The sequence below is a fragment of the Syzygium oleosum genome, unplaced genomic scaffold (assembly GCF_021117445.2).
Source record: "Syzygium oleosum isolate NSW1041296 unplaced genomic scaffold, Sole_v2.1 Sole_v2.01, whole genome shotgun sequence".
Taxonomy (NCBI): domain Eukaryota; kingdom Viridiplantae; phylum Streptophyta; class Magnoliopsida; order Myrtales; family Myrtaceae; genus Syzygium; species Syzygium oleosum.
Genome location: NW_026607485.1, coordinates 30,113,637 through 30,185,725, shown reverse-complemented (window position 1 = coordinate 30,185,725; position 72,089 = coordinate 30,113,637). Strand labels below are relative to the sequence as shown.

Below are 72,089 nucleotides of genomic sequence, written 5' to 3'. Positions count from 1 at the left end.
TCAAACTCAAACGACCTTCGAGTGGTAATTTCAGGTGAATGCATCAAGTTTTTACTACGTCGATTCGGAAAATCTCTTGTTACGAGAAAGGCCATAGCACTTGCACATCAGTGGGGAAGGCGATAATGGTGTCCCCTCTCCGGAGGTTTTCCATTATCGTCTACATATTGAATATTTATGTCTCAAACCCGCTTAACCCATGTAACAACTAGGATGTTGCTACCCTATTGCTTCTACCTATCCATTTGCCTAAGTTGTGACATATCCAAAGAGCCATATACTATATGATAAATTGTTTTATGCATCTCATGCAATCCAGCTATACTTGACGAAAATGCACAATGACGGACTCATTTATGGATGTGGATCCTTTATTCCCTAGGCACGCACGAGAGAGTGGTGATGAACATGAAGATTTGCGGGGCTCGGGACAATGCTTGTGGTGGCGACTTGACTCGGAGGTGATGGCGTCGACTTTGCTGGTGGCGGCGACGGTGCATGACGCGACAATTGTCGAACGCAATGGCTAAAGAGTACAAGAAGAGAGGGACCGAAGGATTAACGAGTTCGGTGAAGATTTAACCAAGTGCGGTGAGAATCAGGGATGGGCTCGGTATAGTTCGATGCGGTTTGAAGGCCAAACTAAATGAAACAGTACTAGTACAGTCGGACAAAAACTCTTATTTTACTTGCTGGAACCGGACCAAACTACATGCTGGTTTCAAACCGAATCAAATCTTGAATCAAGAGATTCGCATTTTACTAAAACTTTTCCAATATCGCCATAAGAGAAATACATGTCAATCTTAGCATCTCGATCCAAATTGGACAACGAAAGTCAAAATTGAACAACAAAGTATGATGTTCTTCATGATGTTACCTTAAACATTAAGAAAAAAACGATTGCTAAATTGATAATCCCAACATACACATCATATATGTAAAATACAGTTTTGAGGTTTGGTTTGATTCTAAATTTTTTGAGACCAAACCAAACAACGACCCGGGTGCAAATTATGAACCTTTTTTGGAAAATCACCTCTCGTAAATGAACAATTTGGTTCGGTTTGATTAAAACCAGATTATGCTTACCCCTAGTAAGAATCATAGAATAATGGACACGTGTCAAGATCTTGTAATCGAGACGGCAAATGAAAACATAGTGAGCGACGGTAGATCGCATCGCTTTATTAGTACTAATAATGCTTAAACTCCAATGGATGTAGTCGGCTGGTATGCCGTTGTCCTTGTGATTAGTAGGTTTTAACCGAACCCATTATTGCGTGAAAATATATAGCATCATGTATGAGCATAAGGACTTTAACATGGTGCTGTGATAATGGATTTTCCACTGGCACAAGTTGGCATCGGATAAAGTAACATCACGCCTGCTAAGCTTTTGTTTTGGAAAATTTCGTTTTCCAAGTCTGGCGAGTAATCTATTTGAGCTTTCAAGAATGTGAAATTCGTACCTAAGTGATTGATTTAATGGAGGAAAAAAATGCATTGAAAGTTCTAAACTTCGTGTTAATCGAGTCCTGACTTTTGATTAGCGCATCAAATCCCAAATCTTCCAATGAAAACAACCAAGTCCGTTCGGTGAATTGTATCCAAATATTGCTTCGGAGACACTTGAAAATTTAGCTTTTTCTAGACATCCTTAAATTGTACTTTTCAATGTAAGTTTAGGACTTGAACGTGCACATTTTAGGAAATGTTTAAAACTTGATTGCACCAAACAAAAGTATTAAAACTCAGATTCTATTTTTTTATTAAAGGTTCAAGACTTTATTGTATCAATAAAAAGTTTAAGACATAATAATGTTTCGTCAATATAATTTAGGAAATATGATTTGATTTTCCCTTTGATTCAACACCTTGACCAATCATATCTCTATAATTAGGCGCCTCCATTTGTGTGATGCTCGTTTTACGATCCATACTTACCGAACTATGCTCTGGTGGGAAAAAAAAAATTTAATCAAATCTTACATTTTGAAATCCTAGAAAGAGATTAGCGTATGTTTTGATTTCTAACACAACCACATAGATTAAACTTGGGTTGTTTACAAGTTTCACAACTCTTTTTTTTCTTAGCTTAATTTTTTTTTTCGAGATGACATATTCGAGCATTAGGTTCTATACTTTATGAATGCACACAAAGCGCCTCATCTACGTTGAATTTGAACATGACTATCCGATTTGGCTCACTCCCACCGGCGATCCAAGAGGGTAGGGATGTTAACAAAAAGAGCACAACGTAAATTTCACGCATTTATTACATTTCAATTGGTTAATAACTTATTGTAAGCAAGATAGTGGTCATAGCACTAATGGAATGTCATGATTGATGATGGTTCACCGAAGATACCTTAGTGTCTTGGTGATTAGAATCGATTGTATCGATTATATAAACGTGGGAGAACGTAATTTTGAAGGCAAGCTACTTTGGTGTGGTTGTGCGCAGCTAGTCATGTTCGAGAAATCGAACCTATGTGTAACTCGATTGAATTGTATATATCCAACTCCTATTTAAGTTGTGACTACAGTCTTGTTCGATTGTGAAGTTAGCAAGGTGCATAGAGATAGCACGGTCATTACTTTAGTAGGTCATCCGACCCCACTCAAACCTTTAATTCATCAATTATGTATGTATGGATTTTTCTTTGTCACTAGACTAAAAAAAAATGTCACAGGATATATTTATTTTGCTAAAAATGAATGATTTAGAAAATATTTTTCCGAGAATGATTACTTATATCACTTATAATAATAAATGAACGAAAACATTTTTTATCGTCCATGAAAATATTTAGACATAAATAGTTGTTAATAATGAATTTTTTTTATCAACTAATTATTTCAAGCGATCAAGCGATCATTTTCTCTAAATTATTCCCTTTCCGCAACATAAGTGGAGTTACAAACAAAATCCGTTGATAAAAAAAAACATAAATGGATTTTTCATTCATTATTAAGAGGTATATGATACACGTGAAATACAGCCCACAACCACAAAACAAAGTCAAATTTTGATTTATTAGAGTAAATGCGTAAAACCAAAAAGCTTGTCTGAAATTAACTCAAACGTCATAAGGGGCGACGAGTCAATCGTCAAAATCTGGATTAGCTCGATATATTAAAAATTGCTCACTCTAGGATGTGTTTGTTTCACGGAAAATGAATGATTTGAAAAACATTTTCCTAGACATGATCACTTGTATTATTTATAAAAATGAATGGTCGAAAAAAATATTCGTCGTCCACAAAAATATTTAAATATAAATTTCTATCGATCATGAAAATATATTTTTTCGACTAATTATTTCAAGCGATATAAATGATCATTTTTAATAAATCGTTTTCCAAATTGTTCATTTTCTTCAAAACAAATGGAGCCAGAGCCACGATCTCAACTCCTAAGCCGTGGTCTCAACTCCAAAAATTGTTCCTGCATTCAAATTAAGAATCTTAGGAACCAATATATCTTTAGTAGGGTTTTGACCCGCTAGAATTTTAAAAAGTTGTCCGTTTGTTTTGCAGAAAATGAGTTATTTGAAAAATAATTTCTGAAAAACGATTGCTTGTATTGTTTATAAAAATGAACAATAAAATTATTTTGACAAAAAATATTTAAATATAAATTATTATCAATAATGAAGTTTTTTTAATTAACTGATTATTTTTAGTGATACAAGTAATCATTTTAGGAAAATATTTTTCAAATTACTCATATTCCGCGAAATAAATGGAGCCTAAGAGAGCCCAAAACTTAAAAAATTCACATTTGAACTCTTACCAAGCGTTTGAAGGGTGCGTCTGGTTCAACTTTCTCAAAGGATTTTAGGCCTTCAAAACCACTAGGGGAAAATTTTGAGTATTTGGCAAAGTTTTTTTGGGACCTTTCTGGCCAAATGTGATGTAGAACAGTTAGCCTGTAATTATCTTGAAGAATGTGATCGCCGTAATCGCCGGAAATCATCGTCTTCGTCTTCCGTATCCTCGACATAGTCTTGACGCCTATGTCGGGGAATTCCTCCACGCCCCATAGCATCTTCGGGATCACGAAAGTCAGCAATTCGCTCAGCTGGAAGAACGCCATGCGCATGGTTTGTGGACAAACGCTGGATGGCATCAAGGATCTCTTGAAACCTCCGATCGGTTTGATCCACGAATTGATTGAACTCAGCCCGCGTAATAGGCTCACTTTCACGGCCCTCAGCAGTGGGGAGATTGATATTCACGTTATTCACCATCGTCATAGGAGAAACCTGCTCAGATACCAAATGACGCAGATAGAAGCGATAACTTAAAAAACTCTTCCACGATTCGACTGGAATTCAATTTAATTTCATAATATCTGAATACAAAGCTGGACGTCCTTTTATAATGATAGGACTCCTAAAGATATCCGAATTAATGAAAATAACATCAAAGCAAATCAAATCTAATCTTATAAAATCAAATCTAATCTTATCTAATAAAATCAAATCTAATCTTATCTAATAAAATAAAACGAAATATTGATAATTCGAAATTGTCTAAAGTAAAAAAAACTACCTAATCAAACAAACTGCCGAGATTTCCGGCGATTATGGCGATCACATTCTTCAAGATAATCACAGGCTAATTGTTCTACATCATTCCCTCCCTCTTCGGAAAAACTCGCCCTCTAGTTATGATTAGGATAGAGGGGTGTATCGGGAGCATGATACTCAAATAAGTTTGCCACATTAAATGTAAAAAAAACGAAATATTGATAATTCGAAATTGCCTAAACTAAAAAAAACTGCCTAATCAGAAAAACTGCCGAGATTTCCGGCGATCACATTCTTCAAGATAATCACAGGCTAACTATTCTATATCAAAATGCTAGCCTTGGCAAAGTTGAAAGCTCAAGGTAGGTCCCCACTTGCCTTATCTAAAATAGCTCAAAGTTGAAAACTTTTGAACTCTTACAACTCTCACACGCAAATAGACCTTATTTAGAACATCATTACGTAATACTACATACCCCCAAGACGAACTGACACGACACATTTATAAGAATAAATATTGAGAAACTCAAAAATCGAAATAAAATTAATTAGATTAGTATATTTGCTTGTTAAATAAAAACTATATTGTTATGTGAGGGCACGAAAGCATGACTCAATTCGACGATTGATAACTCCTTCAAGAAAACAGTCTTTCGAATGATATGACTCAAATGATTCTGATGATGATCTGGTCACATTACTAATTATGCAGCTTTGTTGCTATAAAATCAGAGATAAACGAGAAGTTGCTGGTGAAACAAGATTAATAATGAAGTTGTACCATATTTCCACTTCTTACGCCATTCACCTGCGACCTCCAGAATTATTACGTCGATATCCCCAGAAAGATGAAAATAAATAACTTTCTTTCTTTTTTGTCCAATTTGAAAGTGATAATCTATCCGGAAGACCGATATTGATATATACGAAATGGAAATTCCACTCTGCGAACTACAGATCGGCATATATTATTGGCTGTACATATACCTAAGTTGTCTTCTAAACCGGTGGATAATTTTCTACGAAGAGTTGTCTAAAGAAAATGAGATATTGGAGAGGAATATGTAGGCAAGAATGCAAAAGAAGCAAATCACCAATTTCATATATATATATATATACTGAAATTTTGTGATATAAAAGTAAAAGGGATATGTTCACTAGAAGTTTTAAAATTGTAAAAAGTGCATTCAAGTCTTAAAACTTGTCAAATTAGTTCAAATGAGTCCTAAAGTTAACACCGTCAAACTTACTAATGGAAAATGCTGACGTAGCTTATTTTAATAGTTTCTCTCTCCTACGTGGTGATGACGTGGCTAAAACGACGTCGTTTTGGCCGAAATTTGATTTTTAATACTACTTTTATTTAAATTCAATTTAAAATTTAAAGAAAAAAGAAAAAAATAAGGACGAGGAGGAGGATAGGCAGGGAGGGTGGGCTTGCCTCCCTTGCTGCCGCCGCCGCCACCCCACCATCGCTGGGAGGGGCCGGCGAGGGTAGGGGGACGGCAGGCGAGGGTCGCTAGGCTCCGGCCAGGGCTGGCGATCCTCACAGACGGTAGGTGACCGCCTGCAGGCCCTCACCCTGGCGAGGGCCGGTGATCCCCTCCCAACAATGGTGGGGCGGCGGCGGCGGGGAGGGCAGGGCTTGCCCTCCCCGCCTATCCTCCTCCTCCCCTTTTTTTTTAAATTTTTAAATTTTAGTTTATTTTTAATTTAAATAAAATTAATATTAAAATAAATGATAAAAAAGCCACATCATCGCCACGTAAGATAGAAAAAATAATAAAAAAATCACGTTAGCATTTTCCATTGGTTAAATTGGATGGTGTTAATTTTAGGACTCATTTGAATCAATTTGACAAATTTTAGGATTTAATTGCACTTTTTGCAAGTTTTAGGATTCACTTGCATTTTAGTGACAAGTTTTAGGACTTCTAGTGAATATATCCCAAAGTAAAATTATCTGCAAGGGCTGTAATCCGCACTCAAAGGAAGTAGAACTTGATAAAATTACAAAGTGATTTATAAAGTTAAGAAAGCTTACGCAAAATATAGGATACAAACTTGGGTGAAGAAAAGGTCGTGCCTTCTTTGTGAAAGCCAACATCTGTATATTGACCATCTGTGAGTGGTAGTACACAGTGATTGGATGGAAAATAGTGATTAGTTTGTCATGGTAAGACATTATATATATATATATATACACCCCTCAACTGAGCAAGAGTTGTGCACATGATTGACTTTAATAAAATAATAAGATACGCTATATTAAATTACAACTCGAAAACCTATCAATCTCATCAGATCTAAATAAGAACTTGCTGCCCCTTAACTTCCTTTGACTGTCTCATTCGAAAGCTGATGATCTTTTCAGTATAAGATGTTCTCTCATTTCATCTAGTTGGCACCAGTACAAGAAACTCTCCTAAGGCACAGCAGGAAAAGAATAAATGAAAAATTAGAGATGACCAACCATGTCCAGCTTTGCAGTTTTTCAAACGTGATGGTTGCCAGGGGTGTCAAAACCAAACCGTAACCCAAATTGAACCGAACCGAAAATTTCATGTATTTTTTATTTGGTTCTGGTAATGAATAAAACGATCTTTTTTTTGCCAGTTCGGATTGTGTAGTTTCTGTTCGGTTCATGACCCGAACCAAACAACTGACATATAATATTTTACGCAATCACTCATAATCGCTTACGGCTTAACTCTAAAAGTGTCAAACCCTATATTCCATTTATTTCGCAGAAAATGTATGATTTGAAAAATATTTTCCTAAAAATTAAACACTTGTATTGCTTGCAATAATTCGTCAATATAAAATATTCAGGTTATAATTGTTATGTAAATTTAATGCAGAGTTCTCAACTACGAATATGAAACGGAACTCAATATTGGTTTCTCTTTACGATTGACGAACTTGGAGATTTTGAGAGGGAATTTCAAGAATGATGGTAGTTGTGTAGTTACCTAGTTATCCTTCATGTCTTTAACTTCTGTTAATTTTGAGCATAGTCAGTCCTTTGGTTTGTTCGATTACTGCTGTGACGGTGAAGTATTTTTTTTAAAGTTAGAGGGGATGGATACTGCACTAATGCTAGTCTTCAATTTTGTTGAGCATGTATATTGGTTCTTCATCAACATGTTTGGTTTTCAACTTCAGCGTCTCGTGTCTCTATCTGATTGCTTATTCAACTTTTGACCTTTTTATATGTTTGTTTCACTCAGAAAGATATTTACAGTTTTTTTTTGGGGTCCACCGTTATCTTGATTCTAACTGTTACAATTTGCACCATTTCTCATATGAAACGTTTGATATTGCTCTTGATAAAGGTGGATTGGATGCTTCAATGGAGCCAGAGCATGGGGGTATAAACTGGGAGATCAAATACCTATCAGAGGTGTTGGTACAATTTCAATGGAGATAGACTTTTTCCATATACTTGTTCATAATAGTTCTTCACATACTCAATTGCCTCATTCCCCTGGAGCCCTCAATGCTTGCTTTTGTGAATTAATTTATGCACGAGTTTGTACTAATTCTTCATGAGTTGCGCAGGGATACTAGGGATCAATACCTGAACACCGAAAGAATGCTCTGGCAGCTGAACTCAAGGCAAGGCTTTCATGTCAAGCTCTGCTGTAGGTGAGGGTCCTGGAATTCGCCTATGTCTGTTCTAGGTCTATTGATTGATCATTAAGTCTCGTGCATGCACCGTTTAAGAATGAATGGCCACAACACAATCTGAGGATTCGCGTTCTCTCTTTCAAGTCTTGTTCTGTCCTTAATTTTACTCGACTAAACATGAAGTGCATGCTCTAAGATGATCATCAGTGAGGATGCCACCATTTGGTTCCATCCACGGATGCGAAAGTAAGAACGGTCTTAATTAGAAAATAGAGATGAAAGGGCTGTGGCGGAATTTAAAGCAGCTTCAACGAATGAAATCATCTCTAAAAATATAACACTTTGCTAGCAGTAAAGATCCCTTGACCAGATTATCTAACAATGAAAAAAGTACATGTCCTGAAGAGAAAGATTCAGCATTGTCACAATATCTTGACTCAATGCGGTGGCGAACATATTCCTCAGCAGTAGCACAACCTGCAAAAAGGAAAAAAGAAAGAAAGAAAGAGGAAATCAGAGCAGAAGTTAACATTTGTTTTTTCCAATCTGTATGGATCGACGGCTTTGTTCGCCGATGTTTATCATCGATTTTACTTGCTAACGCTCAGAAGTTTTTCTTGGTTGCCATCGAAACTTTTTATGAATCAATGAGTGTAGTTGATTTCATTCCCGGACGGGTGACTGGCAGATAGCATGGGGCAAGCATTTTGCGTCTGGCTGTGATCCAGAAGAAGAGATAAAGGGGGATCGATTCGGGGAGAATGAGGTCAAATCCTGAATGAGATGGTTTGTCGGGGAGGAATTCAATGAAAGTAGTTTGTATCAATAATTTCATGTAGTAGACATTTTTCAAGAAAACACGACAGAACTGGCTATACACATACAATGACTTATTGTAACAAAACAGTTCCAAAACTAGAATGACTTATGCTCAATCCTGGTCGTCGTGTACAGCTTATTCTAAGCGACCGAAACGCACGATATAGTTATAGGAGCCGTACTTCTTGACGTACAAGAGCAGTCCGAAACCTTCTTGCGCCATTGTGGTGTCTAATTGTGCCTAGGACAAAAATGAAGGTAGGTGAAGCCGGGGTGCCAAAAAAAAAAAAGAATCGAACCGAACTGGGTTTTTCTTTCGAGTTGCGGTTCGGTTCATAGCAGCTCACATTCTAATGGTTCGGTTTGGATTTCTTGAAAACCCGATATTATAGATTATATGCAATGATCAAATTTTCTTTGAATAATATTTTAGTGGAAAAAAAAGCAAACGGGACATGAATGTCCCTTTGAGACTTTAGATAAGGTTTTCTTTTCCTGATCTTTATTATCTACGTAGATATGGGTATCATCCGAGGATTATATCCAAATATTAAATTGTAGAGAGAGATAGGGGTGTGCAAAAAAAATCGGGAATTGCCCATAACCGCACCGAACCAGCCCAAGGCGGTTCCCATTGAGACCGGTCTGGTTCCCAGTTCTAGATGTAGAACCGCCCGCCCGTCCATTTGGACCGGACCAGTACATATATTAAAATTTCAGCTCTCAATCAAGGGTTTCATGCCTTTTACTCTCGGTCCATAAAAAGGAAAGAAACCCTAATTAGTTTTCTTCGTCCTCCATCTCCTCTTACCTCATCTTGCACGATCTCTTTCAAAATAGAAACAAACCATAGCCTTGTCGACTCTCTCGCCTCATCTCGCTCTCGGTCGGTCGGTGATCCGGACCTGTTCAAAGTTGGAGAGGCTGACAAAGGTGAAGCTTGCATTGGAACTTGGGTATTGTGGAATGAAAGTATAAAAAATCTTAGTGGTTTGAGCCATCAAGCAAACGAGAAGGATATCATATGTCGAAAAGAATATTTCAGGGGAAAATGTGTCTGAGAAAATTGAGTCTTCATCTCTGCTTTGCTCTTCTATGGTCTATTGCTCGAAATAATACTTGGTGGACTAGTCCATGGACCCACCTGGGAATCAGACCGGGGTCCCAACAGGCAGTTCCTAGTTTCTATTTTATGGAACCGGTCTTTAGTGGGCAGTTCCCAGTTTCAGAGTCCCACCCCGGAACCGATTATCACTGGAGAGAGGGGCTAAAGTTGACGGAAGGAAAAGATAAAAGCCCCAGCCGCATTACAGCGATGTCTCGACGAAGAAAGACAGAGTGAGGGAGGCTAACACGCCTGGCACTATGATTATAATTATAATCTAATAATATATTTCACGGCACTGTGATCACTTAGCAATAGCCACAAAGGTAGCAAATCAATTACCAAAAGTAATCTTTGGCATTTCTACATTGAATCTGAAATTGCCGTGCTAATGTAGCCGACTGTAAGTCGTCCGTCTTAATTTCCGATGAGTGCCTGCCACATCACCCGATACGTAAGTTTGTCGGTAGATCAGTTCTAATATATTTGTTATTGTCGTTGATTGTCGTATTGAAAGTAAAGAAAAAACATAAGGAAAAATTAAATGAAAGAATGATTCTGCTTAACAAATCAAACCCAGAAATAGAAAAAGGAAAAGCAGCAATTGATCTTCGTAATTCTCCGTGGCTCAAAATCAAGCTCTCCTCCATGGAACTGCATGGCTTCTGCTTCTTGGACACACATCGGTGTTGACGCAAATGTCCACGTCTTCGAATTCGCACGGCTTGTCCTCGTCGATCCTCCCGATGCTCATCGTGAAACTCCGAGGCACGTAACCTGGTGCCGCCGCTGTGGAGCCCCTATTAGTCTTAGGATGACTCTGAAGGACAAGATCCATCTGGATTATACTGTTCAGCTGGCCCCTGGTAGAAGCAGCCCTTATGAGTTCTCTAAGGTCCTCCTCGGCGAGAAAGCTCGAACTCGACGAGCTGACGCTCAAGCTCTTTGGCAGCTCATTGTTGATTGGCCTGCCCGGGCCCATTACAAAGCCTCCGTTGCCGACGCGCCCAGAGCACTGCATCATGCTGCTTATGTATAACTTTTTGGCCTTCATGAAGATTCTTAGGGGGGCTTTAATGCAGGCGATGAGCTTGCTCTTCTTGTTGCCTACCTTCTTTGTATTGTTAGCCATTTTGTAACAGCTGATTCACACTGCTTCAAGTTCTTCCTACTTTCTCCTTCACCAATCGAATAAAGTGATGAAAATGCTCCAGCTGTGGATGAAAAGGGTGCAGAAAGAGAGAGAGAGAGAGAGAGAGAGAGTTGAACAACGTGGAGTTGGGTTGGGGTTGGCTCATGAGTCATCAGAAGGTTTTATACGATCTTGATGATCATCTTAGGAGAATGGGACTCTGAATTTGCGTGTGGACTTTGTCAAAACAAATCAAAATAGCAAGCAAAAATATTCAGATGAGATAATGCAATCAAGGGTTTTGATCTGTTCATTGTTTAATCTTCACCAATATATAATGTGGAGAAATTCCATGTCAAAGACTCTCTGTCCCCTAAAACAATATATGAGAAGATAGAACCCCGAAAGAATAATAATATATCTATATGGATTCGGACTTTCGGTTCCACGAATTCCCATTGAGAAATGCAAACCACTTTGTGATTTTGGTCGAGTGGCATCGAGCACAAACTTCACCTACACGGCGGTTGGCAAGACTGGAAAAAGGTAACATTTCAAATTAGGATCTACCACTTAACCAGACGCACGATCATTTAATCGACCTAGGAAATCGTCATTATCCTCGGGAGGAAATTCAGTTGAATAGGCCCGTTAGAGTATGTAGAATGATTCTCTGTTCTTACGTAACAAGCGATTAGGTTATCTCAGTTCCTCCTGAGAATGATTCTTAGTTAGTTGTCTGTTTGATTAATCATCTCTTCTCTGATGACGAAATTCGATGGAGATTGAAGGGCCAGTACAGGGTCAACTACCCAATGGGGGTTGAACTCTTGACTGTTTCTTGTGGATTATTCTTTTCCGCTAGAAGGAAGTGACGAGACAGACGATCGACTTAGTTGCCTCCATGGAGATTATTCTATGGGATTCACACCATGACTCAGAATGTTTGGTTGGTGGGTCTGTCAAGTCCGACATCGCATTGTTCACCACGAAGAGGTGTCCTTGAGATGGGTATGACTAGAGTCATCAAAAGGGTAGGTTGGATAAAAAATGGTCCGATTGAAATTGACCTATTTCCATGCAATACAAATATAGCGATCCATACTCAACCCGACCCGACCTGACCCAAATTGTTAAAACATTTTTATATTTAATCTAATTTAGGAAAACTCAAACGCGAGCTACGAAGTGAACAAACGCGAGATCGAGTGAGGGCGAGAGAGAGTGAAGAGAGAGTCATAAAGGTGGGTTGAGTTTGAATAAGTTGTGAATCCATTTAAAACCATATTATTTTGTGTTTTACCATTATAAAGTTATTGATGACCCATTTATTGAAATAACTAATACATATAACACCCATACCTTCAAATATGGGTTAATGAATGGGCTTATAACCCATTTTGACAGGTATAATCATGACAATTATATATGAGTCTCTTTCAGTAAGGGTGGCTTAGAGTTCAACTCCTGAACTTGCAGGATTTGACCTTCGGCCACCTAGAGGAAACCACTTAAGTGAGTCGATATGCAATTAGATGTCTTAAGGGATACTATTTGGTGTCGTTATCTTTAAACGACAGCTTCGTTCAATCTTTTAAAGGCTAAATTTAAAATTTAAGAACACATCTCCATGTCCATTACTTTAATTTTACTAATAATTAAAGTTTATGAACTTCCCTCTTATTTGTTTTTTCACAAATTGATTTCAAATAAGCGGCCTTCACATAAAATGATTTTCACGTTTATTTTCTTCTAAATGGATTCTATTAAATGATTTGATTAAGATAAGATTATATCTAAAAAGTAACTAAAACTAAATGAAATGCAAATTTGTTGTTTCCAATAAGCAATAGCTAGCTTTCCTATATTAAGTGCACGTTATCGTTTATTTCATTCTTACAAAGTATATTTGATCGAATTAAGAAACTAAATCATTTAAGAAAATGTATCAATCTTATATGTTTATAAACCCAACTTCAAAATTTCGACCAAAAAAAAAAACTGAACTTCAAATTAAACGGGTATATGGAATTATTTCAATTTCAATCTAATTTTCTTCTGAGCATATGCGTTTTAAATGTGATATGCTTTATTTTAGATAAGATGATCACAAAAGAAGAAAAAAAAAATGAAACGTAAATATAGGGAAAATGACACTAGAAATGTCATAACTTTCGTACAACACTCACTTTGGTGCCAAATTGGAGAAAAAAATGATTACTTAGGTGACTCCAACAATAAATTCTGGTAAAAAATGCTATGTGACTTGTTAAATAAAACATTAATCATATGTGGCTTTCTTGTAAAAAAAAGTCCAATGTGGACTATGATGTGGCCTTTCTATACCTAAACGATGCTGTATCCTATTCAAATTGTATCTCCCTCTCAAAATAAACAAATCTCTCTATCGCTGCTTCTCCCTCGCCTTTCCTTCCTCATATACAAGCTCTTCGACTTCAGTGATGACCCCACTTCCTCTCCCTACCACGGCTGGATCGACACTGTCCTCGACTCCAATGACCCTAGCCTCGCCTCTTGGGTTTTCGGCCTCTTTGCCCTCAATGGTGCCCTCATTAGCTCGATTTTCAAAGTCAATCGGCTCAGCCTCGTGAAATATGTGTTCTTGAACGAGCGACTAGCAAAGTGGGACCGCTTCATGCTCAGCAACACCAAAGATGGCCGCGTTCTAGTTGAATTGTGCTCTCTGTATTCGAACCAAATTGCCTTTCGGTTTAGGGTTTGAAGAATTTGGAGAAATTACTTGATTTTTTCAAATTAGGTTTTGAACAATTTGGGAAAATTGCTTGATTTGTCTCAATTAGAGTTTATATTTGGGAAATAATTGTTAAACGGCGTCATTTAGGGCTATTAATGCTGACTTGGAGCGCCGATGAGCCACGTTGATCAGAAAAATTGATAAAATACTGCCATGTTAGATTTCCGGTGTGCTAAATAGGCAATGACACTTAAATGATAGTTTTTTTTAAAGTGGCTCTTAAATGATCAAGTGAAAAATTTTAGCTTTATAGCGAGCGTCGTGCGAAAGTTGTGGCATTTCTATTTGTCGCAATCTTTCTAGAGTTAAATCACTAAAAGGAAAGCTAATAAACTCAAAGACTTAGTATGGATTCTTCTAAGCCCGTACGAACCACAACTTTCGGGTTATGATTTAATCAATTTAACACGCAAATTAATTCAATTTACAGTCGCAACTAATCTATTGTGGGTCGATTTCAACCCCGAGTAAAGTGTGTGGACTTTACTTTTGTGAACCAGAAATATCATAGATACGGGGACTTAGTTACGCTAGATAAATCTAATGCCATTTCGGGACATTTTCTCTTTATTTTCAAAAATATTTTGCAGGCAATCCTAGCAAATTTTAATTGTAAACCACTAACATGCTATAGGCGATCATGCAAGTGCGCAATCAAGAATTTAACACTCAATAATTTAAGCGATAAATACATTACTTAAGGAGATATAAAAACATTGATGTGCTAAACTTGAGTGTAATTAAAAAGCTATTTAATACTATATCCATGGACAAAATAAATAAAGGTAAAGCAAAGACACGAGCAAGAGACGACTTTGGGAGAGCATGAACCAACTATGATGAAGAATCACTAAACCGAGCCTTCTTAGCTTTAGACATGCGAAGGACATTGCGATTATTTAGCAAAATAACATAGTCAAAAGCTCAACACATGCGAAGGAAAATGGTGGCTGTCAATGGCCAAGTCAAGAAGCATGTGCCGCGTGCAAAGGGGAACCTTCAATCAAGACGCAAGCTGTACTTGGTATCACGCAACAGAGGGCCAGTTGAATTTGTATAGATGCTATCTTTCCACAATCTCCATTGGAATACCAAACTGTAATCACCAAAGGAGGCAACGAACGTCAGTGTTGCAATCGATGCGGACGCCGGATAAAGCCACCGGTTAAAGTGATGTAAGGCCGTTCGAGGTGCTCGGTTGAAAAATTGTTGGCGATGGTGGCTTGCTTCCTGTGAGCTACTGGTGGCCAATGGATGCCGAATAGATAGTTGTCGTGACATGGACACCGATGAGGACTTGCAAAAGACACCGAGGAGGTGACTGCCGATGTGGTTAGGGTTAGGATCAATCGCTTCCCGAGCAGTCCGGTTCCAACCTAGGAACCGAGAACCAAACCGGTGTCCCTTGGAACCTGGTCCGATCTGGTTACCAGGTGGGCCAATGGAACATGTGGCATATTCAGTTTTTTTTTTTTAATTTGTCGTTAATGTTTAAGATAAAATTGAAGATGTTCTTGATAATCAAGGCATTTCTACAATTAGTAAGTTACGTGTAACATTGTAGGTTTTACAAAATTTTTCAATTTGTGACAAAATTTGGTTGGAATGAGCAACTACTATTGTGTTTTGATTTGTTCTTGTTATTATACTGGCGTAGTCGCTCCAGCCTTGAATGGCCTTCATTTGTGAAATGTGAGATAGATTAGGTTTTTTTTATTTATAGATTTTTAAGAAATAAAAAAAATTAATCCAGTTTGGGTGGTCCGAGTGGACGGTTCTACATCTAGAACTAGATGAAAATTCACTGGGTCTAATTCTATAGAACCGAGAACCGGATTGGTGCCTCGGGAACAGCCCAAACCGGCCAGTCCGGTCTGGTCCGAGCGGTTCCTTTTGCTCATCCCTAATCAGGTTGGACTGGATCATTGGAGTTGCTGCAATTATCGATCGCTAGTTGTTCGCTGGGGGTTCACAGGGACACTTCACTGGTGCAGGAGGAGAGGTTCACAAGCGAGCTAGTCGCGTTGGTGGGGCTTGTCTAGGGCGTCAGGAAACTTGCCGTCGCTTTGAAGTTGTCAGTCACGGTGGGAAGTAGGACTCATCAAAGGTGTCAGTCACGGTGGGAAGTAGCTGGGCTGTTGATGGTGAACGTCCGGGAACACTGGTGTCTCGCTGTACTTGTTGGAACTTGGAACAGGGGCGTCGGAGATGCAGGAGCTTGCCGGGATTGCTTTGATGTTCGCTGGATTCGCTGGACGTCCTGGTTGAGCAGCTAGGTGCGCGATGAAGAGTTTGCTAGTCCCTGGAGCTTGCGTGCGAGACAATATGTGCCCAAGGCCGCGAGGGTCTAGTGGTGAAAATTGAGTTAGATATGGTCATGATAAGAGCTGGGCTTAAGGCACGATATGGCTTTAATAGAAATTGGGCTAAATCGTGTGATATTTGGAAAATGGGCTTTGGAAGTTTTAATGGGCTCGATGTAGGAACCCGGTGGTGTCTTAAGCCCAGATCCAACACCCATGAGACCAGAGTTAGTCCATATTTGAACCGGGCCCAATGGCCCAGCCCGGGTCCCCATTTTCAGAATATTAAAATATATTTAAAAAATAAAAATATAAAAAATCGAAAAAAAAATTAGAGAATAGCTTAGAGATAGGTCTTGACCTAATTGTGTGACTTTAGTACTAGATTTAGCTTAGTTTTATTTAGTTAACTATAACCTTTAGTTTATGGGTTACCTTTGTTATAAGTTCAGTCTCAATAGAGTAGTCTTTTGGACAAGAATTTGAACTCAATTTGACTGTAGCTCATGGTGGTTGCTGTCTTGAGGCCTATAACATGGCCATGTATACTCTTTGCCCAATGAGTATTGGATTTTTATTTCCACACATTTGACTTTGAAGAATCTAGAGGGGACAAAATCAAGTGTCAATGTCCCGAGTTAGAGGGGATTATTCGATGTTAACTTGCATAATTTTCTCTAAATTCTTCAAAGTCAAATGTTTTAGTAGGGGTAGCGAGATATCAGAGCCTCGGACCCATAGGGAGACAACTTAACATGTGAAGATACAAATTAGTCAAGTTCTTAAATCCTTCAAACGATGATCGGATTTTCACTGAACATCCAAGGAGTTTCAAATGAATCAAGTCTTGTCAATGGAAGAAGGAGGTGGGAATCACGTATCATGGCTCGTTATAAATGTAGAGGGCAATTTCTTTAACTGAGACTTTGGATATATGAAGAATCCAAGGGTCAATGTCTCTCATGGCGCGAAATAGTCTCACAGCTCGAACTTTTGTATTGGGCCTATATGAAGCAGAGGACCTTGTCAATTATCTTCACCAAGTTTTGCGGAAGTTTCCATCTAGTGGCTTAGGTACATTGGTCATCAAACAAAAGTTGTGGAACAGAGGACTACTTTACCTCCACTTTCTCGACAAAATACTAGTCCTCACTGCCTCTTTAATCGGCAAGCGCGACAGGATTTGGTTCGTTATGTGTCCCGGTTGTCCGACTCTTGTGTCATTCTCTTTCTCACTTGTGATACTTTGGGATTTTGACAAATGGTGATACAGTAAAAACGGCTAAACATGACCATCTTGAAAGAATCTAACGATATTCTAATTTTAAAATAGGAAATATATAGACTAATGAGAAACTCTAACCTACCAAATCTAAAATATCTAAATGGATAACAACTCAAAATTGAAACATATCACTTAATATCCTAACATAATTTCTAAAATAAAAAGATAAGGAAATAAATAAAATTATAATCTTTGAAAATGTACGTGTGCGGCATGTCAAATAATGTGAGATATCAAATTTTCTCTCTTTTGGCCATCAATTGGAATTCCCTAAAATGCATGTTAACTTACTAAAGAACAAGTGCCACGATTGCACACGATGCATGTACACCCCCAAATCTCGATCCTTGAGTGAATGGAACGGGACAGTGAAGGGAATAATTGGTTTCTTAATAACCTTTAGGGCAATTATAATTCCATGGTCAAGATGAAAAAAATGAAGTTTTAAGAATAAATTAATTAATAAAGGCTTCTTTTTTCTAATAAATCAAATAAAAGGGAGAATAAACGTTCTTGTCCGCAATGTCAAGCATTTCAAACAATCTGGGAAATTTTGGAAATATGATATTTATATATATTTTTGCCCAAATTATGCCAAATTTTAGCCGGGCATAACTTTTTCATCCGACGTCTCATTGATTCGATTTTTGCACCTACTGAAGTTCCATGATCCAATTATTTATAAAATGTGGTTTGAATTTCAAAAAAATGTGTTGGGATAGCAATTTTTCAAGAATTGAACCGAATGGATGGCTATGATATTTTTTTTTGTTGTTGAAAATCTGGAAGAGACCACCTTAGCTCAGATTAAGCTGTGATCATTATAATATCACAAGTATTATAAAAATTTGTGATAAAAAGTTGTACCTTCAAATGACCAGATGAAGCTCTCTCTCCGCATCTCTATATTAAAGTTGCTCTTTGATTGTTAAAAATACAGAGTCAACAGGCTACAGGATCGTGACAATGTCCAACTTTTGGAAAGATCACCACTCATGTTGCCTGGAGCAATACAAGTTGTATCGATGGACGACATTTCTGGCATGGAGCCATAGCAGGAATTCATCAAGTTTCTGCTTACTAGGCGTCGGGATTGTAGAAAGCAAGTTGCTTAGGGGCTTGCTGCTGTTCCCGTGAGCCTCGCAAGCGATAACCGGTAGTTTTGACCCTTTTCGGGTAAGTAAAAAAAGTTTAAAAGTAATTTTTTTGGTCCTTTGAAGACTTCTTGCATCAGTTTTTTGAGGGAGAACGCCACCGATGGCTCTATAATCCTCTCAAAAATTTAAAATCAATTCCTCTACAATTAGAATTTCTTTTAAGTTCTTTCAATTTGCTCGTGTAACCCATTTCTACTGAGTTATTATTGTCGGAAATTCCGGATATTACAAATGGAGAAGACAATGACGTGAGAGCCGGACAAGATCAGCCAGTTACCAAAGCACATAAGGGACCAAATCCTGTCACGCATGCCGATTAAGGTGTGAGGACTAGAATTTTGTCGAGAAAGTGGAGGTACAAATGGTCCTCTATTCCATACCTAGGTTAGTTCATATTGGCCCAATACAAAACTTCGTGCTCCTTCGTAGGTATTTTTAGCCAAGGCTCTCTCTACATCTCCTTATTCAATTGCGGGACTTGATTTTCGAATACATGATTAGGTCCAATTCTTGAAATTTGCAATTTCAACACTAGTTTTTGAATATCAATTTCGTAGGTGTAAAAATCGATTCAATGGGACAATGGGACGGACGAAAAAGTTATACCCGTCAAAGTTTGGCCAAATATGAGTAAACAATATATATATGCCATTTTCAAATTTTTTTCCCATTAAATGATTTGAAATACTTGATTTTGTAGAGCTGTCTAATCATCTAAATAACCATGGCAGGTATTTCGTCAAAATATTTTTTGAATACTTGAGAAGAAATCCATGTATTTCGTAAAATCACTTTGCGAATACCTGTGGAGAAAAATCCTATTTTGGCACCTTCAATGGATATAAATACAGTGAGGCGGTGTCGGTCACTAGGAATGCTCTGATCTGAGTTGTGGGCACTTCTGGATTTTCAACAACAAAAAAATATCATGGCCATCCATTCGGTTTGATTCTTGAAAATTAGCGATCCCAATACATTTTTATAAAATTCAAACCGATTTATAAATAATTGGGTCACAGGCTTTTTGTAGGTGTAAAAATTAAGTCAATCGTACGTTAGATAAATGAAAATTTTCCCAATTAGATTGTTTGAACTGCTTGACTTTGTAAGGTTTAGAGCTCGAATAGTTTGTACTCCACGTGTTTTGTTGTCTGGTTTAGAGCTTGAAGAGTTTGTATCTCAGCGTGTTTTGTTATCTCCCTACGAACTTGAGACTTTGATATCTCGCTGCCCCCTACTAAAACTTTTGACTTTGAAGAATTTAGTGGGGATTCGGAAGTTAACATCAAAGCTTAATATTGAAAATAGACAGGGACCTGACAGTGCCAACTCGAGCAATTTGCACAAATTCTTCCAAGATATTCACAATATTGAAATTCTTAAAGTCGAAATTTACTCATTGAAGGCACATTTTAAGCGCATAGATTCTAAATTTGTTAGGACTTTGTTGACTATTATTTTTGGAATGAAAATATGTCTTTCTATTTCTAAATCGTGGGAATCTATTGACACTCGATTTTGGCTTATTTGTACAGTATTTGGCTCTTGAAAATGTTTTGCAGACACTGTCTCATGCACTTGTTCATTTGAAGTACCTCTCACCATGTATAGACTTCAATGGTAAGGAGGACGTTCTGACAGTTTGATTAGAAGCTCTCTGTTGTTGAAAAAAGCAGAGTTTCAGGTAAGCATGATAAGTGAGATTAGTATTTAGTGGATTAATTTTAGTATTTTTTTTTAAAATTATTATCACAAATCTAATTTAGTTATTGGTGTGATTTTCACCACATTTTTTTTTATTACTTGGCAACAAACATAATGAGCCAAATGGATTTTTCTTAGTAAGTTATATTCTATGACGTATCATAATGAAACAAATTGAGTATCCCTTTCTATTTAGCGAAATTTTTCATCATTTAAAGAAAGATATATGGGTATGAGAAGAGTGATGCTTGTATCAGAAGAGTGATGCTTCCTTTCTATCAAATTAGCAATCTCAATACATTGTTTTTTGAAATTCGAACCACATTTTATAAATAATTGGGTCACGGGCTTTCCGTAGGTGCAAAAATCGAGTCAATCGGACGTTGGATGAAAAAGTTATGCCCACTTAAAATTTGGCCTAATTTGGGTAAAAATATATATAAATATCATATTTGAAAATTTTCCCAGTTAGATTGTTTGAAATCGGAATTTCAATCAAGAAAATATCATAGCCATCCGATTGGTCCAATTGTTGGAAAATTGCTTCGTACAGAACTGCGTGCTCTCTCACATCGGATTTATTGCCAAAGGTGACATTGACCCATCTATTCTTATTCTATCTAGGGGCTCCATCAAAGAAATCGCACTCTGCATAACAGGCTTTGTGTTTTGTTGTATCCCTATGGACTTGAGGCTCTTATATCTCTCTGTCTCTACTAAAACATTTGACTTTGAAGAATCTAGAGGGGATTATACAAGTTAATGTCGAAGTTTGCAAGCTCGAGTCGCTAAACATTGGAGGAGGTTTTCCGGATGTCACTTTTGGTGTTCTGAACCATTTGAAATCGGTCATGGTGGGTTTCGATGATAATATTGAAAACAAACCTGGCAATGCCAACTCGGGCAATTTGCACAAATTCTTTCGAGATGTTCTAAATATTCAGATTCTCAAGGTAAAAAATTACAAGTTGAAAGTACATTTTAAGCACATAGATTGTGAAATTTGTTAGGACTTTGTTGACTATTGTTTTTGGGATAAAAAAAATGTCTTTCTATTTCTAAATGGGAATCTATTTACACTTGATTTTGGCTTATTTGTGCAGTATTTGGCTCTTGGAAATGTTCCACAAACACTGCGTCATGCACTTGTTCATTTGAAGTACCTCTCACATGCATAGATTTCATTGTTCATTTGAAGTACCTCTCACATGCATAGATTTCAATAGTGAGGAGAAAATTTTGACTGTTATGTTCCTGACTAGAAGCACTCCTCAGTTGAAACAAGAAGAGTTTCGGGTGAGTATGATAACTGAGATAAGTGTTTAGCGGACTAATTTAGTGTTTTTTTAAAATTATTATCATAAATCTTATTTAGTTATTAGTGTGATTTTTCCCACATTTTTTTTATTACTCAGCAACAAACATAATGAGCCAAAGTTCAATGATCTATTTTACTCGGCACTTGAGTGAGCACCAAAAATTTACGACACTCAAGTGAGCGCCATACAAAAATTATCCTCTTGTTCCCTATCTCTCCACAGCACTACTTCCCTTCTTGCATTTTGCACATCCTTTTGCTGCACATAATTGCACTTACATATCTCTCTCAAAGGTTGACCGAATACAGATTGGTGCAGAAGTCAGTCAAGTCCTTAATCAAGAATAATTCAGTTACTTAGAGAATTAATGCATTTCTCTGTGAGCACTACTACCTAGTTAGTCGCAATTGATCATGTAGATATCTTATTTATATATACATATATAATAATCCGTGTTGCAAATGCACATAATGCAATCAAGATAACTATGTCCATTGGTCACTTTATCTTCTTCTTGTTGCGAATGTATATGGTCGATTTGTTACGATGTGCGATTTTCAACTCGATCGGTCATTCCATTTTTCTTTTTTCTTTTTTTGTTAAGATTCGAGAGAGTGGGGCACGAAAGAGATGCGCCGGGTCACATTATGGACCAAATCCTGTCATCCTTGCCGATGAAGTACAGAGTCAGGACTAGTATTTTATCACCCAGTTGAGGTACAAATGGTCTTCTTTGATGACCAATGCATGATGGAGATTCTTTTCATCAGCCATCTATCAACGATTGCTTGGTGAAGATAATTGACAATTTCTTCTCGCTTATACAGGCCCATTAGAGAGATTCGGGTTCTCCAACAAAGATTTTCACAGCATGACCGATATCGACTGCTGGATTCTTCATCTATCCAGAGTCCCCACAAAAAGACTTGTCCTTAATGTCTGGAACGGGAGGGATTCTGATACTCGTTCGCTTATTTCGGTGGATATGATCCACTGTAGCTGGCATGGGTGCTGTTTAAGGGTCCCGTTTTCTCTAAGGATACAGTGAAATGGAAAATATGGATATTCAAAATTCCGTTCTGACTCCGGATGCACTCGACGCCCTGATTTTTAGCTTCCCTGTGTAAGAGATAGAACTTGAAGAAAATGCACAGGAATGCGCGTGTCCCTGGTCGAAGGGCGCAATCTTCAGTTCCCTTGGTCTAAGAGGGACATTTCAAGATATCGGTTTGGGAGCTACGGACGATTTGATCTGAAATCGGTTGCAGGAAGTTTCTCTCACGGTACCCGAAACAGAATGGATTTGGCAAAAGTACACCAGAAGTGCCACAACTTGTGTACGGCGATCACTTTGGTGCCATAACTTTTTTTCGGATCACTTTGGTGCCAACTTTTTGAAAAATGATTATTTTAGTGCCAATGCTGACGTGGCTCGCCGGAAATCCGATGTGACGCTGACACGGCTCGCCGAAGAGGTCCAGTCAGCATTAAAAACAAAAAACGACGCCGTTTAGCCCGCTGACGTGTACTTTTTTTTAAAATAAATAAATAAATAAATAAAAGGCTGCAGCAGCGGCGAGGGAGCCCTCGCCGCTGTTGCCGCCAACCCACCACCGCCTAGAAGGACCGGCGGTGGTGGGCGCAGTGATCGGCGAGGGTCGGCCCACGGTCGAGGCCGGCGACCTCGCCTCGCCCGGCGAGGGTCGAGGCCGGATCCGACGAGGCGAGACCTCGCCGTCGCACAGGGTCGCGACGGTGAGGTCTCGCCTCGCCGGATCCGGCCCTCACTGGGCGAGGCGAGGGTCGGCGGGCCCCGGCCAGGGGCCGGCGACCCTCGCTGACCACTGCGCCCACCACCGCCGGCCCTTCCCGGCGGTGGTGGGTTGGTGGCAGCAGCGGCGAGGGCTCCCTCGCCGCTGCTGCAACTTTTTTTTTTTTTAATTATTATTATTTTTCTAAAAATTAAAAAATTCGAAAAAAAGTCACATAATTTTCACTTGTACAAATCAGACCATTTTTTTTTTTAAATATAAATGCCAGGTCAGCTTTTTGGCCGGAATTTTGGCCGGAGTCACTAAAGTGATCTATTTTCCTCCGACTTGGCACCAAAGTGATCCGAAAAAAAAATTATGGCACCAAAGTGATCGCCGTACACAAGTTATGGCACTTATAGTGTACTTTTGCTGAATGGATTTGTTGATGCCGGCTCAAGCAAGGTCTCAAATTCTTCCATCATCTGCGCAAAGCTCAAAGTTTCGGGCTTGAAGATTACTTCCTCTAGGTACAAGCTAGAGTAACAGAGAAAATTGTAAACATGGATTTCCAAGTATTAATTGCGCTGAGCTCTTGTTCTGATTTAGCATTGCGATTTTGTACCTCACATGCAGTATTTGGCTACTCGAAAGGTCCCCGAGATGCTGCCTAATCGATGTCTCCATTTGGAGGGACTTTCTGCGGCATGAAGTTCGGTAGCACAACAAAGATTTCAGCGGTAATGTGCCTGATTAGAAGTTCCCCGCTCCCGGAAGCAGTAATGTCTGAGGTCAGTACAAGACCGCATCACATTCTCGGGCCGTCACAGTTTTGTTTTCTGATGCATATCTTTGTTAATGCATTGCCATTATATCACATCATCAGTCGGCATCATTAAGTTTATGATTCGGGGGTCATCATCATATACACATACAAATTGATCAAGGACATTTCTTTGAAAGTTAAATGTGTGGGCTCGAGCCAAGCAATGGACGACCGCTGGTTCAACAGTCATCCTTTGGGACGATTGCCACAGGAGTTGCCTCAAACCAGTAATGGTAGTCGGAATGATGGGCGTTGGTGGCTGAATCAAGTTTCTGTTTTCTAGTTGGCCGAAGCTAAGAAAGACGATACTCATGCCTAATTGCGCAGGTACGAAAGCAGCTCGGGGAGTTGCTGCAGTTTCAGCGAGCCTCGGCACAAGCTGGAGTGATCTTTCTCGGTCCTATCCAGCCCAAAGTCAATCGATATTAAGAACCACACACTGGATTAGCAATTGCTTCTTGATATCATTAGTATTTTGTGATATGTAAAAGTTTTGATCTGGACAGAACATGATAGTTGTGGTCCAAAACGTCGGTTGTTGTCAACAAACAAAGTTTGTATAAAATTGCTTGAGATTGTGTCAAAGTCACAACCAATGTGTGGGCCTTGATGGCGGAGAATTTGCCCGACGCCCGGCTGCCGGTGGCCTCACGGATCTGCTACTCCCCCGGCTGTGTGCCACGTTTTTATTCTTTGGGTTAATACCACGAAAACCCCAAACTGGTACACCCGTGATAAATTTACCAAAAACTAATTTTTTGACCATTAAAAACTCCAAATTGGTACATTTGTGACAAATTTACTCTCCATTAAATTGGATTAATACCACAAAAAACCAGTACACCTGTAACAAATGGAGGGTAAAACCCCAAAATGGTACACCCGTCAACTGCCATGTATCATTCAACTCTGAAATTTGACTGTAAAATTTAACGGAAATTAACGGAGGGTAAAATTATCACATGTGTACCAATTTGGGGTTTTTGATGGTCAAAGAATTAGTTTGGGGTAAATTTATCACAGGTATATCAGTTTGATGGTTTTTATGGTATTAACCCTTATTCTTTAGAAAATTTTACCAACATTTGATGGTGTGTATGTTTTCCATGGAACATTTTGATCAACCTAATTTTACTTTAATGAAAAATCTCGAAGAAATTGTTCAGAGTTGGTTGTCGCCTTTCTGGAAAGGAGCCAAACGAACATTTTATACCAAACATTTGCAATAAATATAATTGACATGATTTTTAAGAGTATGAAAATCTTGTGACAGCATCTTTATGATACCATCACTTGATAAGATCGGACGGTTGTGAATAAAAAAGTACGATATCTTGAGATCTGGCCATTAGATTAAAAAAAGTTGGATATTTTTCAAACAAATCTCGATAAATACTATCCAATTATATCCTCAAATTGAATCTGAACGAGATTTGGTATCGGTAAGATACCGTCAAATTTTCAAAAATCATAAGTGAAATTACAAACTACCTATAAAAGGTCAATTTGAATGGACAAAGATATGATCAAATTCCTAATCTAGACGAAAATAACTCTGGCAAGAGACAAGTTTCAGAATTGAAAAAGATATCGATAATATTATTCGTATCAGATAAATTTCAAACCACACCTGACATATGCGAAATTGCCAGTGTAAACGAAACATTAAACAGATTGCATATATACAAGATAAGAACCCTCGTTACAAGTGGAATTTTAGGTGGCATGTTGTAACACTTCAACTGCTTTCTCTCAAGAGATGCAACAATCTTATTGAGGCCTGTGATGCCGCTTGAGTTTGAAGTGACTATGCAGGCTTCATAGGTGAATTTCTTTAGAGATAATGTCAATTGTGTAATAGAAATTATGTTAGAATATTAGGTGATATGTGTCAATCTTTAGTTGTTATCCATTTTGATATTTTATATTTAGTAGGTTAAATTTTCTTATTGGGTATTTTAAAATGGACGGTACATGATAGCTGTGATCTAAAATCTCGGTTGCTGTTAGCATGCAATCATGACATTTAAATCTCTAGTACCACGGATTTTAGGAAATTAGTTGGCCAAAAAGAAAGAAAATTTGATTTTTATTGATACTATTTAACAAGGAGAGAACACTTTTGAAGATTTCAATTTTTATTTGATCCCTCATCTTTTTTTATTTTAAAAATTACGTTAGGATACTAGATGATTTCTTTCTGTTTTGAGTAGTTTTCCATGTAAATATTTAAAATTTAAATTTCTTCGTTTTGTCTGTTCTAACTCTAACTCTCATCATTCTCTGATTTTTGCCACGCCTCCTCCAGAGCGTGGGAGTCAAATCCTATACTTGTGATACTAGCGTCTCCACCCCAATCCCCTTACTAGCAGGGCCGACTCATGTTTTAGCCTTTTCTACTGTGTCCGTATTATCCGAAATGTCAGAGTATTGCAGATGGAGAAGAGAACGGAAGAGTCAGACATGATCAGCTAGTTACCGGAGCATATAGCGGACCAAATTCTATCACGAATGCCGATTAGGGACGCGGTGAGGACTAGTATCTTGTCGAGAAAGTGGAGGTTCAAATAGACCTCTATTCCACGACTTGTGTTTGATGACCAATGTACCAGACCAATGCTCCAGGACAACCTTCGCAAAAATTGGTGAAGATAATTGACAGGGTCCTCTTGGGTCATACTCGCCCACAAACGTTCATGCTCTCTCACTCGGGATTTTTCGCCAATGCTAACATTGACCGCTGGATTTTACATCTATCCACAAGCTCCATCAAAGGAATCACACTCTACATCTATAACGGGTGGAAATACAAGATTCCCACCTGCTTATTCAATTGTCGGGACTTGGTTTATTTGCAACTGTTCAAATGTTCGGTGAGAATCCTGTCTTCGTTTGAAGGATTCAAGAAGTTGAATACTTTGCATCTTCAGAGTGTTGAGCTGTCTGCCAACGAACTTGAGGCTATGATATCTCGCTGCCCCTTACTAAAAGATTTGACTTTGAAAAATCTGGATTACACAAGTTAAAGTCGAAGCTCACAACCTCGAGTTGCTTAACATTGGAGGAGCTTTTCTGGATGTCACTTTCCGTGCTATTCTGGATTTCACTTTCGGTGTTGCGAACCGTTTGAAGTCGGTCACGGTAGGTTTCGATGATAATATTGAAAACAGACAGGGCAATTTGCATAAATTCTTCCGAGATATTCACAATGTTCATATTCTCAAGATCGAAAATTACTCATTGAAGGTACATAGCATAGATTCTGAATTTTGTTAGGACTTGTTGCCTATTATTTTGAATTTTGTTAGGACTTTGTTGCTTATTATTTTGAATTTTGTTAGGACTTTGTTGACTATTACTTTTGGACGAAAATGTCTTTCTATTTCTAAATCATGGGAATCTTGGCTTATTTGTGCAGTATTTGGCTCTTGGAAATGACACTGCCTTATGCATTTATTCATTTGAATTTATTCATTTGAAGTACCTCTCCACATGCATAGACTTCAATAGTAAGGAGCAGATTTTGACTCTTATATGCTTGATAAGAAGCTGTCCTCACTTGAAGAAAGTGGACTTTAAAGTGAGTATGATCACTGCCCCATATTTTCTTATTAGTTGGCAACCAACTTAATGAACCGAACTTCACTTCAAGTATTGTATTTTATATTATAATGAAACAAATTGAGTATCCTTTTCTATTTAGCAAAATTTTTCATCATTTAAAGAAAGATAAATGGGTATCAGAAGATTGATGCATCCTTATATCAAGTTTTAGAATATATGTCAAATATAATTTGATTTGATTTGATTTATTTTTCGGTGATTACCATGTTATCTTGGTGCTTTTAATCATTGAATTTGATGAAAAAGAGAGCTAACATGTACTTTATAGTGATTTCATTATCCATTTTTCGAAATGGACGACGACTTTTTCAGCCAGAAAAAATAGATATTGTAATCCAGGGATCATAATTCATAAAGGGCAAAGACAAATCAAGCTTTCTGACAAAAGCATTCTGACAATATTGATCAAGCGACCAGATTAAGCTCTCTCTACGCATCTCTATATTAAAGTTCTCTTTGATCATTAAAAACACAGAGTCGTCCCAAGAATCGACAGACTACAGGGATCGTGACAATGGCTGACTTTTGGAAAGATCATCATTGCTTGGAACAAGTACAAGTTGTATCGATAGTCAACATTTCCGGCACTGAGCAAAGAGCAGGAATTCATGAAGTTTTTGCTTTCTAGTTTGCCAAACCTACAAACGATGATGATTGACTTGGTGTCAGGATTGTAGAAGGTAAGTTATTGGGGACTTGCTGCTTGGTGTCAAGATTGTAGAAGGCAAGTTGCTCAGGGAATTGCTGCGGTTCCGCGAGCCTCGACGAAAGCGAAGGTGATCGTTCTCTGACCCTGTTGATCTGGAAGCCAACCCACGAAAATCGGATCACACATGGGATTAACAATCACTGCAATTGTTTTACTATGCTGTGTGGAACTTGAATAAACTACTTAGAGAAATCAGAATACTCTTCGGTCATCTTTTATTAGTCTCTCGTAAGAAGTTTCTTATTCCATATATATTTTAACGGTTTGCAACTTTCAAAATGGTTGCTTCTTCACACGGCCATGATTGGCCCTCTAGCCTCTTCAGGGACCTTCATTGTATGAGTTTTCGCACTGCGAAATGTTATTCATATGTTTTCTTTTGGGTTGAGTCAGAACATTTCCATGTACTACATCTGTCACATTCTCAAATTTTAAAAATGACATTGGAAAGAAAGATGAGCCATGAAAATTGAAAAGTAATTTTTTTGGTCATTTGAAGACTTCTCTGCATCATTTTTTCAAGGGAAAATGCCACCGATGGCTCTATAATCCTTTCAAAAATTGAAAATCAATCCCTCTACTTTTGCTTTTCCGCATAACGGCCTCTACAGTATTTTAAATAGTCCACCCTTAGTCCCTTTGTTATTTCGGTCGGCTGGAATGATGAGTTAGATGCGGGAAGACAGGTGTCAAGTTATGATTCACTCGAATTTCTTATGTGCCGGCCCAAAATGCTGAGCTGGACAACAAGTGCGTGTTACATCGGGAATGTAGAAGGAATTAGAAAATCGGTATGCCGAGAGAGAGGAAGAGAGAGGGGGGCAACAAATTCTGCCACTGTCACAACGTATGGACAAACACATGAACAATTACGTTCATGGACGCAAAAAGGAGGGCAACAAGTTGAGTGGTTGAGAGAAAACATTCGGGTAAGAGAAAAAGGCAACCAGTTGTGGTTGAGATACTACCCAAAATTTGACCACCAAAACAAAAAAGAGATACTAGTAAAGAAGATGAAGATGAACAATAACTAGAATAGAAGGAAAGAAAAGAAAAAGAAACAAACAAACAAACAAAAGAAAAAATCGAAAAAAAAAATCAGAAAATTAAGCAAAGCAATGTCATTTCCGGTGACTTTGTCCATGTCATACTACCAACCGCGACACATAGGACGGAAGGTGTAACAGCCCGAATTTCGATGTAATTCCGGGATCAATAAAATTGACATTATTTCGCATTTCATTTTAGTAAGTCTCGCCCAGAGCTGATCACTTTCGGGATACTAACCAATAGGGTATGGCTAACTAGGAAACGGTACGTGGACCAGGGACTCGATAGTGAACGGGACACCGATCTCGAGATATGATGAGGGAATATTTTGGGCCAACGTGGGCCGATCTTAGGAAATGTGATGGATTTGATTTGGCCAAGGCCAACGATGTACAATCGGATCGCAGGTGATTCTGCAAGACCAAAAGTGCACGTGACCAACCAGTCCTGAACCTGAACCGAACGATCGCGACCTTTGGAACTAGTGATGATTTCTCATTCTCTCAATGATCGGGACCGTCGTAATTCGAATAACCCTAGGTCGATACGCGTATGTCCTAAACAGCCGCCCGTTAGCCAGAGACCCTGAAATTGAAACTCGAGCGAGTTTTGATCACGAAATTGGGCCCGGATTTCGATGTCGATTTTCGACGGCTTAAGAGACTATTTTTGGGAATCTGACGTCATATCACGCTGGCCACACATGTTTGGAGTTAGTACGAGTAAAAATTGGAATTTCGGTCCGGGGATGAAAAATTACGATTTTGCCCCTCGGGACGCCAGCGTTGCTTTTCAAGGCCAAATGAGGTTATTTTTCGAGGCCGACGCCATTTTAGGGTGGCCACGCATACCAGGAGTCGTTATGGCCAAAAATTGGAATTTCGACAGAAATTGGAAAAATAATATTATTTTATTTCCAGAACTTGGTAGTCGATTTTCAAGGGCTTAAGAAGCTATTTTTGCGATTCCGATGCCATATTAAGTTGGCCACACTCATTTGGGGTTGATCTAGCCAAAAATTGGAATTTCGCCCCGGGAACCGGAAAAATGACCATTTTGCCCCTGGGCTATTTTTGGTCCAAATTTTTGGGAAATTATTTGGGATAATTAAAGTTAATTATCAGCTGAATTATTGGCCCTATTTACCACTTTGCCCTCAATTATTGGATAGGATTAATCGAGGACCGTCGGATTAGGGGTATTTTGGTCAAATCTCCCGGATCGGCGACACGTGGCGCCCTTGGTCCACCATATTTGACTGCTTGGACCAGCCCTCTCTCTCTCCTCCTCATTCTGGCCGGTTCACTCTCTCCCTCCTCCCGAAATCTCTCTCTCCCTCTCTTGTTCTCTCTCGACCAAGCTTGGCCGGAGCTCACCGCTGGCCACCGGAGCACTGCCGCCGGCTACCGTGCCCCGCCGTCGACCACCACAGCCCCCAGCCTCAGCCTTGCCTCTGTCCGACCCCTTTCTCTCTCCTTTTCTCTCTCTTTCTCTCCCTTTTTCTCTCTCGGGTTAGCACCGCCGCCGCGCCGGAGCCTCACCGCCGCCGCGCCGGAGCCCGATCAGCTGAGCTGCTGCCACTGTGACGTTGCCGACATCCGTACGTCACTGTTCATCTCCGTCCGCACAGTGTCCCCGTACGGGCGTCTGTACGGTTACTGTTCACCGCCGTCCGTACGCCATCGCCGGGAATTTTGCCGCCGGTTTCACTGTTCACCAGTGATCGGCTGCCGTTCCCCGTCGTCGTGACCTTGGATTAAGTGAGTAAAATTCCTAAACGCGGATTAGGACTAATAGTGCGTTTTTCTGGACTGGCTTAGGTAGTATCAGTGTGTATTTCAGACTGGGTTGAGGACTGATTGGTAGAAATTGTTATCGGGAAAATTTAGTGGATTAATGAGAATTTATTGGGGAGAGTAATTGGATTGATTAGCCAATTTAGGAGCCCATTGGTGGAATTGCCGGGTATGTCCGGGTTGACTAATTGTATGTAATTCGTGCTTAATTGTGATTGATTGAGTACTGCTATGTCGCATGTGGTGTGGCTGATTTTTGTGGAATGCGAATGGCCACTGTTTGGCTTGCAATTAATTATTGAATTGTGAATCGCACATCGGACCACACGGTATTAATTGGGCCAATTGAGCACGTGTTGTGATATTGAGTGTTTGAATTTCATTGGCGCTCATGGTGCATTGCATTGCATAACATGGACACGCATTATGTATGCCTAGTGTGAGGCATGTGGTGGAGTTGTGCGAGAATGTGTGCCTGCCATGAGTGTGTGATCACCTAAAATACCCCGAAGCGTCATACGCTGGGTTCAGATAATAATGAGTTGTGTGATCACCTAAGGACCTTCGGGTCGTGACCTTCGGGTCGATACCGTCTTCATGCACTTTGAAGCAGGACGATGCCCGGTACGTCCGGAAGACGACCATCCTCATGCGCTTTGAAGCAGGCTCTGGTTCGTAAGGAGATCAGTGTTGCGCCTCATGCATTTTGAAGCAGGCTAGAGACACTGGGCCAGATCGGTTGCTGCGCCTCATGCACTTTGAAGCAGGCTAGACGCACCGGGCCGTGAATGTTGTTGACTCGAGTCGTCGTAATAAATAATAAATTGGGCGATTGCCAGTGTGGGCTAGTGGGCCGGGAAATGCACGTGACCTGTCGACGACATTTGCATGCATGAACATGCATGGACTGGCATGCGAGTGTGTGAGACTCGGTGCATGAGTATGTGATTAGCGTACGTGTGGTAATGTGTGCCACGTACGTGCCGTGATTATTATTTATTGAACTGCCTAACCTGCAGGGTCAGAGAATTATTTGATTGTTGTTGCATTATGGTTTCAAATATTTATTTCCGGTCAGGAGATTGCATGCTAGCCTAGCCTAGGTTTAGGGGTTGAACTCATTGAGATTCGTCTCACGGTTGTGTAAACCGAAACTTTTCAGACCCCCAGTCGTAAAGATGCCGAACCCGCCGCTTTTTGGAATACCTGTACAAATACACCGGTATACCAGTACCTACCCCGCAGGAAATGGGGAATTATACGTAAGATACCGGTCCGTGGTGTTTATAAACGTGAGAGAATACTTTCATCAGACTCAGGAGTACGTGGCATGGTGCTTACGAGATGCAGACGGAAACCTAGGGCAACCCCTTAGGACATTTGATGTGCCGGTCGACCAAGATGGATTGATGATTCCACGAATGGCTGATGGTGAGATAGTCAATCCTCAGGATGTGTATGATGTAGACGGCGTGGATGAGCCCATGCATGGGGAGCCTCAAGTAATCGCCGAAGATCCTGATCAGCTCGATGACGAGGAAGAGGAACTCGAAGACATGGACATAGATGATGAGGAAGAAATTGGAGAGGTCGCCGAGGTAGGGTCCAATGTGGAGATAGGAGCTGAGGAAGATGACGAGTTAGGTCTTTATCTGGACCCAGAGTTGGAGCTGGATTCGGAGGACGAGAGGATCGCAGCCGAGGATGAGCAAGCACAGGCCATGGATTCGGAGGAGTCTTCAGAGGAACCATCGGGCGATTCATCGGAGTCCTCAGACCCAGATTGGGAGCCCTAGAGCAGGCCGGTACCCTGGGAAGTAAAAACCATCTCTTTTTGAATGGCGATCCTACCCTAGTTAGCCTAACCACCAGTGCCACTTACCCTTTTTGTTATAGTGGCAGTTGAATGTTGTATGTTTTTGGAGTTGTTTAAAAAATGATAGTGTAAAAAGGGTTTTTACTATAAGAGTACAAGTGTCTATTCTTGTTTGATGGTTGTTCTACCTTGGTCTCACGTGTGTTGTTTTTGTACAGGTGTATATATATTTATATACGTTGTTTCCGCATGTGCCTTATCTCTGATTGGGTATTGGGTCGGCGACGCATCCTGGAAGCGTTGCATCACAAACGACTGGAGGTGGGATGCTCGCACCTCGTGGGGTACGGGGCGTGACAGAAGGCGTTGACTAGATTACAAAAAATGAATTGAAATTATTTTCCGTCCTAAAGAGATGTGCACTAATCGTGTGATATAAAGCTTATATATGCGATATCATCAAATTTTAAATAAAGTTTTATTGAATTAAATTTTCATAACAAAATCAGGCGAAATTGAGATTTCACTTTACTGTCCTAATGCTTGTTTCATAACAAATTCAGGAAAAAGTTGAGCCCTAAATTTCTAGCTAGACTATCAGAACATCGATGTCTCATGGTCAACATCAAATGTTCGATTGCCGATGCTGCTACGGAACACAATGCTGCTGCCTAGTCACTGAAATTCAGAATACATATACAGTACGTGTCGTGGACATTGAATGAACTTTAGCAAATAATGGAGTGGCCTTATTGTGGCTCTTTGGGCATAAATAATATGGGAAATGATTTGCACAAAGGCAATGCTAATGGCTATTCAATTTTAGGATGATGTGTGCTCTGAGCTCCCTTTTTGCATTATGCCCTGGTGTGTCCATAGAGATACACCTGTATCTTCGGTCTCTTGTTGCTCATCATGTCAACCCTCCCTAGTTGGACACTCCTTCACGAGAAACTATATGTCTAAACGTGTGTAACCATTTTACAGTTGCGTTAGTTTAGGATATACGAAATGCGATAGGTGATATGTAACATGAAGTTGTACATTGTCTGTGGTGGATAAATTGGCAATGATGCATTTACCGAGATTTCTTTTTTTTTTTCTCTATAATTTCATATTAAGGGGGTTGTGTTGATCGTTGACGGGCCCTACTTTGTTCTGTGGGGCAAGGCCAAGGAAGCAAAGCTAGCAAGAATTACTGACGAGGTGGAAATAGGAGCCAAGTAATGCACGAAACCAATCTTGGAGTCGCAGATTCGTCCACACGCAAATGGCGGAAGCGGGCAAGATCGAAACCGTGGTTCATAAGTTGCTTAAATATCGGTCCAACCCGATCCAATTCCACTTCTCGGGTTGTGTATTCAGAAGTTCCATTGGATTGCACATGTTGACAACTCAAGATCTAGTTCTCCTGGCATAATCGGAGGGCAGCCCCTCGTTGAAAGTAATTTACTTGAGAAACGCCCGTTTGAGGTTGAAAGGAATTTACTTGAGAAACACCCGTTTTATGCTAAGAAAGGGGAACGCTTGTCCAAGGTGGCGCAAATTATGCTAATTGAACAATGATTTTAGTTCCATTTGAAGTCCACCTCTCTATTGTAATGGGATTTCGGCGAGGGTTAGTCATCTTCCATTCTTCAGATGTTCGCATTAGAGGTGAACCTCGTATCTAGTTAAACTTGGAAACCGACTAAACCGGCCTAAATCGACTGGTGCAAGGCCGGTTATAGGTAGAGCTGCTTTGGTTTCCGGTTCTAAGGCTGGAACCACCAGTTCTACCGAAGAACTGATTCGACCAGTCCAGTTCTGGAGTTGAACCAATTTTGAAGTCTCTTTTTAAAAAAAAAAATTTGTATACCTATCAAGAATTGAACCATGGTCTTCAATATGAGCAAATAACAATGTAAATCACTTGGCAAACAAATGCTTTTATAGTGAAATGGTGCAACCTTTATATTTCATTATAAGAATTTGGCCGAATATATAAAATGGGCCGATTCAGGAACAGGTGTTTTCAGCTCCCAATTTCAATCTTTTGGAATCGGGGAATTCAAGGGTGGGTTCTCGATTCTAGGCTGGAAAAAATCTACCTTGGAAGCAATCATCCTAATTCACATTATCTTTTACACTAGCAAAGAGCACATCATGTGGGTTTTAATAAAATGAAAAAAAAAATGATATCAATTCTTGAATGAAAAACATATTATATTACCTCCATTAACATAGAGCAATGCACCTATCGACAGCTTTTTGTGAGAAGAAAACTTGAAACGGTAAATGCATTTTACAAGTCTGTAATCTGCTTAAGTTTATATTAATTTTGCAAACGTAAAATTCACATTATAGATAGGAAGTTTGAGAGTTCACTTTGCAAGAGTTTGAACATGAATTTGATCACACATTGATCGGTGTGGATATTTGTATTATATTTATAGCATGTAGATGAGCGGGAAAATCACAATTGAAAAGATTTTACAAAAGATAAGAATCTACAATATTAGCACAAATTATGAAAAATTTGCTTTATCAACGGAATTGGCACAAATCGTGAAATATTGACTCTATTAATGGGATTGCCACGTATGATAGAAGATTGCTCTATCACCGGAGATTTGCATTATCACACCTAAATCTCCCGATGCTCGTTTCGGAACAAATTCAAGCGAAATCAAGCAACGTCTCTGACACAATACAAGGAGTATCCACTTGGCAACTTTACAATACACACTTGGATTGATCGTATACGATCCCCCGACCGCACGTGAAAAATCAAACCTAGTATTATCCACCACATAACCGCCACAACCAATGGTACTAGTACGTTGAATACGGGACGAGTGTACCACTTCCATGCAAGTTCTCCATTCCATCAGTCCGGCTTGGCAGTTCACCATCATTCCATCACCTTCTCCCCCCCGCGCGAAGGCATTCCTCCGGCCATGGTTCACCGCGCCTACGACCTCTTCAATTTCCTCACGGATTGCCCCGCCAGGATCGAGGCCGTCAGGTCCTACGCCGACACGATCCTCCTCGGCTGCTCCGACGGATCCCTCCGCTTCTACGGCCCTGACCCCCCCCTTCGTCTACCATCCCCTGCCCCGCCGGCCAATCCGACTGGTCTCTTCCGCCCGACTCCCGCCCAGAGCTCCAGATGTTCCCTTACGTGCTGCAGCGGAATGTCGCTGGCTTCACGAAGCGGCCCTTCCTGTCGATGGAGGTGTTGGCCTCGAGGGACCTGCTCCTTACGTTGTCCGAGTCCGTTGCGTTCCACAGGCTCCCCGGTTTGGAGACCGTTGCCGTCCTGGCGAAGGCGAGAGGTGCCAATGTGTGCTCGTGGGACGAGAAGAGAGGGCTCCTCTGCTTCGCCAGGCAAAAGAGTGTCTGTATTTTCTAGCACGATGGTAATTCCTATCTATCTTCCACTTGTTATTGTTCTTTACTGACCTGATTCTAAGTGTCAGTCTAGTCGATGAATGATTCGGAATTGCTGTCGTAGAATGAGAATTTCGGTACTTATGATCGTGATACGGTTAACGTAGTTGAAACTCCAGTAGTGGTGCTGAGTTACGTTTCAATAATTACGGGACTAGATTGACTTCTTTGGAAAAGTTTGAATCTTTACCGGTAGAGATCGATAATTGGCTGGAAGACTGTTGCTTGATCAATTCGGAGAAAGAATTCCGAAGCTTTGCGGAATTGCAGCCGTGTCTTCCTCCAATTTTGGTGGTGATTTTGCTTTCATTATGATGTAGGGGGAAGGGGCTTTGTGGAGGTGAAAGAGTTTGGGGTGCCTGATACTGTGGATGCGATGTCGTGGTGCGGTGAGAACATATGTTTGGCAATCAGGAGAGAGTACATGATCATGAATGCTACAGATGGTGCATTGTCCGAGGTTTCTTCTTGTGGGAGGGTCGCGCCACCTCTGGTGATGCCCCTTCCTTCTGGGGAACTCATCCTTGGGAAGGTAATTTTGTTCCTTAGACCCTTATCATTCACTGTTTCTCATATCTTATTCTGAAAGGCTTAGTTACATCTAGACCTAAAATGCTTTTGAAGATGGAGTCACAATGTGTACTGATTAAGAATGAGGACTGCAGGCTAGTCTTTTGATGGTTTAATGTGCAATTCCTTGTTATTCCAATTAGGAACTGGTCGTGGTTATTTTGCATAGCTTGTCATCTATTCCACCACCAACAAAGTTTGGCTAGAGTGGCACTCTGTTAATGGCCATATGTCCACCATAACGTTCGACACGAGTGGCGATCTTTAATGGCCAGGTCATGGTTATCGCATGTAACGTACCGTGTTTCGGTGTGGAAGTATTTCAGGAAATGGGGACACTATGTGCTCTGTGGCCATTACAAAATCAGTATGCTTCTTCGTGTGGTTTGAATGCATCGTGCAGATGAAATACTGACTTCCTGAGACTGTTAAGGTGTGCTTCTTCATGCGAATATATTCTATTGAGGTGTCATCCAAGTTAGCAAGGGCCTCAACAACGAGAATACTAGTAACAACTGTTTACTATTCAAGTCTAGTACCCCTAAGTGGGTCGGCTTAAGGAATTTTTTGATACCAGTATGCTCTATCGCATCTCAGGTCCTCTATAAGATCAAATGGTCGAGATATTTCTTGTCCAATTTTATCGTCTCCTCTAGGTCCTTTTAAGTTTTCCCCTACCCCTTCCATCCTCTAATCACATGTTCCCACCGGAGCAATTTGTGGCCATCGTATTTGTACCGCTTTTACAAAAAATCCACCTCAAAAGCAAAGGTCCTCAATTATAAGTATTTCCTCAAGTGGTTGAGGCCTGATAAAGCTTTTTTTAGATTCCATCATAGCTTTGATACGAACATGTTGAGCAGTCTATGATATCCAAAGAGCATTTACCATCGCGCTACCATCGCCATCAGTTCAATTGAAAGGTACAAGGTAACTATATTGGACACAGCACTACTGCAAGCTTTGCTTCTCACTGGACAGTCTTCAGCTGCTGTTGAATTCCTGAAAGGCCTTAACTATTGTGATGTGACAATATGTGAGGAGATTCTTCAGAACAGTAGTCATTATACAGCTTTGCTAGACCTTTAACAAAGCAATTCAGTGCATCGTGAAGCTCTGGAGCTTCTCCATCACTTAGTGGAGGAGTCAAAATCAAATGAATCAAAAGGTGGACCGACTCAAAAGTTCAAGCCAGAGATGGTAATTGAATATCTCAAGGTACGTAATGTGGTGCTCATGATATGGTTGTGGCATTCAGTGAACTTGAGATCTTTGGCGAGTTAGCTATGATCACCAAAAGCTGTGATTTCTACCACAAGAAGGAGGGTCATAATCTTTTGAGTTTGACCATCGATTGGTTATCTTGTGCAGCCTCTCTGTGGAACTGACCCTATGCTTGTCTTGGAGTATGGAATGCTTGTTCTTGAAAGCTGTCCGGCACAAACTATTGAGCTGTTTAGGTCTGGGAATCTTCCAGAAGATTTGGTCTGCTATCATCTGGAGGAGCATGCATCAAACACGCTGAAGAAGGAGAAGGCACGACGCCGGACCCCCGCCGCCCCGTGAATCTTGCAAGCAGAAGATGCAAACTTTAGCTTTTTAGCTTGCTAATAATGAATGTGTGAACATGTTGGACCAAATGTTAAAGTGTTAGGGTTTTGCTGCTAAGAATCTCTTCAGGGTCTCCCGACTTGGATCGTTCTGATATATATATCTCTTTCTTTGTGTTATGATTTGAAGCAGCTTCTTATCCAGGGTGTGACTTGTGCTGAGATCAAGAGGGGTGTATCATGGTCACAAAGCAGTCTCAGCTAATTTCTTCACCGCAGCTTGTCCTGTGATACGAGATGACTTTTGTGCAGCTATCTCTTAACTTTTTAACTGCTCCATAATTTTGAAGAGAATTAATGCCACTGTTCAGGCCCATTTGTTGTTGCAATATTACATACAAGTGACTTACAAACATGTTAGCAAAGTACTGCCTTCTTTTACAAGCCCTTAGCAAATCAACATCCATGGAACGTGGTAAAATTGGGGATAATGTGCTGGTAGCTCATTAATTGGTGAAGAACTACCAAAGGCAAGGCGCTTCTCCTGGATGTATGATCGAGGGGAAACTATGGGCTACGATAACCTTACACTGGAATTGGAATTTGTGCCGAGTTTGTGAAATAACATGGAAGCTGACGGATTTCAACTAATCTCGCAATTTAAGTCTAACACTAGAAAGGTAAATTACTAGAAAAATCAACAATTCTAGATGATGACATTGCAGATTCACGTGTTTTGGCTTGAATGCAGGTATTTAGGTGTGCTTATTCGGTTTGGTTCGATCCGATTGAACCCGGACCAGATAGTGTGATACATAGAGATGTTGGAGGAAGGAGTTGTTTCACTTTAGTTTAGCTCGGATGTTCCGTCCATGAAACCGCGAATGCTTGTTGCACTGCTCTCCGATTCATTATTCCCCCCAAGAAAAAAGTCTCCCCCCTCTTCTCATTCTCTTCCTTCTTCTCCTTATTGGCTGTCTCTTGCTGCTGCGAAACCAGTTCTTCCTCGTTTTGTTGTTACACCTCAGACTGCTCATCACATGCGATCGTCCGCTCTGTTGCTCAGCTACGCAAGCAACACATGCAGTAAAAGTTGGCCACCAGAGAGGAAGGACCCCGGGCGGGCAAGCTGGTACAGAGACCTCCGATTTCGGAGCTGGCACCAGAGAAGGCCTCCATCTCCCCTGCCCGACCTTCCCCCGCTTTCCCACTTAACTCTCTGCGTGCGGCGGTGCCCGCTGTTTCGACCTGGTCCTCCAGATTCTGGGCCACCTCTCTTCGGCAACGGTTCCCCCGGACTTGCTACTACAGGTTCGCTCCATCTCTTGCTTCGCCTATCATACCCAGCTTCACTTCATGGAGAACACGTTGAGTCTCATGTTTATGCTTCCAAGAAATAAAATTAAAAAATGAAACCAACTACCGACCGGACCGATAGGTGCGGTTCCAGGGTTGGTTCGGAGTCAACATGGTCATTTTCATATTTCAAAAACTGGAAATTGGCCCCTGATAGGGTAGCTTTCATAGTTTTAGGTATGGAACCTACCCATTCTGAAACAGGTCATGCCTATGGATATCTACTCTTTCGTGAGAGCTAGTTGCCAAGAGATCCGTTATGAACATGGAGCATCCAAAATTTATGGCCCTCAATCGCTCAGGTGGTTTTTAACTAAGATTTCAAGGAAGCAGAAGCCATGAGTATCTCACAATTTTTCGCAGAAAGCACAATTGGGAAACGCAATGAAAAAATATCTTGATACTCCTCTTATTTGCTCAATTGTGTGATAACCGAGTAGAATCCTTTTTATATGTTCTTACGTGACTCGTGAACTCAATCTCAGAAACATATTCAAATTATGAATTTAGCCCTGCATGGGAAGTATTTCAACAATTTCCTACTCGTTCAGACGCCTCTATTTTCAGTTGGGATTTATTTTAGGATTGAGTTTTCTTCGTACGTTCAAACTTTAGACGTAATCTCAACCTTGTGTGCCTTAGCTCGACGTTTGTAGTCAAGTCATAGTACTGCATCATCCAGCCCGGCTCTTCTAACAAAATGATGGGCGCTCAACCATCACATGTGTCTATTAAACCAAGCCGAGCTAGGACTTATCTAGAGGAATGATTTCCGTCCACTTGTCCACAAGATTCTCCTATGCAGGAAGATTCTTCATGATCGTACCCTCTCCCGTAATATGCTATTTTGGTCACCAATGACTTCCACTAAACACCACATCGACCTGATGTCCCGCGCCATCAACACTAACCAAGTCGTTGGACCACGCAGCATCTTCCACTCCTTCCGTGTTTCCGACCTCATTAGCCAATGAAACTACTGCCATGTCTCTGGACAGCTCCTTCTAAACTCACATCATGACTCGCAGAAGCAAAGCCAAACTGCCCCAAAAAAGCGACGTCGCTTTTCCTAAGACCATGCTGAGCCGTCTATGATATCCTAAGACCATGTAATCCCTCGAGTCAACTGTTACAGCAGAACTGAAGTCAGATATTGTAAGAAGTGCTTACCCTTTAACTGGACATGAGAGGCTGTATCATTCTGCCGAGGCAATGATTCAGACATTTGCTTAGTGTCAAACAGAATCTAATACTAGCAGAGAACCTTTTTTGCATTAACAGAAGAATCTTCGCAACTGGGCTTAGCTGCAAGATTTAGCTTGAAGAACAAACGTGAATAGTGTCGCGTATCTAAAACAGAGGATCTTTTTCTCCATTACGGAGGAACTTAGAACTTGGCAGAAGCTGAATAAAAAAGAAATGAGGAAAATGTAAATCCTGTTGGTGAACTAAATTGTCAACGCCTAGGTGTTTCTTGTATCCTGAAGAGGAAATCCAATTCGTATTTTCTTTGGGTGCCTGCAGAATATGCTTGAATTTGTTTGCCATCCCGTGGGATGCATTTAACTTGAGATATCCCAATAAACTTTGTGGCCAAGTTGGTTTCAGTAATCAAGACTAATCCTTCTCTGGATTACATGCTGGTACTTTGATATGCTTCAATGAGTTTCTGCCGTATTTAGGATAATATTGGAGTTTTTGCGGACCAAACTGGGAAGCTATTACCAGGAGGTAGGATATGTTGGTCAGAGGCTCCTCAAGAAGTTGTCATTCAGAAGACAAATGCAATAGGTTTATTACCAAGATATGTTGAGGTAAGCTGATGATTGTCTTACCAGTTTATTTCTCTGTTCATTCTATTTGCATTTTCTTACTGTAACATTCTTCATGTTGGTGCACTTCAGATTCGCGCTCTTCGAGCTTCGTATCCTTTGATTCAGACTGTTGTTCTCGGCGATGTTCGTCATCCTGCCCAAAGTAGCAGTGCGATGGTTGTTGCCCAAGATAATTCCGTCTGCGGGTTCTTTCCTGTTCCTTTTGGTGTACAGGTACTCATGGGGCATGTTAATTTATTAGGTATATCCTTAGGTATTTTCCTTTTGTTATGCTTTTTTTCTTAATTCGCGTGCTTAATGCAGCTTGTGCAGTTAACGGCATCTGGCAATTTTGAGGAAGCCTTGGCGTTGTGCAAGATGCTTCCACCTGAAGATTCAAAACTTCGAGCTTCAAAAGAGGTGTTAATTCATATGAGGTAGATTTCCTTGACAATCTGTACCCATGATAATAATAAAGTAAATTATTGCCCTTACTACCTAAATTCCATGGAAGGAGAGACAGATCGGTGATTAAGCTTTGTGCATGAGGTTTTATGTTACTGGATTAAGTATCTCGTGGACATTATTTCTTGAGAACTTTGTCCAAAAGCGTAAGCCTATTGTGGATGTGATTCGATCCCTGCATTGACTGTCTTCTTACAGTAAATTGGTCATCGCACCACTGATCTACCTGAACCTGTTAAAGGTATGCACAACATCTTTTTGAAAATGGAAGCTATGAGGAGGCCATGGACCATTTCTTGGCTTCTAAAGTGGATATAACTGATGTGCTTTCTCGATATCCGTTAATAATTCTTCCACAAACGGCTTCGGTTCCTGAGCCAGAGGAATTGATGGACAATTCACAGGAACGCGACGAGCATTCAGCAGTCGAGTCCAAAAAAATGAGCCATATTGCTCTCGTGGCTCTCATCAAATTTTTGCAGGAGGAGAGACACGGTGTAATAGAGAAGGCCACAACTGAGGGCACATAAGAGGTGGTTTTGGATGCTGTTGGTGATGGTATCCCCTCATATGATATCAATCGGTTTGAAGGGACTAACAAGGTACTGGCATTACCTGAAAGTCCTCATATATTGGCCAAGATCTGATGATACATGGATTAGCTAAATTTTATGTCAGTCATGGCGACGGGAAGATGAATTTAATATTGACGTCAACTCTATGCCTAAATTATGCTTTAAGAAATATTTGAAAATCGGTACATTTGTTGAACCCCACTAAGGAGGGAAACTGGGATTACTCATGTGTATGGTTATTGTAAGCAAGGGCATCTCGTAGCACGTCATTCAGTTTTTACCTGCTAGATATAACAAATCAAAAGAAATTATGTTCCTCTAGAATTTGAGGTTCTGGTTACCAGTAATCTTCATTGTCCAGTTTGTAATTTTCTTCAAATCAGGTAGCTGTAGGAACAAACTGGCTTAAAGATCTGATATTCGAAATGATTGACCATGTTGTGCTACTAGTGACAATTTCTTTTGATAAATTCCGTCATTGTACTCCTTCGCATTATTTTCTGGTTGATCGAGTGCAATCCAATCTAATGCATAGATGCTTGAAGTTGAGTGCACTAATGTTACTGCATGCGCGCTTCTTTGCTTTTTCTGTGCTAAAGTTGGGTGAGTGATTATGAATTTAATATTTTTGTTGGGTCCATAATTTGTCGCGTTGGATATGTCGGTTCAATTATTCAAGGTGCACCGGGCACCTACTGTCATGCAGTGCAATGCAAGGCATGTCAAAATGCAATTGCAGAGAGTTTACAATTCAGACATGCTTGTTCACGTGTCAACACCGATGTACTTGACCAGACACATTGCAATATACAGGCGATGGCATGGATGATTTTCCACGGGGACATGACAAACTAATTGAACTCAGGCTGTCTTCTTCTGTGTCAATGGATTTTGTCTCATTAGTTTAATGTCTAGTTTTGCTTTTGTTCCTCATAGACGCGCCACCATCGCCGTTAGCTCACTTGAAAGGTACAAGGTAACTATATTGGACACAGCACTACTCCAAGCTTTGCTTCTCACTGGACAGTCGTCAGCTGCTGTTGAATTTCTGAATGGCCTTAACTATTGTGATGTGAAAATATGTGAGGAGATTCTTCAGAACGGTAGTCATTATACAGCTTTGCTAGAACTTTACAGAAGCAATTCAACGCATCGTGAAGCTCTAAAGCTTCTCCATCACTTAGTGGAGGAGTCAAAATCAACTGAATCAAAAGCTGGTCCGACTCAAAAGTTCCAGCCAGAGATGATAATTGAATATCTCAATGTACGTAATTTGGTGCTCATGATATGGTTGTGGCATTCAGTGAACTTGAGGTCTTTGGCGAGTTAGCTATGATCACCACGAGCAGTGATCTCTACCACAACAAAGAGGATTATAATCTTTTGAGTTTGACCATCGATTGGTTATCTTGTGCAGCCTCTCTGTGGAACTGACCCTATGCTTGTCTTGGAGTTTGCAATGCTTGTTCTTGAAAGCTGTCCGACACAAACTATTGAGCTGTTTAGGTCTGGGAATCTTCCGAAAGATTTGGTCCGCTATTACCTGGAGCAGCATGCATCAAACACGCTGAAGTAGGAGCATGCGCGACGCCGGACCCCCGCCGCCCCGTGAATCTCGCAAGCAGAAGATGCGAACTTTAGCTTTTTAGCTTGCTAATAATGAATGTGTGAGCATGTTGGACCAAATGTTAAAGTGTTAGGGTTTTGTTGCTAAGAATCTCTTCAGGGTCTCCCGACTCGGATCGTTCTGGGATATATGTCTCCTTCTTTGCGTCATGATTTGAAGCGGCTTCTTATTCAGGGAGTGACTTTGTGCTGAGATCAAGAGGGTGTATCGCGGTCACAAGGCAGTCTCAGCCAATTTCTTCACCACAGCTTGTTCCGTGATAGGAGATGATTTTTGTGCAGCTAACTCTTTAACTTTTTAACTCCTTAATTTTGATGAGAATTAATGCCACAGTTCAGGCCCATTTGTTGTTGCAGTGACTTACAAATATGTTAGCCAAGTACTGCCTTCTTTTACAAGCCTTAGCAAATCAACGTTCACTGAACGAGGTAAAGTTGGGGATGATGTGCTGGTAGCTCATTAATTGGTGAAGAAGTACCATAGGCAGGGCGCTTGTCCTGGATGGATGATTGAAGCGAAACTATGGTCTTCGATAAATAAATTGCTCAAGGAGATAGAAAAACCTTAATTTGTTAAGCAAAGCTTCCAATAAATGTTCAGCACAATGTTAACTAAAGACTAAGCAAACATGTGATGTATGCATGACTTAGACATGATTTCTAAATGCAATGTCAACTAATTATTTTCGGGTTTTTCCTTTTGGGAAAATTAGACTATATGTAACGCACGAGATGCAATAATTAATTAAATCTATCTACATGACATGATTATCAAAATATTAACCCTAAGACATGTGACTCATTAAATGAGTCGCAATACATGGGATGCATATTACGAGATTAACTAAACCTACATGCAGTCTATATGACCTAAATGATATATATTTTTTTTTTATGTTAATGAAAACTATAACCTACCCTAAGTCTATATGAATTCTAAAGTTAACGTGCATTGGCCTAAACATGAAAGCCCTAAATCTTGAATGCTAAGTTCTAAATATGCAAATGATATATGACGTGAGATGCATGATGATTAATATAATTATGTCGGATTTGGAATCCATCGTTCCTGATGCGGAATAGTGACGATCCTCTGCGCAAGTGCGTCTCCACTAATACCTTATGTATCACTGGCTCAATGAGACTACTCCTCACAATAACTGCTCCTTATGTGAGGTTATTTGTGCATTAGGATTAGAAGAGAGACTTGATTACTATTCATACAGTTTTAAGCCACAGGCCTTTTCATCACAGGCCGAGCTTTACTCGGTCCACACTAACGAGTTCCATTTTAAACTAATTAAGAATCTTTATACCTTACTTTATTAGACTAATCCCGTAAAACAGTAAATTATAATATCAATTGATGTGACCCACATTCAAAAACTCTTACATTCTCCTACGTACTTGGGCTATATTAATTGAAATTGTACTGTATGTGCACATCTTTATATTGGTCTAGAAATTATTCTTAATAGTCAATTCGATCTCGTAAAGTCTCAAACACTGAATCATGACGGTAACTGCATGTATGCACACATAGCCTTCCATGGTCACGAGTGCTTTTAACTCTACTGATATGGATTCGATATAGTAGTATGGCAATTGGATAACACTTTAAAAAGAGTAATACCTTGTGTGTCATTCCCTTTGTCAGTCCATATTTTCTCTCTTTAAGCGTCACTTGACTACCAACATGCCTATATTAGGACAGTTGAGACTACCTTGAATGCTGGAATGATATTTATCACCTTATTTCTAAATTTCAACATGACACTTTTTGACCCTCGAGTTTTTACTGTCTTGAAATTTCAAATCCAAATTACTGAAGCCTCCCAAGTCGCCGATTCTATTGTTGCTACCTTGCACTATCAAATGGTGTATATGGCTCAAAACCATGCCGATAGACCTTTCTCTTCCGGCATCAGAAGAAGCTTTAATGATCTCGGTGGGCAACAACTATAAAACATCTTGTGTTCATGTTCCTAGACAAATTTCCAAAGATGAGTTGGTTAAACTTCTCCTAGAAACTTGGGTAACCAACTACGAAAAGCTCTACAAGGATATTCGTCCAGTCCAGTCTACTGAGCCAAAGTTTGTCAAGAAGAAAAATGGCAGTGTGGTTATTAAATTTGACCGCACGGAATAGAAGACAAAAACATCTAACTCTATTTTCTCCACTCTTCTTATGGTTCAACTTGTCCAGGACCACCAAGAAGATGAAGAAGGCAGACCTAACCACAAACTCGAGACAGGTCCTCCGGTGCACTCGTTTGATGCAAGTGGTAATCCTATTTACTACTTCAAAGACCTGGTTACGGGATATTGTTACTAGTATCCGGAACGCTAGTGTAAACTTTGTACAGCCCCTCCAGAAGAAGAAGATGATCGCCCTTTGGCGAAGAAGAAAAAGAAAAAGGCCTCGAGATTCTTTTTACCAAAGATACCTAGATGGAGTTTCTTTTATAGGTTCTCTTGGTGAAGAGAGGGGAAGGTACTGGTTTATGGTATCTTACGCAGTGTTTAACCCTACTCTGGTATTATCTCCAGTTTTTTCAACACCACCTATTGACCATAGACCTAATCAACCACCAAAATCAGAGCCTCAAAAAATAAAATCAAAATAGCAACCCATTTCCCCATTTTACAAGTGGATTAAGAAAAATTGGCAAAATGATACTATAAGTGCCATAAGTTGTGTACGGAGATCATTTTGGTGCCATAACTTTTTTTCGGATCACTTTGGTGCCAAATCGGAGGAAAAGAGATCACTTTAGTGACTCCGGCCAAAATTCCGGCCAAAAAAAGAGCCACGTCATATTTCCGACGAGCTACGTCAGATTTCCGGCGAGCCATGTCAGCATCAGAAATTAATAAAAAAAGAGCCACGTCAAATTTCCGGCGACCATGTCAGCATTGGCACTAAAGTGATCGTTTTTCAAAAAAGTTTTTTTTTTTTATAATCGAGGTGTCCGCGCGGCCGGCGAGCTAGGGCTCAAACCAGCGGTGATGCCCGACTAGTCCTCGAGGGGGGCTAGCGCAGCATCCCACCGCCACGACCTCCATTTAAATCACCGATGGACGAGTTTTGAACCCAGGACCTCTCGTGAAAGGAACTGAGCGCAAACCAACGCGGCCACCGATGGGTGGGTATCATTTTTCAAAAAAGTTGACACCAAAGTGATCCAAAAAAAAGTTATGGCACCAAAGTGATCTCCGTACACAACTTATGGCATTTATTGTGTCCTTTTGCCAAGAAAAATTTCTCTCGTAATTCAGAACCATTCAAGCCAATAGAAGCCTATCCTCCTATTGAATCAGTGCCAAATGACCAAAAAATCCAAAAGCCTAAACACAATACAGCCATACAACCTCCGGCTATATGTACATTCTCTCCTGTAGAGTTTCCCTCTTTGACACATATACCTCAGCTAGAGCAAGAGTTTGAGACGACTAGTTCTGACCAATGGTACAAACATATTACTAAGGTGCCAAATCCTCCGGGAGTTGATGCTAGTGACAATTTCAAAAAGATTTATGCAGAAGAAGATGTCCTTAATTGGCAGATGCACTTATCCAAAAGAAGGTGCTTGCTTCTCATACTACTGCTCTTTAGCAGATTGGCTCAACTCTCAGAACTATGCACGAAGGTTTCGGTGCTATTCGTGAAAGGCTTGATCACGTGCACCAGAGAGTTGACTAGGTTGCAAAAACTTCTATCAAGATAGAAGGAATGATTAAAAACCTTGAGAAAAAGGCTTGCTAATGTTGAAGCTCGAAGAATCCAGTGTCATTATTTGGACAATTCAATGGAAGAAATAGTAAAGGTGAAACAGCAGATTGCTCAGCTCTCAACTTAAAGAGCATGTCTTCCCCAACATCCGAGGCAACTAGCTGATCCTTTTGCTCCAACTGCTGCACCAACTCTGCAGCTTAGTAGTTCTCCTTTAATTTTTACTAGGAATATATTTGCAGAAATTTCAGCTAGGCAAGACTTGGTGCCTCAACGTCCAGATATCATAACTCTACGAGATCGTGTTCAAGACTCGAAAAGGAAAGGAAAAACTTCTGAATCCAAGAATGAAGATCCACCATCATCATTCATGATCTCCAAACTATTGAGTCTTTTCTACGATAGCAGCACCAGCAAGCTCTTCCAAATGTAGCAACAATCGCAGCTGAACCAGATAAAACTGAAAAAAGTTCCAGTGATGATTCGGATACTTTATCCAAAATATCCATAGCATTACCTTCAGAAGATACTCCAGTCCAGCATGGAATAATAGTGGCAGATGAAGATGATGGCATGGAGCCAACTACACAATAGTTCCAACCGAGCTCATCTAATGTGTTTCAAGGAGAAAGTAGAAACATAGCCTCTTCAAAAGGTCGAGTTTACTTAGGATGATCTTCCAGACTCAAAGTGGATAGATCGACCATAAGAATTACATGCCCGAATGACTACCAGATCATTAAACTCAAAATTATCAAAATGGCATATTCTATCCAAATTTGTTAAGTGGGTTTACTAGAAGTTTGAAAGATTCGTGGAACTGCCTTACCCTAGCTGACCAGAATCATTTTCTGTCATTTGAAGACTTCTATCATGCCCTCAATTTGATTCACCAAATCTTTATTGGTGATATTAATGATCAAAAGGAATTGAAGTGGCAAAAGTCCCAAAATAGCGTCAATTTCACTTTTGCACTGTGAATTTTTGAAAAATCAAAATTTGACTCATTAATTGACATTTTAGTAACTAATTACTAAAATGTTGACTTTTCGCCAACGCTTTGCTCAAAAAATCGAAAAAAATGCAGCATCTCAAAATCAACTTCTTTTTACCTTAATTTTACTTTGGCATCATCAATTTTACAAAAATTAATTTAGAACTAAATTTTTCCCAATTCGTGAATTTTGGTTCAAAATCGGTCAAAAATGAAATTACTTAATTTCCATTCATTTTTTTAGGATAACTTCCTTCATGACATTTTATCTAGAGATCGTTTCACATTCAATTTTCAAGCCAATTTCAGAATTCTAACCCAAAGGTAAAAACCCCCAATTTGAGCCATAATTAGTGATTCCGATTAATTTATCATGAATTGTGAGATCTTGTCACAATTGAGTCCAAATCATTAAATGAAATTCAATTCTAAAATCAATTGTGATGAAATCACACCACTTGGATTCAATTTGATCATTTTAGCCGGTTGATGATTAACGAAATTATGAAGAATTGGTTCAAAGTGCAATTTAACTTGACTTATTCTAGACTAGCATCCAATTTGATAAATTGAATTTCAATTTGGCCAATTGAACCTCAATTGTACACATTAGTCTAACTCATAATGCAATTCAAGAAAAATCAGAGAAATTGAGGTGCTGTGAGTCCATCCAATTGAACCATGCTAACTTGGCTCGAATCGGGCCGATCCGATTGTATCCAATTCGGTCCAAATCATTAATTCGATCCTCAATTCAGCTCAATTGAACAAAATGTCAAGGTTAATTAGTAAAATTGGGACCAAATTGGACAATGAAAGGACCTCGAGCCAACCCGGTCGAACCAAGCTAGCTCGAGCGAGATCGGCCAAATCCGAGCGGTCCGACCATCCCACAATGCCGGATCACAAGCCACAACTAGCGTAGCCGACCAGCCCTCTCTTTCACTCGAGAAATTACCAAATTCCCTTGGTAATTACAAAATTGCCCCTATAGGAAAATTAGTTAATGATTAAGCAAACAATCTCAACCATTCATTTGACATTCAATCTTGGCCATCCACATTGCCATGTCATCAATCCATATTTTAAAATTTCAGCCAATTAGGGGTTTGATTAACCAAGAAGGAATTTGCTTAGCCTTGAAGAGATCAACTAGAGCCATGGGATCAAGATTGGAAATTATTTTGAATTTCCCTCCAATTCTCTTAGCTCTCCCTTGGGCGCACATCAGAGGGGATAACGGAGAGCTCTCATATTCGGCCATGGATTCTCTCTCGGAAAGAAAACTCTCCACCATCTCTCCCCTAACTCTCTCTCCATGAATTCTCTCAATCTGAACTCATTCTCTCCTGCAACTTCTCCACCAATTCTCTCTTTGGCGCAATTTATCCACGAATTCTCTCTCTGACTGGTTTCTTCCAAGTCAAGCTGAGTAGTCCACTAATTCTTTGTCTCACTCTCTTCAACTTCCTCCTAGAGAGAGGAAGTCTGGCTGAACCAAGCTAGAAGAGAATCTCTTGAGTCTTCCGCAATTCCAATAGCAAAAATCAAAAATTGATTAAAGCAAACTTCTGACCGCTGTTCCGGCAACCAGCGGCCTTCCTCCAGCAATCCAAGTTGTACGATGCCCCTTCTTGATCTGTCCTTGAGGCCGTGATGGCTGGCTTCCAATGAAATAGCCACCTGATATTGGAAGCCAGCCACCGGATCTCCCTTGACTCGATTGTTTCCTTTGATTGTTCATTCAAGCTCCTTAATCCGAATTTTCACATAATCCTTGGTGCTGTGATTTCAGTGATTGGCGAGCTATCTCGGCCATTTTGTGAAGTCAACTTGGTGGCGGAATAACTCAATTGAGCTCAGCAGCTTCGTCAAGTAAGGTTGGTGCTCGATGACTTAGCTTTAGGATTATGGTGGAAGTTTCGTGAAGCCGATTGATCTTGAATGAGAATAGCCATGGCAGCTAATATTTTGTTGTTTAGTGCCTTATCTTGATGCTAGAATAGTGCGTGTTTTGAGGGAATTGATTGTTGGTTGCATGTTTGATGATTGCTTGCATGTCAGCAAAATCGTGCTAGCTGAGTCAGTATGCTTCCATTGCTAATTTGAGCTTGAAAATGCCGAAATCTCGAAAAGTTTTAGCTGGTGAATCAAAGTTGATATCCTAAACTTCGATTTGATAGGTTGTGTCGAAATTGAACATCATTTACCGTGTTAAATTGTCTTTGTGATTTCAAGTCGGAATCTGAAAATGTTGCTTTCTGTTATGTGATAATCTGTTCCTGACCGACCTTGTCTGGTTCGATGATTTTTCTAATTTTTTGTGTTCATAATTTGCAAAAAGTTTCTTCATGAAATTTGTAAACAACATCATTTATCTTTCTAACTTCAAAATTTCATAAAATTCCGTGGTGATTTGGCCTTGTGCGATTCATCCTTGAAAACGACATCTTGAAACTGTGTTTTTTTTTTTTTTGTAAATTTGAGGTAGTTCGAGGCCTTTTTTTGCAAAAAGTTAAAACTTAAAAGTTGTTCATTGGGACCTTAATTTGAAAACTGAAAAGTTTGAGGACCTAATAGCAACATTTGAGGGGCCAATTTGGCAAAAATTGCGGATAAGTTCACTTCCGCCTTGAAAATTGATTTGGAACTGAGTCCCGTGTAAAAATTAAATTACTGCGAAAAATCAGAGGGTTTTTAGAAAAATATTAAAATACTAAAGTTGTTCATCACACTTTTTCCAACTCCCTGTAAAATTTGACCCATTTTTGTCGTCATTTGATATTTTTCCCGCATTTTTTCAAATCACGAGCTGGAACCGGGTCGAGTCTGGGGTATCCGGGTTGATTTAAATTTTTCGGATAAACCGGGTTAAGACTGGTCTGAATGGTCTTCATGAACTTCAAATCTCACATCCTAAGATTTTTAATGATAGTTGAACTATGTCAATTGGACTTCATTTGTTAAGCTAATTGGGTTTAAACAGAACCTGTTTAAAATTTGAATTGTAATTGAATAAGTAATCCTTTTGAGGCTCACTCTCAATTGTGTAATTGATTGAGAAATAAGGTCATTTGACCTAATTGCATGCTTCCTTTCTTATGCATATGTATGCTAGATGAATATTTAGGTTCGATGCATGTTCGGCGGGTAGCCTATAATGGACACTTAGAACCGACTTTAGGGATTAATTAATATCGATCATCGTTTTGTGAATGCAAATGGTGACCGATTATCATTAACCATCAATCAATCAATCTTAGTCGATTAGGTGGTTGGATAACCGAAATGCATTAAAGGCAAAGGCCGATCCCGAGGCCAATTCAATGCTTTGATGATTGGATGTCATTGCAGTGCTTTGCTTGTATGCTTGCAGGTTACTTTTTGGAATGTATAAATTCAATAAAAACCAACGCCACTAAGGCGGTCCATGGAAGAGGTGGCTGAGACCCTTGAGAATGGAGATTAAAGACCAATGTCCAATTTGGTCTCATTCCGTAACAATTCATGTCACCCGACCATGTCTCGGGTTTTCAATTTGTGTTGTAATAAACACCCGACGAGTTGCGGGTTTTCTTTTATTATTCTTAGATTAGTTCACATTTCAATACATTGGGTGTTTAATTTACGCCCCGTCTTTTCAATACATTGTTTATGAATTTGCCATTTTTTTAGGATTAGTTTAGACTTTTAAAACAAGCCCTCTCATAAAAATGTCGCATGGACACTTAGTGGATGAAGACTTCGTCAAGATAAGGAGGTTGTACGGTTGATTATTTGTAGAGAAAGATCAAGAAAGATTTTGTTGCATTCACTTGTGTCAACCTTTTTGTGGTTAACTTCATGTGGTTCCTCGTGGAGGCTCAAAACATCCCAAAGTAAATAAGAATGCTCATTTGTCTAACACAAACACTTATATATCCTTTGCTAAGCCAATTTGAACCTTGAGTATCCATTTCACAAGCCTGGTTTGTTATTATCTCCCTACACTGGGGCAAGGCATATGATATATCAAGAAGGTTGGTAATTCTTGGAAAAATGTTTCGAGATTCCTTAAAATCAAAAGTCTTAGGATCAAGAGAGTCGAAAAAATCAGAAGATCAAAAGAACATGAAAATAAGGGACATGAAAAAGCAGTCTGCTAAGTAAAAGTAAGGCAAAAATGGATAATACCACGAACAACCATAAACAAGTACATCTGTGATAAATTTACCCCCAACTAATTTTTTGATTACAAGAAACCCCAAATTGGTATACTTTGATAATTTTACCCTCCGTTAGTTTCCGTTAAATTTTACAATCAAATTTCTGAGTTTGATGACGCGTGACAGTTGACTGGTGTACCAGTTTGGAGTTTTACCCTCCGTTTGTCAAAGGTGTACCAGTATGTGATTCTTCGTGATATTAATCAAATTTAACGAAAAGTAAATTTGTCACAAATGTACCAGTTTGGGGTTTTTAGTGGTCAAAAAATTAGTTTGCGGTAAATTTGTCGCAGATGTACTAGTTTAGGATTTTTTGTTGTCAAAAAATTAGTTTGAGTAAATATGTCACAGATGTACCAGTTTGGGGTTTTTCGTGGTATTAACCCAATAAAAAATGCATCAAAAGCAAAATCTTTGTATGAAAAGAAATTTAGTCTAAACACAAAAGCAAATAGAAAAAGGGCGAAGCCGATTAACTCTGGAGATAAATTGGGTTTCAAAAGTCAAGCGCTTTTAAGTATGAGTTAATACCACGAAAAACCCCAAACTGGTACACCTGTGATAATTTTACCTCAAAATAATTTTTTAACCACAAAAAACTCCAAATTGGTACACATGTGACAATTTTACCCCGCGTTAATTTCCGTTAAATTTTACTATTAAATTACATTGTTAAATGACATCCGATAGTTGACGAATATACCAGTTTTGGATTTTACCTTTCATTTATCACAGGTGTACCAGTTTGTGATTTTTTTTTTGCATTAATCCAATTTAACTGAAATTAACGGAGGGTAAATTTATCACAAATGTACCAATTTTGGGTTTTTTATGGTCAAAAAATTAGTTTGGGGTAAAATTGTCACGGATGTATCAGTTTGGGATTTTTGCTGGTTAAAAAATTAGTTTATGGTAAATTTGTCACAAGTATAACAGTTTGGAGTTTTTCGTGATATTAACCCTTTAAGAATTGGATGAGTTGGTAGTGATGCCGAGATGATCACCAACTTCTTTTTAAAACCTTTTGAGAAAATGTGAGCCTTTTTAGCTTTCCATGGAACCAACATTACAACCCTTTACGAAGTCTATATTGATTTGGACCATTCTGATTAAGGTACCCTACTTTGGCATTTTAGCAAAACTCTTTAAGTTAACCAAAATCATCTTGTTGAAAACTTTCCTCCGGATAACATTTGCCAAAAATTGAACGACATTCAAAGTCTTCATGCCGTCTTTGGTATTGATTAAAATTTCCGTTTGATTTGCTTACGCAATCTCGGAATTCTTTTACAATCTCTCCGTTTGATTTGCTTATGCAATCTCGGATCCTTTTTAAAAATCTACCCCCCAAGTAAGAGTGTTCATAATTTCACTCGATGTGCTCACACATCTCGGAATTCTCTTAGTACCTTTCCGTTTGATTCGCTTAATGCAATATGAGAACCCTACTTAAATGATGATTTTTCGAAACGGGTATTTCAAAGCAAATTGCAAGTTCGTAGCCATGAGATCGTGGCTTGTAGCTTTGAATACGGTGATTCTAATAGTCTTTTCGCGAGTGTATGTAGGTTAGAAGACTCGGGGCTTCCACCCTCCGCAAGTGATCGCAGCGGTCAGCTTCGGAAGACTGTTTTAAGTTTTTTTTTTTTGGTCGGTCCTACTCTATTTCTCACTCACGATACATACTCAGACTTGCACCCCACCTCTTGCAGGGCGTGGGCGTCGAAACCCACATCTTAAACTACGCGGCCCCACCCCTGCGAAGGTGGGGATTCGAACTCCCCACCCCACCCTTCTCAACCCACCAAGTGGACTCGTCTCTTTATAGTCCTTTTACGAGTTGTGCGCGGTTTAGCAACCTCGGGACCTCCGCAAGTGATCGCGGCCTCTAGCCTCAAAAGACTATGCTTTAAAATCAAACCCCTTAATAGAGCGATTTATTAATCAATCGCCCCAAGTGGAGTGGATTGATCGTCAACTCTCAAGTGGAGCGGTTTGTTAATCGATCCCCCAAGTGGAGCGGTTTCTTCCTCAACCTCCCCGATTGACTTGTAGATAGGGCGAGCTTCTGTAGCCCGGAAACCTCTCTTCATCAAATTCCCTAGATTATTTCATCTATTGCCTTTTCCACTATCCCACGCCACTCGCCGACAAAATTCAGGTGTCTGTTTATCTTTGAATGAAACATCTTCAAGCTCTTCTTCAAAAAGGGGCAGCTGTTTACACTTAATTTTGTCGGTCCGGTAAGTCGTCTTTTCTTACATAATAAAAAAAAATTTAAAAGGTAAAAATAGCATAAACAACAAAAAAAATATAAAAAAAATAGACAAGTAGGTAGATTAGCAAATAGTAATAGAATTATTAGAAAATATATATATCTTTTTTTCAAAAAAGAATTGAGAATTGAATCGGGTCGGTTCAACCCGGCCTGCACAAGGGTCCTGGCACGTGCGCCCAGCAGTGCCCTTTTCCGGCCAGCTTTCCCTTCTCTCAGCCCATCTCGTTCCTTCCTTCTTATTATTATTTATTTATTTTTCTCTCGGGGCAAGGGCAAAAAAGCGTACAGTAGAGCAGCGGGGGGATGGTCGAAACATTTCACAAAAAAGGTGATTCTCTCTAATGACTCTTCCGAGGATTTTCTCATTTTCCTCTCGTCGGATTTCCCTCGGATTTCGCCGTTAGCAGCCTCCAAGCTGTGACCAGACCCGCCCCCGTTTGGTCTGTCTCTTCCAGACGAGGAGGCTAAGGTGCGTTCATCCTCTCGTCCCCCATCGGAGCTCGCCTTCCCTCTCGGCGTTCCGGAGAGCTTACCATCGCAGATTCGTCGGGCGACCCCAGTCGGCATTCCCTCTCTAACCAGGTAAGACTCGACTCCCCTTATTACTTTGTTTTGGCCGAGCCGGAGCCCGAGACCCGCTTTCTCCGGTGCGCACGTGTATGGGTTTTGAGTAAGTTATCTTCAGTTGTTCGTGAACGTCATTTGCTGCTTGTTTCTATTTCGGATGCAGACCGAGTCTAGAATGGGTCTGTTTTCTTCCCTCGACCCACTGCTCGCAACGTGTTCGTTGAAATGCCTAAACCGACCCACCATGTCTTGTCCCGAATCTGAGCATTGTTTTAGTCGTTCTTGGTTGCTTTGTGCCCCGATTGTCATCAGCATTGAGAGTTCAACGGATTATACTGTTTGTGTCGATGTGGGTTGTGGCCGGTGAGGATGAGCGGTGGTGTTCCTTTGCGGAGAGCTATGGTTGTTGAAGCTTCATCGTGGAATTCTAGGTAGGAATTTCATGTGAGAGATGTACGACGGAATAGATTGATGGAGGAGAGTTAAGGATGGCATTGGCTGATGATGATAGGTGAATGCAGTGCTTGGTAATGGAAGTCTTGCAGTAGGCAATAATAGGTCATCGGCGGTGGGGTGTATATGTTCAATGCACTGACACTTTGGCTGATTTCTCACGCTGTTTGATATGCGGAGCGTATATTTTCAAAGATTACACTTCTATTTATTTCCTTATCTTTTTATTTTAGAAATTATGTTGAAAATGAGTAAGAGATTGAAGCGAGAGACGGACCGGATTAGCGAGGACCTGATTAACGACTGCTCAGCTGAAATAATAAACCAAATCCTATGTCGCATGCCTATTAAGGATGCAGTCAGGACTAATATCTTGTCACGTAATTGGAGGTACAAGTGGTATACTCTACAAGATCTTGTGTTTGATAACCGATGTTACTGGGGCCCCGGGGATTGGCGACAAATGCGGGAGAACTTTGGGAGGGCAGTTAAAGCGATCCTCGATGTTCATCCTAACTCACGAAAGTTCGAGCTCAGCTGCTGGCTATATTCTCCCATGGATTACCTTGACGACTGCATTAATACTCTATCTACAAAGTCCATTCAAGAAATCGTAATCAACCTCCGTTTTTATGGTGGCTATCCTTCTTATGAGACTCCCAGCGACCTCTACAAGTGCCAGCATTTGGTTCATTTAAAACTCATTGGATGTGTGCAGATTATCCCACCTTCATTTAAGAGATTCATGAGCTTGGTTACTTTGTACCTTGACAATGTAGAGCTGCCTGTCGATTTAGTTAAGAATACTAATGACTCTCGCAATTAACTTGAAACTTTGATATCACGCTGCCTCCGACTATAACATTTGAGTTTGAAGAATCTACATTCAATTTTCCACGTCAACGTCAAAGCTCCCAAGCTCGAATCGCTTGAATTTGAAGGATCTGATCCGATTGTCGATGTTGTATGTGCTGCTCCGAACTTGAAGTCGGTGACGGACAGTCTCACTAATACTCATTGAAGGTACACAACTTTGGGAGGGCATTTTAAATTTGTTGACTCATTTTTTGTATGAAAATTTCTTTTATAATGTACCTTCAACGAGTGTCTTCGATCTTGAGAATCCGAAGGTATGGAGTAGCTAGGAGGAACTTGTGCAAATTAGTATCCATGAGACCAATGCCTGAATAAGTATTAGTGAGACTGTCCGTCACCGACTTCAAGTTCTGAGCAGCAAGACATACAACATCGACAATCGGATCGATCCTTCAAATTCAAGCAACTCGAGCTTGGGAGCTTTGACGTTGACGTGGAAAATTGAATGTAGATTCTTCAAACTCAAATGTTGTAGTCGAAGGCAAGTGATATCAAAGTTTCAAGTTCATTGCGAGAGTCATTAGTATTCTTAGCTAAATCGACAGCAATTCTACATTGTCAAGGTACAAAGTAACCAAGCTCATGAATCCCTCAAATGAAGGTGGAATAATCAAGACACATCCAATAAGTTTTAAATGAACCAAATGCTAGCACTTATAGAGGTCGCTGGGAGTCTCATAAGAAGGATAGCCACCATAAAAACGGAGGTTGAGTACGATTTCTTGGATGAACTTTGTAGATAGAGTATTAATGCACTGTCGTCAATGTAATCCATGGGACAATATAGCCAGAATGAGCTCGAACTTTCGTGAGTTAAGATGAACATCGAGGATCTCTTTAACTCGTCCTCCCAAAGTTCTCCCGCATTTATCGCCAATCCCGAGCCCAGGAACATCGGTCATCAAACACAAGATCTTATAAAGTATACCACTTGTACCTCCAATCACGTGACAAGATACTAGTCCCGACCGCATCCTTAATAGGCATGCGACACAGGATTTGGTTTATTATTTCGGCCGAGCAGCGTTAATCGTCCTCGCTAATCCGGTTCGCTCTCGCTTTAATCTCTTACTCATTTCCGATATAATTTCTAAAATAAAAAGATAAGAAAATAAATAGAAGTGTAATCTTTGAAAATGTACGCTCCGCATATCAAATAATGTGAGAAATCGCCAAAGTGTCGTGCATTGAACATATACACCCCACCGCCAATGACCTATTATTGCCTACCGCAAGACTTCCATTATCAAGCACTCGCATTCACCTATCATCATCACCAATGCCATCCTTAACTCTCCTCCATCAATCTATTCCGTCATACATCCCTAACATGAAATTCCTACCTAGAAATCCACGAGGAAGCTTCAACAATCATAGCTCTCCACAAAGGAACACCAGCTCATCCTCACCGCCACAACCCACAACGACACAAATAGTATAATCCGTCGAACTCTCAACGCCGATGACAATCGGGCACAAAGCAACCAAGAACGACTAAAACAATGCTCGATTCGGACAAGACATGGTGGGTCGGTTTAGGCATTTCAACGAACACGTTGCGAGCAGTGGATCGAGAGAAGAAAACAGACCCATTCTAGACTCGATCTGCATCCAAAATAGAAACAAGCAGCAAATGACGTTCACGAACAACTGAAGATGACTTACTCAAAACCCATACACGTGCGCACCGAAGAAAGCGAGTCTCGGGCTCCGGCTCGGCCAAAACAAAGTACTAAGGGGAGTCGAGTCTTACCTGGTTAGAGAGGGAATGCCGACTGGGGTCGCCCGACGAATCTGCGATGGTAAGCTCTCCGAAACGCCGGGAGGGAAGGCGACCTCCGATGGGGGACGAGAGGACGAACGCACCGTACCTTAGCCTCCTCGTCTGGAAGAGACAGACCAAACGGGGGCGGGTCTGGTCGCAGCTTGGAGGCTGCTAACGGCGAAATCCGGGGGAAATCCGACAAGAGGAAAATGAGAAAATCCTCGGAAGAGCCGTTAGAGAGAATCACCTTTTTTGTGAAATGTTTCGACCATCCCCCCACTGCCCTCTACTCTATCGTACGCTTTTCTGCCCCCGCCCCCGCCCTGAGAGAAAAATAAATAAATAATAATAATAATAAGGAAGGAAGGAACGAGATGGGCTGAGAGAGGGGAAAGCTGGCCGGAAAAGGGCCCGGCTAGGCTGCTGGGCGCACGTGCCAGGACCCTTGTGCAGGCCGGGTTGAACCGACCCGATTCAATTCTCAATTCTTTTTTGAAAAAAAGATATATACATATATATATATATAGATTTTTTCTAATAATTCTATTACTATTTGCTAATCTACCCACTTTTCTATTTTTATTTTTTTTTGTTGTTTATGCTATTTTTACCTTTTAAATTTTTTTATTATGTAAGAAAAGACGACTTACCGGACCGACAAAATTAAGTGTCAACAGCTGCCCCTTTTTGAAGAAGAGCTCGAAGATGTTTCATTCAAAGATAAACAGACACCTGAATTTTGTCGACGAGTGACGTGGGATAGTGGAAAAGGCAATCAATGAAGAAATAATCTAGGGAATTTGATGAAGAGAGGTTTCCGGGCTACAGAAGCTCGCCCTATCTACAAGTCAATCGGGGAGGTTGAGGAAGAAACCACTCCACTTGGGGGGATCGATTAACAAACCGCTCCACTTGGGAGTTGACGATCAATCGCTCCATTAGGGGGTTTGATTTTAAAGCATAGTCTTTTGAGGATAGAGGCCGCGATCACTTGCGGAGGTCCTGAGGCTGCTAAACCGCGCACAACTCGTAGAAGGACTATAAAGAGACGAGTCCACTTGGTGGGTCAACTTAAAACAGTCTTCCGTTCCGAAGCTGACCGCTGCGATCACTTGCGGAGGGTGGAAGCCCCGAGTCTTCTAACCTCCATACACTCGCGAAAAGACTATTAGAATCACCGTATTCAAAGCTACAAGCCGCGATCTCATGGCTACGAACTTGCAATTTGCTTTGAAATACCCGTTTCGAAAAATCATCATTTAAGTAGGGTTCTCATATTGCATTAAGCGAATCAAACGGAAAGGTACTAAGAGAATTTCGAGATTGTGTGAGCACATCGAGTGGAAATTATGAACACTCCTACTTGGGGGTAGATTTTTAAAAAGGATCCGAGATTGCATAAGCAAATCAAACGGAGAGATTGTAAAAGAATTCCGAGATTGCGTAAGCAAATCAAAAAAATATGACAACAAATTAAAAGAATTCGCACACATAAGTTGCTTCCAACGTAACTTACCATACTAACACAAAACTAAAAAGAAATATGGCTAATACTACAAAAAATGTCAAACTGGTATGCGTGTGACAATTTTACCCCGAACTTTTTTTTTTTTACCACAGAAAATCCCAAACTGGTACAATTGTGACAATTTTACCCCGAATTTACGATAAAAAACTCCAAACTGGTAAATTTGTGACAAATTCACCCAAAACTATTTTTTCAATCACAAAAAACCCCTAAACTGATACACTTGTGACAATTTTACCCCGAACTAATAAATTTTTATTTTTATTTTTTATTTTTTCGAATTTTTTTATTAATTTTTTTATTTTTTCTTCTTCATCTTCAACCTCTGGCCGGTTGCCGGACCAGCGACCGGCCAGAGGCAAAAGCCGACGAGGACAACCCTCGTCCGACGCCGGCGAGGGCAGCCCTCGCCAGAGTCGGGCGAGGACAGCCCTCGCCCACTTAATACTATATGATTTTCCTAGCTGCTCACCCACTTAATTAGAGAATCTAAATGGTATGGTACGAATAAATAAAGGTCTCACCAGATTGGGGAACATGTTCCTTAGCGATGCCAATCGATTCTGACCACCATATACCTATCCAGAGGCAACATAAATTTGAGTTTCCTTGGGATAACCCATTGCTCGCAGAAACACAGCAACTTCCCCTGGCTCAAGAGGACATCAGCCTTCCTTCCTCTTCTGCAGGGCCAGCCGCCATAGATGAGAACCATTCTGCAGGCAAGAGCGACCGAAGAAAGTGATGGAGTGCAAGTTTCTTTAATTCCCATTTAACATAAAGAGCCAAAACTTTTTGCCCCCAACTCACTTTATACCGCCAAGGCCATTCCTTTTTTTCTGTATTCAGTCATTTTAGCTTTCTCCTCCCTTTTCCCCACAAAACCGCAAAAAGGTAAGCCAACCATCCCTTTCTCAAACCTAAGATGAAGCGACCTGTTTCAGAAAACAATCAGGTCCATGAGGTATTAGAACCCAATAAATAATTTAGCAAATATTAGGTGACCCAGTTGCATACATGTAGGGATTCTGACAGCCAGTACAGTTTCTCATCCTTAATGCCAGTAAATTTGACATTTCTTCAATTTCAGGGAGAAACTTCAGAGCATGGTAATTCACCCGGCACCTAAGTCTGTTGATTTCTGGGGGAACATTATTATAACTAATCAAGAAAGGATCAATGATAAGAAAGTACATAAACAAACTTTGCGTGACGACCTCCGAGTAACAGAAAATCAATGCATATATATAAATAATTGACTTACCCAAGACGATCGACAAAAGGTTTAAGCACCATTATCTTTTTCTCCTTGATGCGAGGTAGAACGTTGTCAATGTAAAATTGCGCAGGTGCATATTTTGGAATATTCTTCACTGTCTGTCTATGAGACAAGCATAATTCAAGCCATTAATGCCAGATGCAACTCTAAGTAAACCATCAACCATATCGTAATACTTGCAAGTTGAACACAGGGTGAAAAACACAGCTTTTCATTGCTACTGCCAGAAACAGGTCACAGAAGTGATCTATTTAACTCAATGGTTCACAACTTAAACCCACAATCCCCATAAGACGGCCCTTCGTAGTTTTGGTTTAAAAAGTAACCCACTTTCCCAAGGTTAAGTCAATCGGCGTCCAACATGCTTTATATGGCCATCAGTTTTTTTTATCTCACTATCGATACATTCTATCTAGTTCTATTCAGTACATTATATGGTCTCAGAATCCACCAGCCAGAGGAAACCAAAATGGCACTACCATCACGTAATTCTTCCTCTTAAACTGCTTATCCAAATTAAGGACATGCTAATGGACCATCATTCCATTCACATCATAAGCCACGCTAATCAAGTACTTAACAACTGTAAGACTAAATAAAAAGAGTCAGCACATGCATCGGTAGCAGTATAGGAATACTACGCGGCCGCATTTTTATTGACTTGCTTAGCAAACTGGGGAAAAAAAGCCTTAGTTTTTAGAATCTATGATCTGTCATCTGCCAACTTTGCAACAAAAGCAAACATTTTTACGACGAAACTTAGAAGCGACCATTAAAGAAGTGTCCATATGAGCAATGTGCATATCTGTGCGTGCATGTTCTATACACGTGAACAAAAAGAGACCAACATGCACCTTCACAAACTATTCTTATCTACATGCAATATGCTTTCTTCACCAAGACAATATCAGGTAGGCAATTTGTTCTTTTGACCTCTAAAAGTGCCTACTTCATATTTAGCAAAGCCTATTTCATGGATCACTTCTTTGAGTTAGTGAAAAACAATTTGTGATTGGCAAAAATAATTCGGAAGCAGCAAAACATAGTCTCATCAGACCTGATGCTTGTAAACGACTCTTACTTATCAGTAAACTAGGCGGGGATATCGCGCACAATCCGAACATCATCTTTCAGATAATCAATGAAATGATCCATATTGAAAATATCCTCAATTTTCCTGCATGGATACGAAAAGATCTATTGAAAAGCAGGCAAGAAGTTCCAAGATACCAATTAAAGCAAATAAAAGTTCCTCCATAACTTCATCTTCTTTGCTGTCCTTCACAAGATGCCATCCTATCTAAGAATACGCAATTGGCTACTGACGTAATTGGTCAATGATGCATGACTAAGAAAATACAGATAATTCTATATTGAGGGAGTCGAGCCATGTCCACTTATCAACTATCTGAAGTACTATCTGGAAAAACTTTCCTAATAGAGCTGAAGCCTGGAGCCAAGCCATTCAGATGTCTAACATACAGTAACTTAGATTAACTTGATGACTAGAGAAAAGCTAATGTGTCAATACAATTTCAAGGGTGGGGTTGGTAAGAGAAAATGCATAGAATAATTCAATGACTTCCCCTAAATGATGAACTCCGTGTCCTAAGTATCAGAAAAGCCTGAACCAAACCTTGTTTTGCAGCAAAGGTGTTGCAGTTTAACTAATTAACAAGAAAAGGAAAAGGTGAAAGAGGAGAAGATATGAGGGCAGAGTCTAGACAACTTACGTTTGATCTTTCCAGATCTGATCCTGCTTTAATACTGGTAAAATAAGAGTAGCATTCAAAATTTTAGCAACAGCAACAGAATTGCGTATTCGGATAGAGAAATATGAATAAGACAGATTCTCATTAAGCCAGCTCTAGATCAAAAGATTAAATTAACATGCAGTATATTTTTTATGAGCAATGACAAACAGCACATCAAACAAATGTAATTTGTTCCTAGGAAATACTTGTCTAAACAATGCAAATTGTCCATGCCGAATGCTATGCTAACCAGCACTGAATAGTATAGGTCAAACTCAAATGGGAACTGGGGCAATCAAGAAGCCCAAAACTTTATTCGACTTTTCCACCAAGTACTTGGGCTGCATTCATAGATTCTTTCTGCATAGATATCATAATTGCATAATGAATAGCTTAAAGGACTAAAAATACTTCCTAATGAAATGCCTCATGCTTTACAATAAGCATCTGCGACAAAGGATCCCCAGTTAACAGAAAACAATTAAGCAAGATTATGAGTTTCGTAGTAGTATTAACATGTAAAGCAACAAATCTGAAATTGTCCGGGACATAATCAACATAATAGTAATTTGAAAATCTATGAAAGAACCATCCATCAAAAGCATCTATTAAAAGCATAAGGAAATGAATAAGGAAAAGTATGACGCAATTAAAGTATCTTAATAACAACTTTGCATTTCCTTCTACACAAAATAGATCAAACCCATGAGTGTGAAATTATGCTGGCGTTGCCTGAATCTATTTTCAGTTTTCCCTAACAAACAGGAAAAGAAGAACGAGTGAGTAGTAACTACCAATCTGTCCTCTTATTGTTTCCATGTGCTAGTTCCACTCCCCTAAAAAGATTCTACTTATTAGTTCAAAATGAGAGAAGAAGGACATAAGCCGAGGTATCTTCCAAGCAGATGCTAAGCATACTCAGCATCAGAGACCACTAAATTTCACTTAGGAGGCTATTCCTTCAAATGAGAACTTCACAACAGCTACCAATTTTGTGGAGCAAAAACTTAGTTTGTGCCCTCAACTAGCAAATATGGGAGAACCTAAAACCTTGTTTGGGCCAAAATAATGCAAAGTTCATTGAACATAAAGATCTTCTATAGTCCCATATCAGCAAAAACATTCACATGCAAAGAGCCATAAATTTATTGCCCTGGAGTGAAAAGTATTTCCTGAAACCTACACTTGCTGTAGAGGCATGGATAATTAAGGACATCCAACAGAATATGCCAATAAGCTAAGTTTTCTCATTCAGATTGAGAAATTGATAGAGCACATATCATACCGCAATTCTTTGTTGATTTAAACCGCCCTCAGCGTGGATGAATATGTAGCCATTTGTTTCATTCTCAGGAGGAACATCTGTACAGAGGATAAAAGGAAAGAATTCCGCATTACTTTATGATGCTAAAAATTGCAGGAATACTTTTGAATGGCACGATCATTCCATTCCCACACGAAGTTAAACTTAAAGGCTTTAAAGACAATCATGACTTTGTAAGTGCAGCTTCTGTCCACAGTTATTGTATGAAACATTCTTCATCACCTACCCGCGAGGTGCATCTAATAATCTAATGACATCGCTATAACTGGATGTTCTTATACATCATAGCTGGCTCTTGGGAAGAAACTTACCATAAGTCAGTAAGAGATCTTGAAACCGTGAAGGAAAGAAATATCTTCCCGCACAAACATAACAAAGGGGAAGAGATAAATTTCCAGATGCAAACAAAAGCGTTCGAGCTGATCTTCACAGGTCAAGAACCATCTAGATAGCAACTGGGGGAATATCGTTTTTCCAGATGTAGCTGATTAAAAGACATCCGTGGTACTAACAGTCGATTCAAGAATAGCAAATCCCAAGTTCCCTCGCTAAACCAGTTTCTTTAATTCTTTTTAAACGACAATTTTTGTCATTTTACTTTGGGTATAGACATAAAAAGACAAATGAGTAATAATGACATAAATTTGTATATAAAGAGTGATAAAGTATTGATTAAAGCCTAGGCTCAGTAGGCCACATACTCGATATTCCACCATCACGACGCTTAGCACAAGGCTTCCACGATGTGGCTGCGGAGTATGGATTTTCCCACGGTGAAGGAGGCTCCTTGACCTAGCACGAGAATGCAGATTATTTAGCAATAACCATTGTCACAGCACATATAGATGGCAGAAAAGGAGAAGCTCAAACAAGATCCTTCGACAACTTACATGAGGGCAATGAAGAACGATGCCATCTTTCCGGCAAAGGTATGGGGCATTCTGCAAGGTGTTCGACGAGGAATTAGTACATTGCTAGTATAAGAATCATCTATCAGTCCAGCTGAGCACGAATGTGGCCTTCAATTGAGGAAGTACGTATCAACTAAGACATATCTTATCAATAAACTAAACATGAAGAACCACGATGTGATTTCATACACCCGAGGCCTTGCAAAAGCTTTTAGTTAGGACTTTCACTGCTAATCTACGAAAGTGTAGTTTGAAAAATGAAGCCCAAACACCAAAGCCGCTCAACACCTAAGCGCAGAGTCACAGCTCTTCCATATTCCTCACAATGTAAAGAGATAAGAGCAATATTCAGCAGCATTTCCCAGTTCATCAGAAAGATCGGGTCATTTCATGAACTCCAATCGCAATCAGCCACCAAATTTATTGTTCAAATCCAGCAGTCGAAGACGTAGCGAAGAGTTCGAAATCCATTCACCAGGCGATGCACAATGGAGAAGATCAAGATCAGCCCGACGATCGCGACGACGAGAAGCAGGAAGATCGAGGAGATCCCGGAGCTATGAGGGGAAACCCTAGGGTCATCGGAGAAGTGAGGGGGTCAGTGGGGGTGGAGGTGCAACCAGAGCGGGCGATCGCGATTGCGATCGCTATCACGGGAGGAATGGCGGCCGCCGTCATCGTCGACGGGGCGCGAATCGGGGACTAGAGGGGAGCCGTCGCCATCGCGTCTCCGTCGCCGCGCTTCATCGGAGAGGAGGACGAGGCCCGGCTCCCAAGCCAGCTTCGACGGTTTCCGGTCGATCGGCGACGCGATCTGACGGCATTTTGTTTATTACGAGAAGTGAAGGTTCTTCGCCTCTTTTGAAGAATCTTCTGGTGGAAACGATTTGCACAACACCAAGGCTTCCTCGAAATTGCCAGATTCCATTAACTGCACAAGCTGCATTAAGCACTTGAATTAAGAAAAAAGCATAACAAAAGGAAACTACATAAGAATATACCTAATAAATTAACATGCCCCATGAGTACCTGTGAACCAAAAGGAACAGGAAAGAACCCACAGACGGAATTATCTTGGGCACCAACTATCGCACTGCTACTTTGGGCAAGATGACGAACATTGCCGAGAAAAACAGTCTGAATCAAAGGATACAGAACTCGAAGAGTGCGAATCTGAAGTGCACCAACATGGAGAATGTTACAGTAAGAAGCTTAGCATGCAAAAAGAATGAACAGAGAAATAAGCAGGCAAGAAAATCATCAGCTTACCTCAACATATCTTGGGAATAAACCTATTGCATATGTCTTCTGGATGACAACTTCTTGAGGAGCCTCCGACCAACATATCCTACCTTCTGGCAATAGCTTCCCAGTTTGGTCCACAAAAACTCCAACATTATCCTAAATATGGCAGAAACTCATTGAAGCATATCAAAGTACCACCATATAATCCAGAGAAGGATTAGTCTTGATTACTGAAACCAACTTGGTCACAAAGTTTATTGGGATATCTCAAGTTAAATGCATCGCACGGAATGGCAAGCAAATTCAAGCATATTCTGCAGGCAACCAAAGAAAATATGAATTGGATTTCCTCTTCAGGATACAAGAAAAACCTAGGCATTGACAATTTAGTTCACCGACAGGATTTACATTTCCCTCATTTCTTTTTTATTCAGCTTCTGCCAAGTTCTAAGTTCCTCTGTAATGGAGAAAAAGATCCTCTGTTTTAGGTACGCGACACTATTCACGTTTGTTCTTCAAGCTAAATCTTGCAGCTAAGCCCAGTTGCAAAGATTCTTCTGTTAATGCAAAAAAGGTTCTCTGCTAATATTAGATTCTGTATGACACTAAGCAAATGTCCGAATCATTGCCTCGGCAGAATGATACAGCCTCTCATGTCCAGTTACGGGGTAAGCACTTCTTACAATATCTGACTTCAGTTCTGCTGTAACAGTTGACTCAAGGGATTAGGATATCATAGACTGCGTAACATGTTCATACGAAGCTTGATCAGGCCTCAACCACTTGAGGAAATACTTATAATTGAGGGCCTTTGCTTTTGAGGTGGATTTTTTGGAAGAGCGGTACAAATGCAATGGCCGCAAATTGCTCCGGAGGGAACATGTGATTAGAGGATGGAAGGGGTAGGGGAAAACTTAAAGGACCTAGAGGAGACGATAAAATTTGAAAAGAAATATCTCGACTATTTGATCTTATAGAGGACCTGAGATGCGACAGAGCATAATGGTATCAAAGAATTCCTTAAGCCGACCCACTTAGGGGAACTGGACTTGAATAGTAAATAGTTGTTACTAGTTGAGGGCCTTGCAAACTTGGATGACACCCCAATAGAATATATTCGCATCAAGAAGTACACCTTAACAGTCTCGGGAAGTCAGTAATTCAGCTGCACGATGCATTCAAACCGCACGAAGATGCATAATGATTTTGTAATGGCCACACAGCACATAGTGTCCACATTTCCTGAAATACTTCCACCCCAAAACACAGTACATTACACGCGACAACCATGACCTGGGCAATAAAATTAGCCACTCGTGTCAGACATTATAGGGGACATATGGCCATTAACAGAGGGCCACTCTAGCCAAACTCTGTCGGTGGTGGAATAGATGACAAGCTACGCAAAACAACCACGACCAGTTCCGAATCGGAATAACAAGGATTGCACATTAAACCATCACAAGACCAGTCTGCAGTCCTCATTTTTAATCAGTACACATTGTGACTCCATCTTCAGAAGCATTCTAGGTCTAAATGTAACTAAGCCTTTCAGAATAAGAGATGAGAACCATAAGGGTCTAAGGAACAAAATTACCTTCCCAAGGATGAGTTCTCCAGAAGGAAGGGGCACCACCAGAGGTGGCGCGACCCTCCCACAAGGAGATACCTCGGACAACGCACCATCTGTAGCATTCATGATCACGTACTCTCTCCTGAGTGCCAAACATATGTTCTCGCCGCACCACGACATCGCCTCCACAGTATCAGGCACCCCAAACTCTTTCACCTCCACAAAGCTACTTCCCCCTACATCATAATGAAAGCAAAATCACCACCAAAACGGAGGAAGACACAGCTGCAATTCCACAAAGCTTCAGAATTCTTTCTCTGAATCGATCAAGCAGCAGTCTTCCAGCCACTTATCGATCTCTACCGGTAAAGAGGCAAACTTTTCCAAAGAAGTCAATCTAAAAATTGAAACGTAACTCAGCACCGCTATCTCCACTACTGGAGCTTCAAGTACGTTAACCGTATCGTATCACGATCATAAGTACCGAAATTCTCATTCTACAACAGCAATTCCGAATCATTAATCAACTAGACCGACACTTAAAATCGGGTCAGGAAAGAACAATAACAAGGGGAAAATAGATTGGAATTACCATCGTGCCGGAAAATACAGACACTCTTCTGCCTGGCGAAGCAGAGGAACCCTCTCTTGTCGTCCCACGAGCACGCATTGGCACCTCTCGCCTCCGTCAGGACGGCCACGGTCTTCAAATCGGGGAGCCTGTGAAACGCAATCGACTCGGACAACGTGAGGAGCAGCTCCCTCGAGGCCAACACCTCCATCGACAGGAAGGGCCGCTTCGCGAAACCGTCGACATTCCGCTGCAGCACGTAAGGCACCATCCGGTGCTCCGGGCGGGAGTCGGGCGGCGGCGGAGGAGACGGGTCGGACCGCCGGCGGGGCAGCGGAAGGCAGACCAAGCGGGAAGGCCTGGGGCCGTAGACGCGGAGGGATCCGTCGGAGCAGCCGAGGAAGATCTCGGAGGCGTGGGACCCGACGGCCTCGATTTTGGCGGGGCAATCCGTGAGGAAATGGAAGAGGTCGTAGGCGCGGTGAACCATGGCCGAAGGAATGCTTCTCTCTCTCAGGAGTTCACGAGGATGGAGATGGAAGAGGTCGTAGGCGGGGAGCAAGGAACGCCGACAGAGCGACGCCGCTCCAGCGCTCCTCGCGGCCAGCATCCCCTTCTCGGCCGCGGCGGCCATGAGCTCCCTCTACATCCGGCGGCCGTCCTCCGGCGACGAGCCCCCGGCGGCGGCGACGGCGTCCCTGGGCTTGCTCCGCTTGGGCTCCGGCGGCGAGTGCTGCATGCTGAGGCGCAGCGCCATCTTCAGGTCCTCCTCCTCCTGATCCGCCATCAGCGACCGCCCCCGGCGGCCCGGCGGAAAGGGATCTCGAAAAAAAGCGCCGAGGAGAAGAAGCAGAAGAAGAGATCTAGGGTTTCTCCCCGGGCGCTCCCCCGGCTCCTCCATCGTCGGCGTCGTCGAATCGGCGGCGACTCGCGGAGATCGACGGCGAAGGGGGGATCGATCGCGCCGGGGGGAAACGGTCGGAATCGAAGAGGGAGGATCGAAAGCTTTCCCTGATCGGGGGGCGTGGGAGGCGAGGAAGATCAGGTCGTCCTCCGATCTCCTGCCGCGGTCGAGGCTGAACTGGATGGAGAGTGAAAGGGGGGAGACAGAAGTTCACGGCCGAGAGAGAAGAAGCGAAGGGGAGAGAGAGGGGGAAGTGGTGCCAGGTCATTAAAGCCCAGCCCGGCCCGATTTTAATAAATACCCACGTCTAAAACCCATACCCAGAAAAAATAAGACCTGATCCCAAAATACCCTAAAATTTTGAATCGGGCCGGACCAGATCAGGTCGGGCCGGGTCGGCTTTGGTTTTTTTTACACCCCTAAGAGCAACCAGGAACGCCCAACGGAATCACAGATTAAAAATAATTTGAAAGCGAGAGAGGAAAGTTGCGTAGGGTTTTCTTCTTCAAGGAAAGGAAGAAGAAGAGAGAAGAGGAGAGAAGGATTAAATGCGTACAAGATGGGGCGCAAGGGTAGCGTGCGGCAGGGGTACACAAAAAACCTGGAAACCGCCCCGAGATCAGATCTAAACCTGTGGTTCCTAAGGGAACCGATCTGATTCCCGATTTTAATTTTCGAGAACCGGTTGGTATCGGTCCGGTTCTCGGTTTCAGGTGCGGAATCGCTTGCTCACCCACCCCAACCGAACTGATAATTTAATAATAAATATAATATTTTAAAAAAAATCGTAAATCCCTAAGCTAAACCTAATTCTCTTGACGCTCACAACTTCATATTGAGCTGAAAAACACCTTCTTTCGCTTTCGCCTCACGCTCACTCTCACTCTCACTCTCTCACTCTTCTCGGTCGACGCTCGCCTCATCGTCTCCGACTCTCCATCTCCGCCTTTCCGTCTTCGTCCTCGGCTAATGGGACCGGTTCCATGGACCCACCCCGGTCCGGTTCCCAGGTAGATCCATGGAACCAACGGACGGTTCCCGCTTCCAATTTTTCATAACCGGTGTTTAGTGGGTGGTTCCCAATTCTAGGTTGAGAACCACCCACCCGGACCATGCTCACCCTTAGCGTGCGAGGGCTAATGAGAGAGAAAGAACATTATATTTTTGCAAAATTTTCACGCTTCATGACTGATCCGGGAGCACGCTGACGTGGAGTTTCCGGACCACTTAATATTTTCTCCAAAAATCCTAAATTTATGCATGTGCAACACATTTACTCCAAATTTATTTTTGTGACACCAAAGACCTAAAATTCTTTTACCAAATTATTGGGGCAAATGTCTCACACTGATACAAATTTAGGGTTTTCGGTGTTACAAAAAGAAGTTTAGGATAAATGTG

At 40.6% G+C, this 72,089-nt stretch overlaps 2 protein-coding genes, 1 long non-coding RNA gene and 2 pseudogenes across 6 annotated transcripts; 4 read left to right on the top strand and 1 right to left on the bottom strand.

Moving 5' to 3' along the window:
• The first annotated feature begins 26,781 nt into the window (after positions 1 to 26,781).
• On the top strand, positions 26,782 to 28,760 carry LOC115664471 (F-box/FBD/LRR-repeat protein At1g13570-like; annotated as a pseudogene).
• A 7,519-nt stretch (positions 28,761 to 36,279) lies between these two features.
• On the top strand, positions 36,280 to 45,009 carry LOC115691572 (vacuolar sorting protein 39-like; annotated as a pseudogene).
• An 11,235-nt stretch (positions 45,010 to 56,244) lies between these two features.
• On the top strand, positions 56,245 to 57,194 carry LOC130140395 (uncharacterized). Its single transcript, XR_008818409.1, has 2 exons — positions 56,245 to 56,520; positions 56,669 to 57,194. It is a non-coding gene; the product is annotated as an uncharacterized LOC130140395 (long non-coding RNA).
• A 104-nt stretch (positions 57,195 to 57,298) lies between these two features.
• LOC115668677 (F-box/FBD/LRR-repeat protein At1g13570-like) lies at positions 57,299 to 57,784 on the top strand. The gene has a single exon (XM_030590087.1). The coding sequence runs from the start codon at positions 57,299 to 57,301 to the stop codon at positions 57,782 to 57,784; it is 486 nt and encodes a 161-aa protein (XP_030445947.1).
• Positions 57,785 to 61,587: 3,803 nt separating this feature from the next.
• Positions 61,588 to 70,358, bottom strand: LOC115691554 (vacuolar sorting protein 39-like). Of its 4 annotated transcripts, XM_056319639.1 has the most exons (13): positions 69,806 to 70,358; positions 69,238 to 69,449; positions 67,665 to 67,796; positions 67,425 to 67,568; positions 66,871 to 67,335; positions 66,375 to 66,425; positions 66,186 to 66,276; positions 65,446 to 65,522; positions 64,140 to 64,173; positions 62,392 to 63,583; positions 62,145 to 62,268; positions 61,938 to 62,062; positions 61,588 to 61,843 (listed from the first exon to the last, which is right to left on the bottom strand). In XM_056319639.1, exons 1-5 carry the CDS (start codon positions 70,272 to 70,274, stop codon positions 67,228 to 67,230), a joined length of 1,065 nt encoding a protein of 354 aa, XP_056175614.1. In that variant the 5' UTR covers positions 70,275 to 70,358; the 3' UTR covers positions 61,588 to 61,843; positions 61,938 to 62,062; positions 62,145 to 62,268; positions 62,392 to 63,583; positions 64,140 to 64,173; positions 65,446 to 65,522; positions 66,186 to 66,276; positions 66,375 to 66,425; positions 66,871 to 67,227. The 4 variants fall into 4 exon arrangements, with proteins under 4 accessions (XP_056175614.1, XP_056175605.1, XP_056175619.1 ...); XM_056319630.1 differs by having other exon boundaries at positions 62,145 to 62,288; positions 66,186 to 66,425; XM_056319644.1 differs by having other exon boundaries at positions 61,938 to 62,047; positions 62,145 to 62,288; positions 66,186 to 66,425.
• Positions 70,359 to 72,089: the final 1,731 nt, after the last annotated feature.

Coding starts and splice junctions, on each gene's coding strand:
- LOC115668677 (XM_030590087.1), top strand. CDS start 57,299: ATGCCTATTAAGGATGCAGTCAGGACTAATATCTTGTCACGTAATTGG.
- LOC115691554 (XM_056319630.1), bottom strand. CDS start 70,274: ATGGTTCACCGCGCCTACGACCTCTTCCATTTCCTCACGGATTGCCCC. Junction 67,569..67,664: donor TATTCCCAAGATATGTTGAG/GTAAGCTGATGA, acceptor GGTGCACTTCAG/ATTCGCACTCTTCGAGTTCT. Junction 67,336..67,424: donor CTGTTCCTTTTGGTTCACAG/GTACTCATGGGG, acceptor TGCTTAATGCAG/CTTGTGCAGTTAATGGAATC.